We start from the raw sequence: 50,708 nt of genomic DNA on the forward strand, positions 1-50,708 counted from the left end.
TATGTTTTTATACTATTTAAATGAATGGATGATAAGGCCTTAGTAGAATCCATATATAACAAAATGCAGTCAAAAAATTGTGCAAATCTATTATTTATAATGAATCAGTAGAGTAGCCCAATGTTAACATTATTGCAGCCATTATGTTTAACCTTTTTGCTATTTGCATTTCAGTGGAATATATTTAAACTTGCCTTGTGCCATTTATTATCCAAAATATGAGTGCAAAACTGCAATGCTTATGAAGCCCGACTAACACCAGTTTCTACCACTGGAGATGAGGTGAAAAAAGTCAAACGGTTTTGAAGTCAAGAAACATGCGGCTTGAAGAACGGACACACAGACTGTTTAATATTGAGTTTGTGGTTCTTGCTGCTGTGCTAAACTCATGTGTTGAGAGTTCTATGGCATCACTCAGTGAAGTTCCTCATGAAAACAGCCTTCTCAAACCGGTAGCAAGAACATCTGTGAGTGATTCTTCTTTTCCACGCTGCAGTGGCGCATGTGACAGTCTGCCGGTGTCTTGTTACAACTGCAGCACAGGGAGCAAACCGTACAACTGCAGTTATGGCCAACCGGTTTTCTTTACCTGTTCTGTACTTAACGGAGTTGACTGCAGTGGCGCCAAAAGCGTGCAAAAAGAGTTCCAATGTCGCTACTGCTTTTTGACCACTCCAAATGTGGAGCACGATTGTTATCAGACTAACACTTCTTGCAAAGTGATCGCCACACCACGCCAGAGAGTCAAGGCTACCTGCGTCACAAGAGATTACGTTTTTTGCCTCGGCAATCGAAACTTTACCAAAATGGTTCCTTGCAATTGGACGTCTGGCTATAGTTGGTCGGCAGCATTCATTTTAAGCATAACATTGGGCGGGTTTGGTGTGGATCGTTTTTACCTCGGCCATTGGAAAGAAGGACTTGGCAAATTTTTTAGCTTTGGGGGTTTGGGAGTTTGGACAATGGTTGATGTTGTGTTAATAGGAACAGGTTATCTCGGGCCAGCTGATGGGTCTCTTTATGTGCATTAATTGTTTTTTTGTGCCTTATTTGTTTTTGCTCCTTTTACATCTTCTATACTTTTTTATTTTAGATATGACTCTGTGTTTCTTTTCTGCTTGTTTCTACATGTGTAGGTGAGATATATACATTAAAAAATCCTCTATTAGTTCCAGTAGCCTTAAGCATTTTTTGTTTATTGAATTGCCTACAAAAGTATTTTCTTACGGCAAATTATTTTTACATATGAGTTATATCTGTAAGCTCAGCCTTTTTATTCTGACTGATGTTAATGGACATCAGGTGGTCTTAATAAGGCTCACCAAAATAAATAGGATTGTACCCCGGATGCTTTTTAAAAGGTTTATTGCAATTACTGATTTTGATAAACCTGTCTAAAAGCACTTGGTGGACCTCTAGTTGGTAATTTTAATTTGTGCAATTTACACATTGTTTTGTCAGTGGTACTCTGTTGTAGAGTGTACTTTCAACCACTGTTTCTTTGTCACGCCTCAGAGTTAAAACATTTACAATTTATCGTTAATGTTTTGTACCGAGGTCATCAAACAGTTGTGTTGTGCACCGTTGGTTGTTCCTATTAAAGTTAATTCCTTTCAATATGCCATGGCTTGGTGTGTTAAACTAGGCTATTTAAGAAACATTTATGTCAAAAATCATATTTTTTTATCCAGTTTTCAATAAGATAATGTACAACAATTTCGTATTAGATTTGGCCTTTTTGAAAGAGATTATTAAATAGCGAGGGTAACCATTGAAATTGGCAACAAAAATGGACATAATCGTTGCATTAAACTAATATTTGGAAACAATGCGGAAGCTAACCGTAGTTTGAAAAATTTTGCCTTTTCTGAGTCCTGAACATAAAGGGCTACCCAGATTTAAATTGCACGTTTCATTAAAGGACGCACATATCGAGGAGAAAGTCAGTTACAAGTAAGGAGCAATATAGTTTGAATTATCGGAAATGTTGGGAAATTCTTTTGTCGTTGATGACGTTGTTCAAACAGCTTTTTAATTGTGTGTTAGTATTGTAACCATAGAAGAAGCGCAACAAATCAGTTCGCAAACAATAAACTTGCACGACGTGAACCCTTTAAAATAAATATTTCCTGAGATAATATCTCTTGAAAAACGTCCAAGACGCGTGGATGACAATTTCGGACTTGCATGAGCTCACAACAAACCAGGCCTGCGGAGTCGGACTCGGGACTCGACGGAGTCGGTTTGTTTTGCCGGAGTCGGACTCGGGACTCGAGTAAGACCGCGTAAAACTACCCGAGTCCGACGTGCGCATGCGCAGTAAAGGCGGCAAAATGGAAGTTGTAAAAGTGTAATAGCAAATGTGAAATATTTTTAAACCATGTAATGTGGGTGGATCAATTATGACACCTATATGAGTGGATTGTAGAAAATCCACCTTTATTCAGTTGCGTAAATGGGTAAAATACAGGCTGTAGAGTCGGAGCTGGATTCGGGACTCGACAAAATCTTACATTTGGTCGGACTTGGGTGTATTTTTTTGGCCGGAGTCGGACTCGGGTTGTTTTTAACCGACTCCGCAGCCCTGCAACAAACTGATACAAAAAGCGTCCAAATTTGACTACTAGTCTTAAACATCGCTTTTTAGGTTAAATAGTTAACGTCAAGTAACCAAAAGTTAATCTTTAAAAAGAAATGTCCTCGATAAGTCAGTTTCGGACGATTGCCTCGGACAACATACCTGGGAGGTTGACGTAATATTATTAATTTTGGTTTGGTTTGCATCTTGCTTTGTTTGTCTTAGGAACAAATTAGAAAAATATGGAACCAGTAACTGCCAGTAGTTTATGCAAAATAGATAAAGAAGCAAACAATATATTACAATCTTTACAGATGTGCGTTCTTTACATATTTATAAACCTAAGTATCAATAGAATTACTAAAATTGCCGAATTTCAACCTGCATGTGAACTTCATTACGTCACACATTTATAATATGTAATCAGGGGTTTAGACAAAGATATTGAGAAATACACTTGTTTTCAATTAAGAAAAACATTTAGGGCGCTGGTGTAGAATCCTATCACATTTTTGTTTGGGGGTTGATATTGCCAACATATTTGGGTTAGGGTTTTAGGGCGCTCTTTCACTACTATTGTACGTAAAAATTAATAAAATAAAATTTTTCTTCAAATGCCGCATACCACAACGCATATTGTTTGGGTTAGGGTTAGCGTTTGGTTGAGGGTGGGTCAAGTTATTATTAATAATAAACATAATATTACTTGACCCACTGTTACGTGTTTATCAACACTTGAACACCCAAATTAATTAATTGCCATAAGCCAAATCTTAGTTCATTAAGTTATCTTACGAATTTTTAAATAGGGCTTTAGATTACGCGTTTCAGCTTTCGTTTGCCAAATATGTTCTTCAGTTACATAATATCATATTTGATGATGCAAAGTTTTCCGTATTGTTGTGTGTAAAATTCCTGTGTTTTCCTGCTTCAGTTCGCCTCGTTTCAAACTTGACATGTAACCTTTAATCTCGTAATCTATAACTGTCAGTCTTGCAGGCGGTGTTCTCACGTTCTGCAACACAAGCCACTTGTTTTGCTGGCGTCTGACTCCCGCTGCAATTTGGCCTTAGAATGGCCGCTGTAATGCCTAGCCATGTTTTAGAGTGCCGGCCAGTCTTATTGGCCAAATATGACGTAACTTTTGTGTTCTTTTTCTTCCTACGTATTGGCTATATACATGTCGTTTCGTAGCGGTTTTGAGCTTATCTCTAGAGAAGTCTTTTGCGAAGTTTTAGCCGACAGTCGCTGCAAAAGGCGGTGGCTGTCTGTCTCACATTAACTTGAAAATAACGTTCACTAATGCTATTTGATAACGTTTTAATTCGTTGTAACAATATACTTTTGATTGGAATTTTAGTTGTGGTTATGACAGGTAGCATATTTGACCAGAAGCCTTTGCAAACAACAAGAACTCGCGCGGTTGCGTCCTGCTGGGCAACTGTATGGGGTCAGGGGCCAGGCCCCAGTGCACAGGTCGCGGTGGGGGCGCAACACCCACCCTCCCCCAAACGCTAACCCGCTCCCTAACCCAAACAATATGCGTTGTGGTATGCGGTATTATTATTATTTTTTTTGCATAACTTTTCACGTACAATAGTGAAAGATGCGCTGGTTTTAGTTAAAAAAACGGGTAGGATTCTAGACTAGCAGCAAAATAGGTTATTAACATGTTGCTTAATTTTTTTTTATTCTGGAAGAGTGTGTGACTAACAGGCTTAAAGTGTCTACTCTATACTATAAGTGTCTTACATCAGTAACCTAACTATAGTTAAATTATTGAGTCGACCCGCGATTTTTTTCATCAGATTAGACCTGCACTCCTAGAAAATGAATACGCACCCGTTTTCCCATATGTTATAATGGCGGGGTGCACTTTTGACCATAGTTGCCTCATGTCACCCCAATTGTTTTGGTCATCCACCCGCGAGATCTGCATTTCTTTCCATACTGGCCAATATGCTTTCTGAAAAAAATTGTGTGCACACCTGAATTGGTATATTACGCACTTACACTAAAAAAAGCAAAATTGGAGTAGGATTAACCAACTAAGGTGTGCTAAAAAATTGCAACCCTTCACATCTAAAAATTTGGCGCTGGACACCCGAGATCTTGAATTTTGGTGCTGGACACCCGAGATCAAGTATCACGAAATACAAACTACCTGTTACCTTTTTCTAAAAAAATTTTTTTTGGGTTTCTTTTTAAATCAAGAATCTATGTCAATAGATTCAAAAAAAGTAATTACTTGACCATCTGTGACTTAAGCAATTTTAACTGAAGATGCTAAAATCATATGGCAGTCCTTTAATTACCAGATGACTGTTGTGTGAAGTTTGGCAACTTGGGTGTTAACATGTTTTCTAACAGTTCAAAGTGGTACCTAAAAATCAAATAGGCTTTATGTTTTTCAATAATTTAACTAGCGGGATGCATTCTTGACCTTTGTTGTACACAGCAACGGACCTGCAAGATATAATATGATATTCCATACTTTCCAGATAAGCTTAATGTGCAAGTGTACTGAAATTATTTTCAATAGACTAATCTGGCAAAACTTTAGATTTGTTACAGTCATAGGGGTTTATTTTTATTTGTTATTTTAAACAACTCCGTTTTTGCTTCTGTCAAATTGGAAAGTTTGGGACACTTAGTCGCAGCCATTTTATAAAAAATTGTCGTTAAATGCCTTCCCCTGTGAAAATTAAAATAAACACACCAAATTTGTGTTAACTTATGTTTTTTGATATAATATTTCATTTAATGCCTTGCAAATTTTAGAAATAACTTTATTACACCAACAAGTTTTAAAAAATCGTTGTATTAGTTGTGTATTTTAAAGCTACATAACCATCTCCTCGTCTCAAAATCCTTTCAATTTTCTCTAAAATAATGCAGTTATATAATCAGACACGTTGCTGTGATTTTCAGGCGATTTTTTAGTTGGTTTTCAAATATGCTGATTAAGGTGAAGACTTTGACAGGGAAAGAAATCGAAATCGACATCGAGGCTTCCGACAAGGTGGAACGCATTAAGGAGAGAGTGGAGGAAAAAGAAGGCATTCCACCCCCACAGCAGCGATTGATCTTTAGTGGAAAGCAAATGAATGACGAGAAATCGGCCTCTGACTACAAAATAGTTGGTGGATCCGTCTTGCATTTGGTTCTTGCATTGAGAGGAGGCCTTTGATTCTTCTTCTCCGGGCCAAGATTTTGTTTTTTTCGGCTTGTACAAAACATTTTTGCGCTATATATAACTAAAATTTACTATGACGGTTCACTTAATGCATATTTACGACCGGCAAGGCAACTCGGTCTATGAAAAAGAATGGAGTAGAAAGAAAAGATCCAACATGACGGCAGAAGAAGAGAAGAAACTTCTCTTTGGGATGATCCACTCCATAAAATCTTTCGTGGCTAAGATCTCTCCAAAAGATAGGTAAGGATTATTGTGCTAGTGATAAGTTGGCAAAATTACTGTTTTGTAATTTCAAATTGTTTAAAAAAGCGAATCTTGTGTAGACTATGATACTATATTGCCACTAAAAATATGAACATTGAGTTTTTGTAAATACATTTTTAACCAGAAATTTATTTTATAAGAAAATATTTTATAATTACCCTTGCAATAGATAGCTCCCAATAGTTTTGCAGTTGCAGAATAGACAGTTTTAGTTAATATTAGGTGTCATCAAAATAATGGTTATTAGCTTGATTGCAATTTGCTAGGCATGTTGCATTAGTTATTAAGTCTCCTAATATAAAAATTAACCTATTTTAGTCAACTTTTAGTATTTTTTGGTCAAAATTATGTTATACTCTGAGACCAAGTTACAAGAAACTAGCATAGTTGTAAAAAACTCCAGCTAACTTAACGATTCTAACAGTAAGGAGGGCTTCCTGAGCTACACAACGAGCACGTACAAGTTGCACTTCTACGAGTCACCAACCGGCCTGAAATTAATTTTGGTAACTGACATATTTGTGGGCAACATAAGAGAGACGCTCAAAAAGATTTACAGCTCAGTAAGTAATGTTTTTATGCATTCTTTCATCAAAAATATACATTTGGTGAGAATATTGGATTTAAAATCGCTATCAGCAAAATTACAAACTAGTGGTTTAGTAATAATGCACTGCTAGATTCAAGCCGTTTGTATTTTTCAACATTTCTCCTTCACCAATATTGCAAAAAGTTAAACATGGCCTATTTCAGTGCACTTTTCTCGTTTGGCTGGTCAAACCAAGAGTGAGCTTATAACACCCGTGGTTAAAAAAATAATATCATACTCAAGATTCCATTAAAACTTATTCGTAAGGCTTTCTAGTAATGGAAACAAAACGTTTTTTGACTAAATAGTTACATCATATTTATCGTAACTTATATGCTTCAATTCCAATGATTTTAAAAATAGCTCGTAGACTAATTAATAGTAAATTGTAGTTTCATTGTGTATGGAACAACTAGTGGGCTGTGTTGTAATGATCAAGTCAATGGCTTAAGTCATTGACCAAAAAACTTTACTTAACTTTAGTCTTTTCGACAAATGGCTTGGCTTGGACCAACTTATTGGGCCTAATACAGTATCTTTGGTTAAGTATTTTCATTAATCATTTTTGATATAAATTTGTATTATTTATGCAAGTTTGTGCATGTAGTTGGATTTTTGTTGTTTTTTAATTAAGGTATTGCTCAACAAAATCGGACGTGACCAATTTCAATAGTTTACTGTTTGCTTTTTAATGAATGACTTGACTTAGAGTTGACTTGCTCTAATAATGACTTGGCTGGGACTTGACTTGGACAACTGATGACTTTAAATGAGACTTGAGTGTTTTGAAAAGACTTTCATTGGACTTTGTTTCACAAATGACCCGACTAAGACTTCAAGATGACTAACGCTGCTTGTGAGTTAAGCGCGAATGCTTGAATAACTTTGAGCTTAACGTTTTTACCACTTCAGATTTACGTGGAGTTTGTCGTCCGCAATTCCCTCTGCCCTTTGGATGAACCGATTCGCAGCTCCTTGTTCGAAAGCAAGCTGGAAAACTTCATGTCTGGCCTGACCTTCTTTGAAGATTCCTCTTGATTTTCGCCTGTATAAAGTTCATGCAATAAACAGCTATCTGCTCAGTTGCAGTTTATTGCTTGTTTTTAGTAAGTTGAAAGGCCCGTAGCTTTTACCAGGGGTCGTCAACTTATATCATTTTTAATAGATATCATTAAAATTAATTGGCCGAGTCTTTACCAGTTTGTGTTAGGCCCGTGACTAGAAAAAGGTTGCCAAACCCTGATGTAGGTAACATAAGCGACGCTCGTCACTTAAGCTTGGCGAATGGAAATGTAAAATCTATTTAGGTTGCCTGGAAAATTATGTAAAATACGCACAGCGATTTTCCAGTATGGTTTAAAATTATTGGGTAAAAAATCGGTCGGTCAGGGACGAATTGTTTTTTCTTGTAAGCGAAATAAAAACTAGCTTCTTGTAAGCGAACAAAACGTAGATATAGCATAAATAATTTCGAATTTTAAAAATTATGATAAGACATTATTTGTATTGCTTCCTTAATTGAGACATTTTGCTCAGAACCAATCTCAATTAGTATAAACATGTGGTCAGCGACCCAACCAAATCAAACAGCCACCCAATTTTGGGTCGCGACCCATAGGTTGAGAAGCACCGCACTACACGAAAAAAGTTTGATCAAACAACTCAACTTAGGCAAACATGTTAAGCATTTGCGCTTAACGCGGTCAGCGGTTGCCGCACGGTAAATATTTTCAATTTTCCTAGCAGCCATAGAAATTAGCACGGAGAACTGTTGGTTTTCCCTATAAAGTGCTGCTTTTTAATATGTAGACTACAGTACAGCGCATGATAATTGAGTGTTATCCTTGAAATAAATATAATGGTAATTTGTAATCTGTTTGTTGCCTTATGCAGGGTTACATTCGAAAATATTTGAAGGTTGAAGTTTTTCGTTCAGCTGCCATTTTTTGCCTATAGATCAGGGTTTCTAAGCCAGCGGTGCTCGCATTCTCCAAAGAAATGTTCCGAGGGGATGCCGGGATGCTGAATCAGCCACACAAAATGTCTTACTGTAATTCATTTCTTTGCTCAGTTAAATGTAAAAATAACTCACATTTTGGTATTGTTTTACTGTGTTATAAGTTTCTTGTATAAAAATGAAATTGCAATGGTTTTGTTGTTTAAGCAATTCTACAAGGGGTTGCAAGAATTGGTTGGTAATTTGAAAGGGGTGCAGCAAGGAAAAAGGTTAAGAACCACTGGCCTAGAAGCTTAGCATGTAACCATCGCAAATACCCGTTTGTCTTTGTCACTGTTTGCCAACAAACGGCTGCTGATTGCAGAGAGTGGCCTACATGTTTTGTAGTATGATTCCACTCGTATTGGGAATCTTTTTTTATACAACTGCATTTTTGGCGCCCTTATGCTTACGTGTTCTTATAAAATACAACATCAAAAGTTCCTATTCAAATTGAAATTTTTGACAACTGGCGCCTTACGATAAAAACATTTGTTAGGTATTTCCTACAGACAGTCAATTATGCGTTCTGTGGCTTACAGTCGGCTATATTTTGTAAGCGTAAAATACGGTTAGTTACCCTGAGAAAATTTGTGGAAACGCACTTTTTTGCAATAGTGTCCAAGACGAGTTCTCGAAAATATAATGATTTTTAACAGGCTATACTTTGTAAAGCACTTCAGACTTGAAAGATGTCTCCAATTTAGGTTAATGTGGGACAAGCCTGTAGCTATAGTGAGAAACATATGTAGGAAATGTTTGCCACGGCGTAGTACATGAAATTAGGTCGGTTTTATATAATGGAAAATGCACTTTTTAAGCCTTAATGCCAACATGTTAAAATACGTAATAGTTAATAACCTACTATTTTTTGATAAATTTATTTTTAAAGCTAAAAATTGCAGTTTTGGATAGCAAATTCGACTGAAATTACAATAGTAATTTGGTATCGCATCGGCACAGATGTTACCCCAGTATGGGAAGAGTACAGATACTATCACTTGACATCGGGTGTCCTCTTCCATCCGATATTATCAGACATATGCCTTATTAGAGACAAGCACCTTTCACTTTATTGGTCCGATCAATTAGCGATGATCACGATCTAACTCAATTGGCCAAATAAAAAAGACAGTGTATAGGCTAACTTTAAAGTGTAGGCGGCACAACCGACAAATATGATTTATATATAAACCTGCATAAAAAATTTACGGCGAAATTTATGTTCGCATGTACGAATACAGTTTTATTTTTATGTTCACCTCAACGAAGAAAAACAAACATAGATCACATCGCATTAGGGTTCAAATCGATCCCGCAATTTATAGCCACAATTTTTGACGCAAAAATGTTGCTCCGACAGCAGTTAAGTGTTGAACACAAGGCTATAAAGTCGAAGCCGGACTCGACCATATTTTCTCGGTCAGAGTCGAACTTGTGTTGTTTTAATCGAGCTCTGCAGCGAACTTTTACATTTGATCCGATTTTTTTGGTTTAAATACAAACATAACGAATAGTAACTCCCTATATCCATTTTCTGTTTGAGCAGAACTTTTGCAGCTGAAATTAAATAGCCGATTGCAATGAAGAGAGCCCAGTTGGTGAAACCTTGTGAGCCTTTGGATGTAAATGTCACGGAGATACCACAAGCTCCAACAGCTGGATTGGTTATCAAGGTCAGTAGCTCTGGGCAGGTCTGCTGTAAAAAATAAATTAGTGTTTTTCTGGTGTCCGCAGCCCCTTGGTATCCGCGAGGCAGCTTCAAGCAGGACTGTGGAGTCGGAGTCGGACTCGGGACTCGAGGAGTCGGTTTGTTTTGCTGGAGTCGGACTCTGGCCCGGGACTCGAGTAAGACCACGTAAAACTACCCGAGTCCCGAGCCCAACACGCGCATGCGCAGTACCAAATTTTAAAACTGATATGGCCGCCAACTGTAAACTGTAAAGGTGGAATAGCATATGGTGGAACATTTTTCAACCATGTATTGTGAGTGAATGAATTATACGACACCCCTATAAGTGAATTGCTGAATATCCACCTTATTTTAGTTACCGGTACGTGAATTGGCGGTATACAGGCTGTAGGGTCAGGGCCGGACTCAGGACTCGGACTCGGGTTATTTTTAACCGACTCCACAGTCCTGGATTCAAAGGTCCGCACATCATCTTATGAACAATAAAACTCAAAGTTTTGAAACCTAAACCAGGATCAGACATTTTTTAAAGGAATATATATATTTCGCTTATACTGGCATCGTCATTTCCTATAGGTAAGGTGATATACATATACATAGCAAAATAATATTAAAATCAAAAACGAGTCTAAACATATTATAGCAGTTCAGGGTATAAAGGTTAAAAGCAAAACAGGCTGCCAGAAACAAAATTTTTAAACTTTTTATTGTCAATATACGCGTCAGCGAAACAGTGACCGACAAGCAGAAACCTGCTGCCATTGGTATTTTATTCCATAAAGATACGCCCTTTTATATCATATTAGAAATGAATTGGCGGATGAGTATAGACGGAGTACGTTATTCTCATTACAATTAAAAAACAATAAAACATTTAAAAGTTGGTTTACATAAATCGAAAAATTGTTGAATTCTGTCCTTACTTCAAAGACGTAAAAGCGATCCGCCAAGTAAACAATATCACTTTTTAAACAATATCGGATCGGCACCGATAAAAAAATCGTCTGTTGTATTTGTAGAAAGTTTATTGTTCATTGGCGTAAAAGTAAAGTAGAATGAAAGAACGAATAACACGCACGGTTATATAGGGCGCAGAATGCAATCGCCATTCCAACGTAAGCCAATAATTACTGCGCCTTAAGCACGCTATAGCGAAATAGCAACGCGAGAAACGCGTGTTCAAGGCGTGCATGCTGCAAGGCAGTAGACTCATAAGAGTGCGACAACAAAATACACGTACTAAAATACTAAGAAAAAAAAAATTCTAAGAAAAATTAAATATTTTTTTTGGAACCACAAATTTTTTAAGGCTGATTTGCGGTAGATCAATATTTTTGTATTTGTTTTTGTACTCCGCAGACTGCTTTCAGTGGTGTTTGCCATTCCGACGTTCACCAATGGGAGGATAAGCTGGATCTTGGCACCCAAGTGATACATTTTACCGGCAACCCGTTCTACAAACTTCCAGCTGTACCGGGACATGAAATAGCTGGACGAGTGCACTCCATTGGAGAAAATCAAACCGGCGGTAAGCTTTGGAACATAATGGTTTGAGGTTGAGGTTAGACGTACACAGAATATCAAAGCCCATACAGAAGTAAGTTGCATTTTGAACGTTTCGATAACCTCTAAAAATAATGTTTTAGTTATCAGTAGACGTAGAATGAATATTAAGGTCTATACAGAATTTTGAAAATGAACAATGAGTTATTCGAAACGTTCAAAATGATATATAGCTAATTCTGTATGGGCTTTAAGTTTCTTTTTATGTCTTAGTGAACTGAAGTTTGTCCAATAAAAGAGTCGTTAGTTTTTCGGTGAGATAGTTTTGCGTTTCTTCAAAAACTTTTAAAATTCTTATATTCTTCAAAACGTTTAGAAATCGTGTGTTTTTATTTACATTTTACAAAAAACTGTTGATAATAGATCATTTATCATTCGCATGAAAAATGAAAGATGCTTACATTTCTGGGGATATTTGATTCCGAGTAATGTTCGACGTGAGAAATATTTTTCACAGAAAGTATATATTTTTTTATTTTAAAACAAAACGCAAGGATTTCGCAGCCTAAGGGTTTTGTTTTAACTGTCATTTCAGCTCGTGGCCCTACACATAAATAAGTAATCTTGTTAAAAAATTTAAGTCCCAGTCAATTCCTAGTCAAGACTTTTTGTCATAAAAATTAAACTTTAAACTATTATAATTGGTAAGACTTGAATGGAACTAAAGTTGGTTTAAAATGAATTGTTTGCAATATTGAATTCCACTACTACTGATATTTAGAACAATTTGAGATCGGTGATCGTGTGGTGATCTATCCCTGGCGTGGCTGTGGAAAGTGCGGCTACTGCAAGGAAGGCAGGTCGAGCCTCTGCCACATCAGACTCTACTACGGGTTCGATATTCCCGGCGGGTTCGTTTAACATTCAATATTGGCTCTTGTGAATTTTTTTTATTATGCACTTTACATTAGCCTACTATAAGGGTATGTGGCCGTGAGTATACTGCCAGTGTTGTAATGACTTAATGACTTGACTTAAGTACGTGTAAAGCCACTGTTTTTAATGACTCAAGTATTTTAGCTGTTGGACGTTCAATATAGACGATATTGTCAGTGTTGTAATGACTTAAAGTCAATGACTTGCAAAAAGTCACACGAAATGACTTGACAAGCAAATTCGTGAAATTCAAAACAAGCTCCATTAAAAAATGAAATATATCTTTAATAATTTTAAACATATCTGGTTTAACTGCAGCACCTTCCTTATGTAATCTTTGTAAATGCCGGTATTGTCTGGTTCTTGATAAGGTAACCAGATGGCACTATATGAAGACAAATTTGTACTGAATTCTCGACAAGCTTTCGCGCAACCGTGCTTCAACTGGTCAAAGTAGAAAAAAAAAATCACCTCGATTGACCTGATAAAGCACGGTTGAGCCAAAGCTTGTCGAGAATCAATACAATTTGTCTTTCTATATACCTGATTACCCTAATCCTTATCCAGGTTTAGCCAACTTATGTTTGGTTGCAATCGACTGAAACATTTTTAGAGACTCTCGATTGGTTTGGTAAAAAAGTCACAAGAACACCTATTAAACACTTTAAGCGGTAGTTGCATTCCAAGGCTAATTTGTTACGTCAAAGAACGCTTTACTAGACTTGACCAGACAACAATTGGTCATTTTAAAGCATGGCTGCGGAGTCCATTAAAAATAACCCGAGTCCGACTCAGGTCAAATGTGCGATTTTGTCGAGTCCCGAGTCCGGCTCTAACTCTACAGCCTGTAATTTACGTAACTAAAATAACGTGGATATTCAGCAATCCACTTACAGGGGTGTCGTATAATTAATCAAAAAAAAATATCCATCATATGCTATTCCACCTTTACAATTTCCAGTTAGTGGCCATATCAGTTTTAAAATTTGGTACTGCGCATGCGCTGGTCGGACTCTGGACTCGGGTAGTTTTACGTGATCTTACTCGAGTCCCGAGTTCCGAGTTCCGAGTCCGACTCCAGCAAAACAAACCGACTCCTAGAGTCCCGAGTCCAACTCCGCAGCCCTGTTTTAACGTTCCGCTCGTGTGCGACAGCTACTGTAATGACGTAACACATATTCGCCGCGATCAGACAGGTGAAATGTCGCGACCGACGTGTTGGCTATCACTGCCTTATACAAGTAATAAACTAAACTGTACCTATACATGTCAACTCCAATCAAATACCTTAACATTATGCTGTGTTCCTGTGCCCATGAGTGCTTTCTTTTCTTTCAGGTACGCCAGTTTCGTGTTGGTTCCGGACACAAGTTTCGTCGTCAAGTTGCCCGACTCAATTCCACTCGACATGGCTTGTATGTTGCCTTGTTCGGCCCTCACCGCATACAACGCCGCAACAACTGCCAAGCAACACATCGACGTTGTCCACAAATATGAGGGTAAATCGACGCAGCAAATGTCATAGGACGGTAGAGAACAATAATTTGAATGGAACGAAATGACGGTGGTCTTTAACCGGAACTCTTTGGGGTTTGTGTCCTGGCATTTTTTCACTGGGTAAAATACTAAAATTATTACTTTTGACACTTTATTACCTGCACCCAAACTAAAAAAAAACAAGAAAAATAAAGAATTTGATATTTAAACGCATAAAAATGTAGGGATGACTTCACAAGGTTAAGCCATAAAGGGGAACATCGCAACGCAAGTAAGAAAAAAGTTGTGCCTGACGTTCGATGTCACTAATATCCAACTTTAATATTAAGAAAAAAAAAATAAATAAGTGATGAAAAAAAATTATTAAAAAAAAATTAATAAATCTAGTAATGCAATATTTATTGCAGTAAAATGTAAAATAAAAACACCATCCAACGGGTAGATTTGAGCTAACAACTCGGCCATTTATCAAACGGTTTTGAGTTACAATTGGGATAACCAAACAAAACAATTTGGTTAGAGATAGGGGTGTACGATAATATCGGATTGAAACCGATACCCGATACCAAGGGATAGTATCGGCACTCGTCCAATGTTGTGGTATCGGCGCCGATCCGATAACTAATAAAAAAGCGAAATTCACGATCCAACTTAGTGATTTCCATCTAACAAGGTAATATTGCTTAAAAAATCAGGTTAACAATTTAAGGTAACTAAAATTCATACGGCAAAGCACATTTTAATCAAAATATCCTGAACGTTTTAATTGTAACGATTTTACTTCTGTAAATATAACAATGAAGTTATTGCGATTACTTTATTCTTATGTTTACACAGAACTAATAGTAATGGACATCCCTAGTTCGAATATCGACTGCAAAATAGTTAGGTTTGGGTGATTTTTTTTGGCAAATAGCAAAAATTAAAGGCGATTTTAAAACATGCGAAGTCTAAAAGCCAACTAAAAAAGCAATTAAAAAGTTTACCGCCATCCGCGAAATAACCTTAAAGCAGTACTTTGCCCGGCTTGTTCGATGTGTTGTTTATGTACGTTGTGGAGTTGGCCGTTGTAGAGTTCATCCTGCATATTATTAGAAATATCTAGCGACACACAGAAGCTAGAAAACCTTTGACAGATTAAAGTGTGATACACTTATGTATCAGTTTTGAGACGACATATAAAGACACCCTGTATAGTGTATGTATAGCCCAGCGTTTCTCAACCGGTGCGCCGCGGCGCCGCGGTGCGCCATGGAAGGTTGCTAGGTGCGCTGCGAGCGAAAGGAAAAACATGACGAAATAAGTGCAAAATTAATCGGATTAAGACTTTAATCGACAAAATAACGTTTTCAGTCTCAAAGACTGGAAGTCCCTTTAAGTGTTGCAACTATAAAACCCATATAATGAAAGCTACAGGCAATTTAAGAGAAATATCGGTACACCTAAAAAATTTCGCGCTCGCTTTGCTCGTAAGGTGCGCCTCCACGTTTTCATACGTCCCTAGGTGCGCCCCCAAGTGAAAAAGGTTAAGAAACACTGGTATAGCCTATATCAGAAAACCTAAATGTGTGTTTCGGAAAACGATTTCATCCAGATAGCTTACAATTAAAACGTGTGTTTTCTGATAGGAAACCCCGTACTGTTGATCATTGGAGCCGGAGGTTTGGGACTCTGGTGTCTTCAGATTGCAAAAGCAATTCTTCCGAGCACAACTAAGATCGTTGTGGCCGATATCGGGGTAGGTAATGTTTGGGTTTATGGGACGAAAAATTATTTCGGGACATTTCTTGTTTTTGACGATTGTCTTTTGGTTTGCTATGCGTTGTTATGGTTTGCATTGGTTTAAAAAGAGTATACATCGTATAATTTCAAATTTTCAGACATGACGTAGGCGCCGTAGAGTGTGTGCATAAAAAGTTTAGAAGTCTGCCCCCTACGGCCTTTAATTTTGTTTTATTGTTACATCTATAGAGTGCCTAATTTTGTTGTTTTGTTGTAAACCAGGAATAATTTAGGAGCCTCACACATCATTTGTATTTAAACCACCAATAAAATAGCTCTGTTGCTGTTCCGAAAGTTTATGACAGAAAAACAATCTCCGGCATTCCCGTATTTAAACAATGTCATGTGTCATGTTACATAAAAACGTTATTAAAATTCATCTACAGGGTTTTCCCTTTCTGTGGCTCTAGCATTATGGGTTTCACGTCAATAAATAAATGGTTCAATAAATTAAGCGCTTTATTTCGGAAATATTATATTCATAGCATTAGTGTCTATATTTGCGTTCAAAAGTAAAAAAATGCGCTTGATTTTGAAATTAATTAAGTCAAAGCGGTTTGCAGCTATTTGTTGTTTACCTTTTTTATTTTACGTTTTTGGTTAAAAACTGAGGTTTGTTTTCTATTATAAATGCCATTGTTCTAATGACTTGTGTGCACTTAATCACTATTTTAAAATGACTTGACTTGACTTAAGTCTATCTCATAAATGACTTGACTTGGACATAAGTTATTGGGAAAAGTGTTTTCATTTAACATATTATCAAAAAATTGAGGTATTTATTCCAAGTTTTGTAGAACGATTAAATAACTACATGTTGCTTTTTGTTATGTTTTAGTTGAATAGTTACTTAAAATCGGAAAAAAAATTCTTGTTTATCGTTTGAATTTGATATTAGTGATTTGACTTGTCGTTGACTTGCTTTAAAAATGACTTGACTGGGAACTGACTTGTTATTTTATAAAGAAAAACTTGTCTTGGACTAAAGATATTTAAAAAAAAAAAAAATAATAAAATAAAACAAACTTGTCTTGGACTTAAGTTAAAGTATTTTCACAAATTGAATGGTAGCCTACTTAGCTTAAGTCATCTCAAAATGCCTTGTTTACAACACTGATAGATTTAAATCGAATCCCGGTCGTAACATCAGCGTTCTTGCACAGGAAGACAAGTTGGCAGTTGCCAGGCAACGCGGTTGTGACGACACAGTGCTTTGGACGCGCGATGCAGACGAGATGTCCATTTTACAACAAACTTGCGTGAAAGGAGTCAGGAACGGGTTCACTGCCATCGTAGACTTCGTAAATACCTCGGTCACGGCAGAAAGGGCCAACAAGTGCCTACAACCGGTAAATAGCTATAAAAGATAAATACCGTTGAGAGATACCGAGAGCTGGCCTCAGTTACATTAATTGGCAGCAGTGTTTCTGAACCTTTTTTGCGGTCATCGTATCCTTACAAATACGCTTATAAATCCTAAGCGTAATTATGACGGCGAAGCTTTGTCGACGCTGTCTTTTTCACTAAACGTTTGTAAGCGTAAAGTAAACTTAACACCAATATTAAAATAAGCTTTTTAAATTCAAATTAAAGTAATACGAGGCATGCTTTCACATTTCTTCGACACTTTTTTATATCCACCATGTGGTTCGAAAATAATCTTAGTTATCATACATCAGGCGCATCTTGGCAAATCTGGCCCATATGAAGAACTTTGTGTGTTTTACAGAACGGCGTTCATGTGATGGTCGGTTTGTACGGGGGCGCAGCAAAGTTGTCCCTCCCACCCCTGGTTTTTGGCTCGCGCCGGATCCAGGGCGTTTACGTTGGAGAGATTCGCCAGCTGAGGGAACTCATTCTGCTTTTGACCGAGAAAAAGGTGAGAACTGCCATTCCTTTTCGTTGGAGTTTCGAAAGAAATTTGTGCTCTTGATAATTATTTTTGGTAGTTTAAGACCTTTCGTTTAAACACGTTAATAAAAACAAAACATCTTAATTTCATATGTCAGCAGCGTTGCATTGACTTAAATGCACCTACGTCACTCTTTTAAATCACTTTACTTAAGTCTTTTGGCCAAAATTACTTAACTTAAGTCTTTTAGACAAACGACTTCACAATTTGCTTGCCCTCTATTGCCTTTTTGGTATGTTTTTAGAAGGTATTGCTCATAATCGTATGAGTTTACCCTGAATTATAATAGCTTAACGTGCGAGTTTTATGACAAGGACTAGACGTGAAATTGACTTGCTTTAATTATGACTTGCCTGGAATTTGACTTGGAAAACCGATGAAATGGACTGCGACTTGACTTTTATTTATTCAAAAATACTTGATTTAGACTTAAGTTATTTTACATATAACTTGGCTGGAAATGACTTGCTTGCAATACTGGTATATGCGACATTTTATCTTTCGGCTTTAAGATTTCGCCACCGCCTCTTCAATACTTCAAGCTTGATGACGTCACAGAAGCACTGACACTGATAAAGGAGGGCAAAATGGAAGGGAGGGGAATCATCGACTTTCAACAGTCGTCCAATCTGTAATGCGTCTGGTTTTGCCGTGCAAACAAGTTTTAATCCTTGTCTAAACTCACCATACCATATATGGAAAAATATTGCTACCGTTTTTATGGAAATATATTACTACCGTTTTCAAATAAAATGCATTAACTGGTTTAAAAGCCTACGCTAATCGGTATTTTAAAATGTAAATTACTTTTTTGCTAGTTTTAATTAACTGTCCGTGCTGTTCAATTATACGTGTGCAGAGCGATTTCATTTGCAATATTTCACACTAGTTCCTTAATAAACTCAAAATCCTGCTGAGATGATGGAAATAAAGTCGTATGCGTTTTAAATAAACGTTATATGGTACCGCAGCCTATATTTTTAGTTTGCTTGTTTTTTTATTTTTTATTTATCACGTTATTACATCTGTTTCCTTCAAGATCGACTATTTTTAGGGTCGTCATTTTAAACAGGAAAATCCTTAGGTGTTTACATCAGAAAGCAGAACCACCTGAAGCGTTACGAATATTGTACTATGAAAGTTACTAGTTTGCTTCAGGTTATTGAACTAGTACAGCCCTTTGCAATTTTTCCACTTAACTGGAATCTAAAATTCCGGACAAGACCAAAAAAATCATATACATAGCTTGAATATATAGCAATTCTAAATAATTATTTTAAATCATTAATGTACGCCGCTAAATGAAAAATGTTGCCAAAAAATAAAGAAAAATAAGATTACTTAATCCGTGTCATGGCAGTATCTAATTTATGGCTAGTCAACTCCTATAAAAATGTTTTTACAATTAATTATTAAAAAATATTTTCTAGTTAGCGCCGTTAACTTGGCACTGTTATTTTTGCATTTATTCTTTTTTGAAACTAACAAAAAATGTAAAGTAGCGTTCGCAATAAAAGTTAGCTTTCTCTCGTATTATAATCTTTCCTGGACGGCACAGTTTAAGCGGTGAAAGATCACGCGGGAGCGAAATCAACATTTGTTAACGAATAATGGATTTTGACTTCTCATTTTAACTGTAATTTGCAGCGCCAGTTAAAATCGCGATTAAAAAGACTGAAAAGACGAGTAATAACATAATAAATGTGTTCTACAAAAGATCTGCGTGGTTTTGCAATACAGAAGATAAAACCCAAACCCGAAATTTTGTTTTTTTCCGTTCATTGCTTTTCTCATCTTAATTGTAGTTACATATGTCAACATAAACAAAACTTTAGAAATGCATGAAAATCTTTAACCCCATATTTGCTTCAACATATCATATGAAGTGTTCATAAACTTAGCTTTAAAAGACCAGAAAAAACACTGCCTTTAGTGCGTATTTCAAATTTTGTTGTCTTATGAAGAACGTTTTAAAAAACGGTGCAATTCAATTTTGATTGAATATAACTTTGTGACCAATCTATCTTGTAACTCCATTGCATTTCAGGCCCTTTCTGCCAAAGATTTTTGGTGTGAAATTCTTACTGAAACCCCACCAGGAGCTATATATATATATACAGACATTTTTTTGCAGAGGCTTGAAGCAAAAAAGGTTGTCAGGATTTCTGGGCCGCTAGGAATTTTGGAATGCAGTCGCTTTAGCATTTGAGATCTGTCAAATTTGCCAAATTTTTAGGTGTCATGGAGTGCAAATAAGATTTTTAGAGACTAATTCCTGCAATCCTAACAAAGCTGAAATTTTATCTTCAAATTCCAGTTTGCACACAATTTAAATCTGGTTTGTGTATCTGTCCCAAAATTTGTTCTGGTAAAATATTGGCAATAATAAAGCAAATATAGTAGTTAAAAATATAAGAACATTTTGCTTGTGCAGTTGTACTTTTGTTTAGGGCCATATAATTTTAGAACTATTGGTATAATAGCCACTCAATTTTAAGTGTGCAAAAACTTCTTGTGCGCAATATACAAAGTTTTATGATTATGTTGGCAAAAGAAACATTCCGGGTTAAATTTATTATATCTAGCAATTGGCTTTTGGTAAATTTTAAAGGCTTCCAAAAAAAGTAACTTTTATCCTATCCAGTTAAATAAAAAAGAGTTGCACAGCTGCTGTTTCTTACACTGGTGAAAATTTCTACAGCATTTGCTGGAAAGCTATTTTCTAAAATTTAAAGGCATAAGTTTAGTAGGTGTGGATGTAAAGTAGAATCCCAGGGGATTCTAGAATATTGCTACGTAATTTTAAGCTGCAAAAACTTTTCATGCGCAGTATACAAAGTTTTCAAACTACCATATGATTATGTTGGTAAAATAAAACTACCCGAGTCAAATCCACCTGGCACTGGACGCTAGTCGCTCGCCCAATAATGCTTGATTGACATTTAAATATTAGGCGAAGGTTATCATGAGACGCAAGGTTAGTTAACCGCCCAATAAAATGCTGACGACGAACTACATAGCTACATTTAAAGTAAGCATATGTCTTTATCTAAGCTTGCCACTCAATTTTGTACAATTAGGCGCAACCATCTGCAGAAAAACATAAATTATGTCTGTTCCAATTACCCCAAAATGAACTGCAGAATTGGATACAAATCTATTTTAGATTTGAACCTAAGGATTCAAAATTCTTCTTTAAACATACCAAGTAGTTGGTTGAAAAATTTCAATTTTAACATGAGTCTCTAAATTGCCCAATGATGCGCACAATATTTTCGGTTTTATTATTAATGTAATAGATTAATTTTCAACTCACTTTTGAATAATTTAATGGTTACATTTTAAACATGTATCTTTTATTCACTTTAAGGTTTTTTGTCCTGGTATTTAAACATTGTTTCTAGTGGTACAATGGCGGATTATCAAGCAGGATTTACCAGCTATAACCCGGAGCCTGACAATGCTGGCAACGGACAGAAAGAGTCTGTAAAACGAGAATATGATCAGTACCAAGCCGAAAATGATAACTTTGGCCCAGCTAAAAAGTCAAGGCGAAGCGATACTGGCAACTCTGAGCTTCGCTGCCTTATTCCATCGTCTAGCGCCGGTGCGATCATTGGAAAAGCTGGTTTTAACATCAAGCAAATGCGGGATATGCACAAAGCACAGATCCATGTCCACGACAATCCTACCGACGAAAGAATCTTACAGGTTCACGGTTCCATTGAGTCTATCGGAAAAATCGTGGAGGAAGTGCTTCCAAAGATCAACGGAGGATTCAATCCCCAAGATAACTACGACAGCTCGCCGGTCGAAAGTTTACGAATTCTCGTCCATCAGAGCCAAGCCGGTGGCATTATTGGCCTAAAAGGTTACACGATAAAGGAACTGCGTGAGAAGACGGGAGCCAAAATCAAAGTCGACCAGGACTGGTGTCCTAACTCGACCGACCGTGTGTGCACGCTTTTCGGCAGTGCGTCGGTGATTTCAGCTTGTGTCATCAGCATCCTAGAACTGCTGCAGAAAATCCCACCGAAAGGTCCTATTCAGAACTACGACCCTGGCAACGTGGACAACTTCAATGAAGATTTCGGCGGCGGTGGTGGCGGTGGAATGAATCAGTTTGGAGGGGGCGGATTCGGTGGTGGACCAGGCGGGCCTGGAGGGCCAGGGGGTCCAGGTGGGCCAGGAGGTTTCCAAGGAGGGCAAGGTTTCGGGGGTAGGGGAGGCGGTGGGTTTAATAGAGGGGGTGGTTTTAACAGAGGTGGTGGTTTTAATAGAGGTGGTGGCTTCAATCGTGGAGCTGGGTTTGGGGGTGGTAGGGGTGGGGGTATGCCCCGGGGCAGGGGTGGTTTTGGCCGGGGTCGATCTAGGGGTCGGGGAGGAGGATATGGAAGGGGTGGAAGAGGTTCTTAACTGGATTTTGCCAGCATTGACTTGTGTGTGTATTCTAGAAACCTTTCTGCCACAAATTGAATTTAATTCTTATGTGACTCGTTACAGACAAAATATGTTGAAATTCAATGAGACACTGTAATCATTGGGTTGAATCTGACTCACTTGCACATTATTTTTGTTTCCCTAAAAAATTATCATTCTAACTTAAAAATATAAAAACTTTAATTTTTTACGTGGTCAGTAGTTTTCTTTTGTTTCTGTGTACTGAATTTTATTACAAGATGATCTTTTCCTATATTTTTTGTCCAATTCTGGTGATTTAACACTTAAAAGCGCTTTAACGGGACCCTGAAATTTTGTTGCATGTGATTGTGTTTCATTGGATCCATTAATTAACATTGTGTAGCAGTTTTCAACTGTAAAGTTTTTTTCCAACAAGGCTAACCACAGCACAAGCTCTGCCGTATATATTCGCTGTAACATTTTGTGACTTGTCTTTTGTACAATTATCAGGGAGCGACTGTAGGCTAACTAGGATGTCTGTGATTGAACGGATGTCCATCCTGGGCATTCGTGCCTTTGGTCCAAGAGATGAAGATCAACAAGTAATCCACTTTCAACACCCCCTCACCCTTTTGGTTGGACCCAATGGTGCAGGAAAAACTGTAAGTTTTATTTAGCCAGGCATGCTTAACTTTTTTGCTACTTCTGTTTCTGCACAATTTATATTAAAAGTGTTCAAACTTTTAAAGAAATCATGGGTTATTTTCTGTTTCTTTCTGCCAAATGCGATCAGATACTGCGATACAAAAAAAACACGGAAATACACAAAAATGTATTTTCTGCTTGCTTTATTTGTGGGTTGTTTGAATGACAGGTCCCTTTACTGTGGCAGACTAATGTTAAGGATGCATTTTAATTTTTCGTTTGACAGTTGCTTATTTGTGTTTATCCTTGTGCATGACAAATAATACTTACTTACTCATACTCACAATTTCTATTATTTTAAGATATGCATTTTATATATATTTTGGCTAATTTCTTTTTTAGCATTACTTGAAAATTGGTCTTAACTTGGTTGGTAGCTGAAGGTTTTTAAACATATCAGCATAAGGTTTTATTATGAATCATTTCCAGTTGTGGAATGCTGTTTTACACTTCACACATTCCAGTAATATTCTTATTAGAGCAAGTTGAAACAATTTTTTATTTCAAATAAATTAGCAAAGTATGTCAACACATTGTTTGGATTGAAATTATGGAGTAAAATAATACATAACCATCTGTCTTCTGGCATTTTTCATCAGTTTATGTGTTACATCCACGATTGTTTAAGTGGAATGTTTTTATTACTGCATAGAACATAGAGATGCATTGTTTTTTGTGTTGTGCACCATTAAATTGTAACTACATTTCCTTGTTTGTTTAGACAATTATAGAATGTCTGAAGTATGCGACGACAGGAGAACACCCGTTAAACACTAAAGGGGGAGCTTTTGTTCATGATCCAAAACTTGCGCATGAAAATGAAGTCAGGGCTAAGGTAAGACCCTCAATGTTATGCTTAACTCAAAATTTCAATGTTATGTTTAACTCAAAATTTTGTATTTATTGCATAAATGATTATTGTTTTTAATTTAAATATTCCTTCATTAGGATTGTCTGAATTTTAGAATTATCAAGCAGATGATAAAATGTTATACATTCCAAGACGCAATGTAATGAATTAATGGCAAAATACAAAGCATATTTTACTTGTTTCACATATAATTTTTCGAATAAAAACATTTTGTCTTTGTTAGTTTTATTTTAGCTTTGAACTTGTTATGTATTTATATCATTTCTATTTGATGCAAAGTTTGTTTGCCAAAAACAAAATGTTCAATAAAATGTAACTCTATTTGAAGTATAAAAGGGCTACTAGGTTTTTAAAATAATTTCGGGAAACTGCATAGTTTACATTTACCTGTGGTTTTTATGGATTGAACCATTTCTATTGGTACACAGCCACACATTATACATAAAAAACTGCACTTAATTAAAAAATATTATCGAATAATGCTAACAACATTAAATCGATTAGATCTGAACTCACTTGAGCATTGGTCATGTCAAGAATATCTATGTTGCTACCAGGATATTGCTCTTTAAGAAAATCAATTAATACTTTTGTACCTGAAGAATCCAGTGCCTGTGGCAATCTACCATGTGACGAATAACACCAAAAACTTCTCAAATTCTTCTCGTTTTTCTACAGGTAAGACTGCAGTGCCGCAACCTCAAAGGACACAAGATCGTTGTCGAGAGGGGATTACAGGCGACACAAAAAGCTAAGAATATCCAGTTCAAGACTATGGATGGTGTTATCACTAAAGAAAGGTGCCATTTAAAAACTGTTTGGTCATTTGTTAACATTGGAATTAGTATATTGGACTGTACAGGATTCGAAAATTGATATTTTTTTATTGTATATATTTGAAAAATAGGCAAACTAATTGGATCAAATTTTGGTTTCATTTTGTTTGATATTGTTTTAAACTGGTCTTACTTGCTATGAAGTTTGTATTATATTCAGAAACATGTTCAGAAACATTCTATATATATTAGTTAAATGTAGTTTTAAATTAAAATGTTCATGTAGTGCTTATCTCAACAGTTTGTGTCTAAAATCAAGATACAGGTTAGAGATAATGTATTGGTTAACCGCTAATATCTTCCGATATCTGATATATCGGTATCAGTAAATTTTAACGATGCTTTTACATTTTACTATCAAAATATTATATTGATTTCATTAAAAACAAACAAAAATGCTATGTTTAACAAGCAATTTTCTACATTGCTTTGTTTTTTATGTACAAGTTATTTAACATAGTGTTTTATTTTGTCCCACATAACCCAAATTAATATGCCAAAAAAATTAAACAAAAATATGTTTGCTTTTTATGTTAATTTAATTTGAAATTATTGCCATAAACCAGGTATATAAAAATTTATATTAAGTATCTGTTGACCAAAACGTGAAAAAATTGGTTGTCATTATTGGTTCAATAAAGTGATATCGATCGATCTCTATTACAGATACTATATTTTGACTTACATTAAAACTCAACTACAAAACCGAAGTAAAACAGTGACAGTGAATAAGACGGTGCGTAACAATGATCGACAAGCAGAAACCAGTTTTCAAATGGTTTTGGATTCCATAAAGAATAGCCTTTTTAAATATATCTTGACCATTTTCATATTGTAGAAATGGTGAGACAGCTTCCATAACATCAAAGTGCGCCGAATTGAATCGTGAGATGGTGGCCACCCTCGGAGTGTCGAAGGCTGTTCTCGACAACGTGATTTTCTGCCACCAGGAGGAGTCGAACTGGCCGCTGAGCGAGGGAAAGACGGTTAAGCAAAAGTTCGACGACATATTTGCTGCAACGAGGTAAACATTACGCATTTGTAGACCTCTAAAAACCTGTTAGTGCACCTGGCGATCTAAGCAAACCGAAAATGATTTTATTATATGGGCCGAAAATTTATTTTCGGGACATATCTTGTTTTTGCCGTTGTTTTTTTTGGTTTCATATGGTTTGCTATGGCATGTTTCAGACTGATTTTTGTCCAGAGCATTATAGAAAAAGTGAACATCGTAGAACTTTCAAATTTTCAGACATGTTGTAGAGTGGTATGAAGGTGCTGTGTAGAGGTTTATGAGGCTGCACCCCTAGGCACCTCCAATTGGGGGACAAAAAACAAAAGTGTTACGTCATCGTTTTAGTTCATAACAGCTATCTACTACTATCTAGCGGCAGAAAGCTACGTCATAACACGGCGTCATAAATAAATAAATCTTGCGTTTATTAGATTTAAATTGGCAAAACTTTCAATATAAAACGTGGCTTATTAGGCACATAAACGTGTTTGCATATTGCTCAAAACTACATATTTAAACTCTGTTTCAACAGTGATCAGACCCAGGCATGCTAAAAATTGACCCAGTAAAAGTTGGGAAAAAGTATAGCAAACCATAGACGTTAAATCATTTAGAGAGAATGAAAATATTGGCTTTTTAAACATGCTAGCTGACCAAAATGTAATTACATGGTCGTAAGCATTATCTACGTAAATTTCTTATAATTGCTTATAATTGTGTGTTGATATGTTGGATTGGAGTAACATACAGAACAGGTGCAAATAGCAAATATTCTCCAAATACGATTTTTCCAATATACTCCAAATTGTATTTCATCGTATTGTCGCGGTAATACACAAAGAGGTAAGGCCGTGAATAAAGGTTCACCCACCGTATAATGAACGGAGGGAAGCATTGCGAGTAGAGATGTTCAAAGCAGAATATCGGCGACTCATTTATAATGCTTGCTTTCAATGCGGCGTTAGCTTTTTTTCGGGCGACCAATTACTTTGCGATCAGCTTCGCCTAATAATTAAGTGTCAATAGGGTGTATTTACCGCCGCAAGTTTAAATGCGAAATCTTGTGGCAGTCTACGCCTCTCTGTTAGCACCTGTTGTGCATCTTGCTCCAACCAGCATACCAACATCAGGCCTAAACATCTAGCAAAATTTTCGATTTAATAGTTTGCGTATTGAGAACATAATAGTGTTTTTCATATTGTTTGAAACTACAGATTTAAAGCCTGTTTTAACAGTGATTGCTCGGACCAAGCCATGGTAAAAAATTACTGAGTAAAAGTTTGCAAAAGTATAGCATACGCATTAAACCATTTTTAGTCTTTAAGAGAATGATAAGATTTGATTTTCAAACACGTAAGCTGGTCAAAATGTAATAAAATGGCCATACGCATTATCTACGTAAATTCTATTTATTAAATATATGTTTCGATCATTCCCCAAATTCTACGCCATATTTGAACCCCTTTCGCATCAAAGGCATATTTTAAGTGGGGAAGTTTTCGGCCCATATCTGTTTTTGCTTGCAGAAATAAGTTAAGGAAAATGAAAAACAAAATATATAATATAAAGTACACAATACAAAATATTAAAAAAAAAAAAAAAAAAAAAAAAAAAAAATTAAAATAAAGTAAAAATTGAAAATAAACACTAAGCCCTGAAAATATACCCCCTGACAAAATATACAACAACCGCACCCCCGTCTAGTTTGTTTTGTTTTGCAGATATATCAAGGCATTAGAAGAAATTAAGAAAGTGCAAAAAACCCAGAAATCTGAAATGACCAAAGAAAATGTTAGAATGGAGTTTTTGGAAGAAAATAGCAAAAAAGCAGCAAGTCTCGAACAAGACGTTGAGGTGAATACATTTAATTTGCAATCTAAACATCACCCATATATGAACTTTTAAAAAGGCCCACAATTTTTTTTACGATTAATTCTTAATTCCTAACATGTACAAATTTAATATTGTAATCAAGATTAAAAAAATTCATAAAATGCTAAAATATAAAATGCTAAATATTTATACTTTTTTTTAAAAACTGTTTTGCTTTTTTCAACCGGAGAGTTGATAATACCGATAAACCAGAAAACATGTTTGGGTGATGATTATTTCGCCATGGGTAGGTTTAATACATAATAAAGACCATGCTATCCCTAAAATTGATGTAATTAGAAATTATCAACCTTTTGTCATACACAGAATGGTTTGCAACAAACATATCTTTTCAGGTAAAAAATATATAGTAAACTCTTATGGCAAAAACTGCTTTAAATGAGTATTATATAAGGAATGATACTTATCTTTGTAATAAATCAGCATAGTGTCGAATGGTACACCGTACTAACTAATGCTACGTAAGCAGTAATTGTTTGTCAAAAACCAGCTTCAGAAGGGCTAGATCACAGTTGCTAAACACACATATGTGTGTGCATGTTTCATTAAATAGTGTTTAATGGATGTGGTCCGATATTCCTATACTTTCCGATAAATTTGAATAACCAGAAAAAGGGAAGTAAACAGTTTTATTTCCCCAGAGCACCAAGCGAAAATTGGAAGCATCCAAGCAAAGCACAGAGTCAGTAAAGGAACAGATGGTTCCGATTGGCAAAAGGCGAACAGAGTTGGACAAAAAACACTCAAGTATCGTGAAAATGGACGGCGAGCTTGGAGCTCTTAAAAGCAGAAGACAACAAATGTTGGAGGATGAAGAAAAGCTGAAGAATAGGATCAGGAATATTTTCTCAGTAAGTTTCTGGTATAAGTTTGATACAGCCTTTTTATTTTAAGATTAATAATGGTGTAATATGCACTTACAATCAGATTCTTGTTTTTTTGGTTTTAAATTCCATATTATATTTGAGATTTGAATAGTTTTTGGATTAAAAGTTAGATTAACTTTAGAAATTCCAATAAGTGCTTTTTTTGAGCATTTTAGACGCCTGCTTATTATTTTCACTCAAGTTGTGCAATAAAAAAAAAATTAGGCGTCAATCTTTTGCTAGAAAACATACATCACCATTTTGCAAGGATAATTGATATTAAATATAACACCTTTAGCACTGATTGATTACTTGAAGTGTAAAATATTTGTCCAAATGGCCATTCCCTTTTCCATGGTCACTTTTAAGTTTAAAAATTTGGGCACTGCACACTGTTTTCGTTTTAAACGCAAAGTTTTGGGTCAACACTGATACTGGTGTTTGCTCTTGCTTTTTTAAGGGAAGCGACCAACAATTGAAAAATCTGCAAAACGAGCAAGGACAGGCGTTACGTGCCAAGCAGAAAAAACAACGGGACTGCGAGCGACAGATCCAACCACTTGAAGAGGAAATAAAAAAATTGATAGAAAAGAAAATGACTTATTCAATCACTAGAGGTTAGCACACAGTACTGAAACTGTTCAACTTTTTTTATACAATATAAATCTTTAGGAGTCCCACTGAGTGCATTTGCATTTGCGCACAACTGGGAGCATCTTCTTTTTTGACTGAAGTTTGTTTATTATGTATTTGGCGCTTTCGTCTGGTTAAACTTCGTTTATTAAATTCCTACTAAACTGGGAACACACAGCAAAGCCTACAGATATTAAGCAACCATATATAAATCGGTAATATCTATAATACCCTATTATTGAAAAAAAAATATTAAAGCTAAATACCTCGGAATTCGACGGAGTCGGTTTATTTTGCTGGAGTCGGACTCGGGACTAGGTGCTCGAGTAAGGCCACATAAAACTACCAGTCCGTGATCCGATGTGGGCATGCGCAGTTTTAAACTGATATTGCCACCAACTGTAAATTGTAAAGGTGGAATAGCATATGGTGGATTTTTTCCAATCATGTATTGTGGGTGGATCATTATATGACACTTTTAGGGGTGATTGATGAAAATCCACCTTAATTTAGTTATGTATAAAGTTATGAAATACAGGCTGTGAGTCTGAACAGTTTCTAGGGACTCAACAAGATTGGATATTTAGCTGGAGTCGGACTCAGGACTTTAAAGTCGGCCTGTTTTTCGGTCCTGGGTTAATTTAACTGACCTCGCAGCACTGGTTTTAATAGTGTCCATCAACATCAATAGATTTGGATAGAAGATAAAAAGTTCCTTTTAATAATAAGTAACTTTTGCCAGGCCAACTGCAGCAAGAAATGGAGACAGCGGAAAATACACGCCGCCTGCAAAACGACAACATTTTGAGACTGAATTCCTTGTTGAAACTAAACCTTAACCTCGACGGTGGAATTGGCGAAGACAAAATCGAGGAATTCGCTTCAGTTTTGAAAGACAAAGTTGAGTTGGAAGCGCAGAACTACAGATCCAACAAGGTATTTGGCAGGTTTTGCTTTACAAATTTCCAGTTGTAATACACAGATCTGGGGAGCCACAGTAAAACAGCATTGGCTTCCGCTTCAGCTAAATAGTTATTAAGCACTTCTCCAATAGCCCCGGCTCCAGCTCCAGCTCCAGAGCCAACAAACAGATACCCAACCCAAGACTCCGTCTCCAGCTTGGAAGCCATTAAAAACATATCTAACAGCTGCGCCTTTGTAGCAGTAATTTTTGCTTTAACCCTAGCTAAACTAATTTACATTTGCCAGTTGCCACACTAAACTGTTAAAATGGCTCCATCCCCGGTTACGTCTCTACAAACAATTGAAAATGGCTTCGACCTACGCATACGCATCTGGCTCCAGAGAAAATGCTTCATTTTCAATTTTTAATCATTTAAACGTTTTTTCGACTTTTAACGTTAACTGATCCACAAAAAAAAAGACATGATATAATTTGAACGTAATCACTTGTTCAAACTTCCAATTATATTCAACTTACTTCATTACCATTTGGCGGAGTTGACTTTACTAACTGCCCTGACATCATATAATTATAGCGGCTTGTTACATTTGTAAATCTGTGGCTACGATAACTTTCCAGGTTCGCTTGGACCAAGAACTGAGGAACTTAGACGATGAACTGCGCCAAGCTTGGCAGGAGAAAACCGAATTATCCGAGGGCTGCAAACATAAAACCAACGCGATGGTCGAACTCAAACAGAAACACGCAAAGGTTGGTTTGCAAAAATCTGAATAAAATTATTGGCTTCTATTGCGATTAAAATAACATTTTTCGGAGAAATTGGTGGAGGTTTTAGATAGCGTACAATGAGTATCAAAGGTAATACAGTTGGTTGCATTTTGTGATGGTTTCGAATATACTTAACATAATGTCTGGTTGTTGTAGTTAGACGAAGTAAGAATAGCAAAGCCTTTACTGAAGAAGGTAACATTTTAAGAATTTCGAATATCTTTTTTAACATTATGCAAAAACTATATGGGCTGTGATTTCTCTCTTACTACCAAAAAAATTATTATTTTTGTAATTTTTTGTTGTTACTCGATTATCCTATTTTCGAAAAGAACTAGAAAATGAAAGGTGTCAATTGCTGTTAGACACATTGATGGGCGCAAACCGGTGTTTCTCAACTGTTTTTGGGGGTGACCCAAATAATGAGGGTAAAGCCATTAGTTTATTCAGCAATGTACACCCAGTCGCCCACTTACCAGAAGAGATTCCTATAATGCTATTTTTGTTTAAATTGCAAAGTCATTATGCCAAAATCCGCTTCCGTGTGAACATTCATTACCTCAGATCGTTATTTAGGATAGTTTTCTGTTCAACTGAACTTGCTTCTTGTCTAAAATTGACAAATAACTAGGAGAGACCCACACTGAAATTAGCTCTGATACGCGATTTAATTGTAGCATACTTGCAAACACACAAGGCTGATCTCAACTTTTACTTTTCTTGCTCCTGTAGAATCAACGCGACTTATCGCGGCTTCAAGTTGCTTCTGACAACGACCAACTCGACGTTTTGCAAACCAAACTAGACACTGTTGTAAGTATAAAAATGTGAATTGTTTTAAAAAACATGAGAAATGAGAGTTGGCCAGAGAAGAAAAAAAAACACCCTGATATGTGGTTAATTTAAATCAATCGTCAGTCATAATATACTTTACAACAAGTTCTCTCTCATACATACAAATGAAACAGATTATTTTTTTGTTAGCCTAGTAGTCTCAATTTCATTAATATTATTTAAAATAAATAAAATTGGGCCTAAGGGTTTAGGCTGTACGTAGTTTGTTTGTATAACTCTGTTGTTTTCTACATTTTCAGAAAGAAGAGCTCGATATGACAGAAATGTCTTGCGACGTGGAAGAAATGCGAAACGACGAGAAAAATCTAAAAGTAAAAAAAGTGCAATTACAACGGAAGTTGGAAACAATTGAAGGGGAAATAACTGACCTTCAAAAATCTTCCGAAACCAGGTAAAATTTATTTAAGTCAGTTCAAGTGCTAAACGTTCAGCGAGAGCATTTTGCATCCTTATATTCGTGTTTTTAAAAGTATAGTTTGGAAACGAGACGAGGTAGTTAAACGTGACTAATATAAAAGCCCATACAAAAGTAGAAAGCATTTTGGACGTTTCAAAAAAATGAATAATGGCTGGCGATTGTAGTTATATCAAATCCTATATAAAAGTAGTTTTATTATTATATGCAGTTTAAGGTATGTTTCAGAAGTGCAGTGTTAAAACTATATTTTATTGTATTGAATTTGTATTTTAAACCGTTTGTTCTTGAATTGTATTCAAAATACGCCGGGTCCAATCCAATATTAGATCTTAAAAAATTTCAAAAAAATGGAAAACTGTTGGAATGTATTTTTAAAATGTGTGGCAACATTGGCAAACCTATTATTAAAAATACAAAAAAGTCCTTTTTTTAATTTTTCTTTCAATTAAAAAGTCTTTCTTTGGATTCATTTTACGTGTATTGTGCAGCTTCAGAAGTTAAAACTATTTTTTTGTTCTGTTACTAATTCTATTTAAACTGTTTGTTCTCGAACTGTGTTCGAAATACGTCAATTTTTTTTGGAATAGTGTTTGAATGTATTTTCCAATGTGAGCAACACTGTTTAACTTATAAAAAAGACAAAAATTAATTTAAAAAAATTCCAATTTTTGTCAACGACTTGTCAAAATGTTCGCCACACTGTTTAACTAAAAAAATACGTTTTTTTTCAATATTTTTTAAGGACGCGAATTGAAATGACCAAAAAGGAGCTAAGGAGCAAAGAAGATAATGTAAGGAGATTGGAGAAGAAGATCCTCCCTGTCTTCCAGGAACTTGCCATCCCAACTCCTCCTGAGAAGAGCAAGTTGTCGAGTTGGATCGCGCGCAAAGAAAATGAGATCAGGAGTGTCCAGCAAAGTTTGGACGCCGAACGGTAAGGCAGCGAAAAAGCAGTTCAATATAACTGGCATACTGGATGTTCAACGTTAGAATATGTCTCCTCGCCCTAACACGTAAATGTCGACCAAATATTCTTTAGACTTGTCTTGGCCAAGTCATTCATTTATAAGTTCTAATGATTTATAGGAGAAATGTATTTCTTCCCAAAATACGGCATCATCAGTCTTCCTCAGTCCGACTCCAGCTAAATATACGGTTCCGTAGAGCAGTGGTTTTCAACCAGGGTTCCGCGGAACCTTAGGGTTCGCTTGTAGAGTCCAGGGGTTCCGCGATTTCTAAATTCTTTAGCTTATTGAGGTGTTTTTATTACACTGGGGTTTCTCGAGCCAGTGGAATGTTTCCATAGGGTTCCACTCCAGAAAAAGGTTGAAAAGCACTGCCGTAGAGTCTCGAGTCCGTCTCAGACTATACAACCTGTATTTCACCGATTTACGTAACTTTAAGAAGGTGGATGTTTAGCAATCCACTCATAGGACTGGCGTCATACAATTCATACACCGAAAATACATCGTTATACAATATTCCACCATTTGCTATTAAACTTTACAATTTCCAGTAGGCAGCCATATCAGTTTTAAAATTCGGTACTGCGCATGCGCATCTCGACTCGAGACTCGGGTAGTTTTACGGGGTCTTACTCGAGTCCCGAGTCCGACTCCAGCAAACTAAATCAGAGGTTCCCAACCTATTTACGTTCACGTACCACTTGGACGCTCTGTACTGCCTCGCGTACCACTTAACAACTAATTTAATTGAATCATATTTTTATCTTACAACTAGCATTTTGTAGATTAAGCTTTAAAACAGTAGATTATATCTATCAAGAGCAATAATTTGACATAATAAACGCCCACTGTCCCACAGCGTTGTACGCTTTACAAAGCAACTGCGTTCCTTGTCGACAATTAATATGACCTGTCTTGAAGATCGTAATGATACGAAACAACAGGGATAGTTACGTAACAATGAATGGGCATCGGATTTTTTTTTGTAAACAAAACCAGATAAACAAAGTATAAAGTTGTGAATCCAGGTTTTTGTGAAAAAAACGAAAGCTACTCGCGTACCACCTGAAAAACCTTCGCGTACCACAGGTTGGGAAACCCTGAACTAAACCGACTCCGCAGCCCTGCTTTTGCTTTGGTCTTATTGTATTTTTCCAGTAAAATACTAATTGTTAAACTTGCCGAACATCCCTACAACTTGCATTGACTTTTCGTTGTGGCCACCTGACGCAAGAAGACCCAACTTTTCGGTGTCCTCTGGCCAAAAAATAAATAAATTTGAGTCTGACCAGACTCTACAGCCTGTATTTTTTTACATACCTAAAATAAGGCCACATAATTCATCGACCAACAATACATGGTTGTAAAATATTCCACCATTCGCTATTAAACTTTCACAGTTTATAGTTACTTACTCGAGTCCCGAGACTTTTAAAGGTCTTTTTCAAATAAAATTTCAATTCCCAAACTTGTCGGACATTCCTATAACCTACATTGACCCGGCTCTCTTTGTGTCCACCAGACGCAAGGCAACCCAACTTTCAACAAAGCGTGAGATGTTGACGCGGGAGATTCAGGAGAAGCGAAAAAAACAGGAGGAACTAGATGGAGTCCTCTTTGCTCTTTGCGGATCTAACGACCTTGAAAGCGACCTCTTTAAACTAGAGAGCGAGATTCAAGACCTCCAGGGAAATAAAGGTGGGCTTGAAAATTTAGTGCACCATAAAACTAATTGAATTGAATTCAATTTTGTCTTTATATAGTTCCACCTGAATCCTCCATTTAGAATTAGACAAATACGGCCATTTACAAAAATGAAAATAATTGAGCGGTTTAGAGTTAAAACGGTTGTGGTCAAGCTTATACTTAAATAAGGAACTGACGATGCCAGTATAGGCGAAATATATGTTCCTTTAAAAATGTCTGATCCTGGTTTTACTCTTTTTTTAAACCTTGAGTTTTATTGTTGATATACGCGTTAGGGGAACAGTGATCGACAAACAGAAACCTGCTTAATGGTTTTGGATTCCATAAAGATGCGCCCTTTTATAAGTTGTTAAGCTTGTTTTTCCTTTTCGCTATTATCTCTTGTTTTAGAGAAAAAATACTTTGATTTACTTGCAAGCATTGGCGCATGGTTGTTTCTCGACTCGTTCCCTTCTGAGCCTGCATAGCTCAGTTGGTAGAGCGACGGTCCCGGCTTGACCGGAGTTCGTGAGTTCGATCCTCACTGCAGGCTAGTTGTTTTTCTAGTCTGCCCTGCTTGCATTAATGATCGACAGATTCGGTGAATCTGCAATGGCTTTTCGGTGTACTAATTTTACATAAGCCGTTATCGTTGGTCAAAAAGCAGCTTCAGAAGGGCTAGATTTCAGTTGTAACACACATATTTGTGTACATATATTTCATTTGATTTACTTATGCTTTTGTGCTTCAACATACCTGCAATATAAAACAAACTTGTATTCCTCGATTTCATGTGCCAGCAAATAAGATTACTTATTCATGTGAAATCGACGTGTCCCTGGTATAGACAACAGGCGGAAAAACATCGCTATTTAAACGAAAATTCCCCGATTTTAATAGTTTGGCTCAAAAAACCTGACAAATCACTATGAATTTGCATCCAGGCCTGACTGACGGAATCCAGTTTATGTACAAGAAGTTCATTAAGGAGTTGAAAGCCGACGGTCACGACCAAAGCGAGGTTCCCTGCCCGCTGTGCCAGAGACTTTTCGAAGAAACTTCGGTATTTTCTAAGTTTTTAGTGTTTTTCTATTGATGAGACACTTTTGTGACAGCCTAAGCAAAAAACATTCATTGATTTTATTGGCGGATAAAATTATGTTATGTATATATTTTAAAGTAACTCGGCGTTTTTTTTTGTTTTGTGCCTACTGCCTAATCAAAATCCGATTTACCTAATTTAATTAATATGTGTTCTTGTACTCTAGAAAAGGATATAAAAAGAAATAAATATGTTTGAAACATTCCACCACCAAAATAAATTGGAGTTACATGTCTAAAAACTAATTTTTGCAATATTTTATTAATTTTTGCAATATTTTATAATCTAATTCTTTTTTTTTTGCGTATTTTGCATAGACATTTGAGTAGGATGGCAGAGACATTTATCCCTGCGCCGAATCCTGATATTTTAAGCAAAAAGTTTCGCGGACCGATCGGTTACAAATTGACGTCATTACTATGCTCAATCAAACAAAATAGATAAAATTTAAACGTATTTTAAATTTTATCTAACGTTTAGTAACCCACAAGTTGTGTTTTATAATTGCTGTGCGAAATGCAAACATAATTCCCAGATTAATTTGCTTGTGAATGTCCATTGTACGAGGGATACCCTAGTACCGAACGAGTAACGATACTGCCATTCGGCATCGAATATCGTCTTCTATCCGATATTATCGGAGATACTACTTTCGACCAGACTCGATTTTTTCTTTTTTGCTGCCAGGAAATCGACGAGCTCGTGAGCAGCCTCCAGCGGAAGTTGGAACTCGCCCCGAAGAAACTGGAGAGCCAGATGAGGGAGCTAAAGGGCAAGCAGGATCGCTACAAAACTTTGCTGGACGCCAAACCCAAGAAGTAATGCTCAGTTGCGGACAACCTTATAGAATCGGGGGGTTGCAACCTTTAGTTTCCACTTTTACGCCGTTATAGTTTGCAAGTGATGCTCCCAGTGTTGTTAACAAGTCATTTTAAAATGACTTAAGTCCCAGTCCAGACATTTTTAAATTACTTAAGACCTGAAGTCATTTTAAAAAGTCATTTTTAAAAGTTTCAGTGAAGTACTTTTGAAAATTAAGACTTAAGTTCAAGTCAAAAGTCCTTTGTAGGAAAAGTCCTTGTCAAGTTATTTTGAAATGTTTTAGTCCCGGTCAAGTCTTAATTAAAGCAATCCAACATCAAGTCATGTCATTGAAATAAAGGTAAAACGGTAAACTATTAAAATTAAAAGTAAGCGGTCTGTTGCGGGCCACATAGAATCGTGTTGCACACATGAAACAATTTACTTGTTATATGTTTTTTTATTTTAGTCATTACTCATAATCGGACGAAGTTACCAATTTTCAAAGTATAAGGTATTAATTTATAACAAGGACTTGACTGAGACTTGAATTGATCGAATTATGACTTTGACTGGGACTTGATTTGTTAACGATTTAAAAATACTTGTTTGGACTTAAGCTTATTTTAAAATGACGTGTTTACAACGCTGGGCATCGGCTTCCGATTCACTAATATCGGACATCACTTGCTGCTAGTCGCGCCCTTTATTTATCAGTTTTCAAAGTTTCTCAAACTTATCAGTTTTCAAGTTTCTCAAACTTTCTTCCACAGAACGGAGCTCGACCGCTTGGCAAGGGAAATCCCCGCGCTACGTCACAGCGCCGCTGACCTTGACAAGCAGATCGTAGAGGTCACGAGGCAGCGAGACGAAACGGATGAGAGGTTGGACGCGCTAAGGTCGGATGAGTGCAAGGCGAAGGACTGCGTCGGCGACGTTTCTCAAGCTGACAACGCAAAGGTACGATTTTGACAAATGTTATATTTTAAGTCATGGATGGGCACTTGGGCAGCCTTTCTCTAATCGCGGGCCAAAACCAAATTTAGAAAGCTCTCTGCGGGCCATTAAACCAACAATAGTTTTGCAACCGAAAATTCTTAAGGAGAAACTGGGTATCGATTTTTAGCGAACTTTCTAAAAACAGCAACTTTCTAAAGCCCACACAATCCTATTCATTGTTATTTCACAAATAAAACTAAAGGTTGGAAACTTACTGTGCTTGTTTTGTGCGGATGGAAATTTTACTAAATAAAAAAGTGCGGATGAAAATTTTAAAGGTTGAAAAGCACTGATATAGACGATCAAATGTAGCGGTTTAACTTGAAAGGTAAATTTATCAAAATTAGTAGGTTAACGACTTGAAGTGACAAAATATCTTAACACTAAAGCCACTATTTCTATCAGGTCAGATCGTGTTACTTTTGTGCAAAAAAAAAAACGGGTATCGGTATTGGAATAAATTGTTCAGTGTCGATTATCGCTAAACCCATAAGTTTAATACGACCTGTTTTACTCGTGCTGGTTATCCAAGCGTTTTTTTAACTAAAAATTTAACCTATTTAAATAATGTTTTGGTACTATGAAACACCTTTGGAAACTACCCTTAAAGTTTGAATTTGCTAAATGCTTAAAATACTTTAGCCAAGTCAAGGTTTAAGTATACTTTAAGTATATGTTTAGTATGTGTTTAAAATTAGGTATAGGTTTTAAAGGTTTAAGTATAGTTTGATAATTAATTAAAAAAATGTTCTTATAGTGTATTTACATAACTACAACAATACAGTTTTACCGACTCTTCGTTTTCTTTAGACTGAGATGCGCGATCTCGAGCGACAAATTCGCCAGCTCGAGTCTCGCCTCCCCGTGACGTCATCACGATCACTTGATGACGTCACTGCCGAAAAAAAGAAACTCTCGTCCGAGATCAACGCCGGTCAGTCTCAATTTGATGTTTATTGATTCTTCTGCAGTTTTTTTATACCTGCGATAAATAGGGTCGGAATAAAGCAACATAACTTGAAAAAAAAAAACCGTAAAAACGGAGATTCGAACGAACGTTTTATTCTCTATTTTCACAATTATTATTTTAATCATAAGCTAGCATGAAAGACAAAAGCTTGACAAAATTTACAATACTTCTGAATAAAGTCTGCCTACGTTGCGACAAATCCTCTTTAAGCAGTGCGTAACAATTGTTCAATTGTGACGCAGTGAATCAGGAAATTGACACGAAGCGACGCGAAATCGACAATCAGCTTTCAGCCGTCAACGGACTCAAGGAAAAACTTAACGCCATACAGGTTAAAACGCTTATTATTCTAATTGTACATCGGTAAATGACTTACGCAAAACTGCCATTTTCAATTAGAAATCGCATAATGTATTTGTTTTGCATCTAAACTTAGTTGCAAAAGTATATATATATTAATATTTTTATAAAGTGTCCGACCTTATTTATAGCATTGCTAGATCATCTGCTGTGTTCTTATTTTCTGCTGTCTTTCTCGCCTCGTTTGTTTAAAGTCACAAGAATTAAAGCAGGACATAGTTCCCTAATAATTTTGTTAAAACGCCTTTATAGCATGCTGAAAAAAAGCAAGACCGGATAAAAATCGCATTGTAAAACAGCACTTTGCTATAACAGTGTTACGATTGACTAGCATTGAGTAGAAACACACTTCATTTTAATGGTTTTTTGTATCCAACCTATATGGTAATCCACCTTTACAATTTACATTTGGCGGCCTTTTCAGTTTTAAAATCTTGTACTGCGCATGTCTCGGGACTAGTATTTTTACGTAGTCTTACTCAAGTCCTGAGTCCGACTTCTACATTAACCCTCAGAAACACCACAAGGTCCATTTCAGGTACCCCTTGTGTTTTTTTAAAAGGCGGAAAAGCTCAAGTTGGCTTCCGACCTCCAGAAATGCGAGCAACTTAAGGAACAGCAGAAGGCTCTCTTTGGCGACATCACGCGGGTAAAAGCGGAGGTCGAGAAAGCCAAGCGACAACTTCAGCCACTTGAAAAGTAAATCGACCTTTTTTGGTTCGGCTGATAAATTGAACTAATTTGGTTGGTTATTGATTAACACGAGTCATTTCTGCAGTAAAGATAGTGTCAAGTGATATAAAGTGTTTTATGCGTTTATTCCGAAAACCGATCCTCGGTAATTTTGACAAAAGAGTTTCGAGATTCTTTGATAGGCACAAACAAGCAGCATAAATGAGATTAAAGGCGTTTTAACCCTGTTATTAGGCAAACATTTTTCCTTTAGTGTTAAGAGGGTTGATTACCTTCAGTTTTTTTAACTGCTATTTCATAAAAAAAACTTTTAGTATTAGGTCGCTGTGTTGTGTCGTGAATCATGCCTGAAATTCCTGGTAACCTACATCAGACGACGATATATTGGCGAAGGGATTACGTTCAGCCCGCAATCCGTAGATACTTAAACCTGCATTGTAAGGTGGCTTTTATGAAAATATGAAGGTTTCCTATATTGCTTGCGATTTGGCACCTCACATTACAGATTTGGACAACTAGATAATTATAGTTTTCTAACTTAACGAATTAGAGCAAAATGTAGAAAATTCAAATTTTAATCTTATATGTAAATTGCCTGTGTGCTCTAATTTTAATTTACTAAAAATGCCACTTTGTCCAACGGCATTTTTAGTATCTTAGTCGAAATAAAGAATTTGAATGAAAACTCTTTGGTCGGAATGACTTTTTAGTCATTCTATAGAGTCTGCAAAGCATAGGCCATGCTAAAATATATAAAAATTAGCACACAAATACTCACCATTCGTATTATTAGGAGAATTAATGACGACTCAAATTAAATTGATTGTAAATACATAAATGTAATTTTAGTTCAAATTCCGGTTCAAATACTTATTTTCAAGATTTCGGTAATTTTAATGCTAATCAAATTAAAAAAAAAACTAAAATACATATAGTTGTCTTAGTATGCCTCACGATGCAGGTTTAAGTACCTACCCTCGCAGTCACGATTCCCTTGCTTTCCAGGAAAGTCGAGGAGCTTGAAAGTCGCAAGAAGAAGGCGACACGTCACAACGAGGAGAGGCTGAGTGCACTCAACCGTGACTTACAGGAGCTGCAAGCCAAGCGGAACGAGTTCGAAGCTCGACGAAAGACGATCGACGATTTCGAGGGGTCCGGCATAGAGCGAAAACTGAAGGTAACATTGGAGCATAATGGTTGGAGGTTGTAGTAAGACGTAATAAGAATATCAAAGCCCATACAGAAGTAGGTAGCATTTTGAACGTTTCGAATAACTCTTTATTCATTTTCAACATCCTTTTCGGACATTATGATGTTGAAAATGAATAAAGAGTTATTCGAAACTTTCAAAATGATAGCTACTTCTGTATGGGCGTTGATATTCTTATTACGAAGGTAACATAGAACTGTTGAAAATGACATTTTTTTGAGAGTTTGTTGCTTTTTAGCGCGAATCAAATGATTCCAGTTAAAGGCGGACCCAGCCTGAGTTCCTGGTATTCGTGGATCACGTTTTTGTTACCTGGCCTTGTTGGGTAAACGTTTGGTTTACGACATCAATCAACTAATCCACGAAATGGTTAATAAACATTTTTGAAAGTTACAATTTACCTGTAACATTAACATATTGCCTCTGAATTTTCAATTTTTGAACTTTTTTAACCACATTAATCTTTAAAAGTTTAGAATCGCTCTACAGTGTAGGAATTTTCCAAACTTGAACTAAAAAGGTGTAAAACATAACAAAAAATGACTTTTCGAAAGGAACTATTATCATTTTCAGGTTATGTCAAGAGCTCGTATCGAAACGTCTTAATCAAGATGATGTCGATCTACTCGGAACTTTTTGGTTTTGTAATTCATTACAGTATCGGGTGTTGAAAAACAATATAAAGTATTTTTCCTTGTTAACTAATATCAGAACAGTAAGCTTGATTATAAATTGCAATTCCCGAAGGTACAAGTGGATCGACATTATTTGATTAAAATTTTTCGATACGAGCTTGTATCATCTTCAGTTAATGTGGACATTGTCGAAATGTCTTAATAATTTAGAGGATGTCGGTCTACTGGACTTTGCAATTCATTATAACGCTTATTTGAACTGTTCAAGTTAACTCTGTCCATAGTCGAAAAGCAAACTCGCATTTTTTTCTTGGGCAGAGAACGACTGAGAAGATAGAGGAGCTCGAGTCGGGCATTGTGACGAAACAAGAGCGCGTCGGCAAGCTCAGGGGCGACATCTCGCGGTTGCAACAGGAAATAACAACTTGCACGGTAAGTCAGGGAATAATATTGATCAATCTACGTTTACTGTGATTGCTCTGACGTGGTGAACAAAGACACAATTTTCTGTGTTTGTAAATAAAGTTATCCTTATCCTCCGACCCTACAGTCTGTATTTCCATTTACTAAAACCATTTACGTAACTAAATAGGTTTAATATACAGTAGGGTTGTTCAAAAAAACACTTTTTAAAAAAAAAAAATTTTAGGGGGAGGACAATTTATTTTTTTACAAAATTTTAGCCTAAATCTGAATTTTCAAATTTACGTAGCGCGGTCAATACTGAACCAAACGTGCTCAGATTTGGTTTGTGGGGTTTTTGGACGCAACCTAACAATTCCAGGGGGTCTCCACTGAAATTTGACAAAACAGTGTTTTTTTGAAAACCCTAATATACAGTAATTCACTGATTGGGGTGTTATATAACTCGTCCAACCACAATACGTCATTGCAAAATGTTATTCGATTTACAGTGTGCGGCCTTATTAGTTCCGGAATGTAGTACTGGGCATGCGTAAGTCGAGTCCGACTCAATTAAAACAAACTTACTCCGTCGAGTCAACCTATAAACTGCTATTGATTTTTTCCCCTACAATTCATTTGAGTGTCTTTTACTGTAATATACAACAGCGTACTAAATTTGACCTTGGGTTGACATAGGACCGTCAGCGTGACCTTGAAGACAACGCAGCTCTCCGGGAACGACGTCACGATATCGAACAAGTGAATGATGACGTCACGGCTAAAGAGGAGGCATTGGACGGGATGGACGTCTCAAAACTAAACAGGTGGATGCTCGCTTTGTAACATAAAGCTAATGCTCGTGGGATAAACAATGTTTAGGCGAGGGGCGGGAATCGAACTGGCGCGCTTTGGAATAGGCAACCGGTGTTCCACCGACTAAGTACCTACGCGCTTGGGAATACGCGATCATTGCTCTGCCCAGCAAGCTAGTAAGCAACTTTATTTAAAATATAAGCTTGTTTAAAAAAAACGGCATTTTGAGAATACTAGTTTTTAAGCATTTTCTTCAAAAAGGTGCAAACCAAAAAATCTCAAAATTATATTAAACAGGGTTAATAATTAATCCTGACTGTAAACATCTTTATTTAACGCAGTTTTCCACTCAAAAAATATAAACGATTCTGCGAAATAAAAGCCAGGTTGAGAGCAACTTTTTCGAGAATAAGCTGTTACAAATGCTGCATTAAATAACCTACACAAGATGCCTCCGGAGAGGCTGGCTGATTTCGCCACCCATATATTCTTGGCCAGTAAGACTTCATAGGGGCTTGACAACCGAAAACACATTATGTATGTAAACGTTTCAGTTGAAAAATCTGCTGTTGACCCCCTTCGATTAATGATGTATGTACGAACAGGATGGCAATTTTTCTATGGTTGTTTCTCAACTTATTTTCCTCTGAGCCTGTGTAGCTCAGTTGGTAGAGCGACGGTCCCGGTATGACCGAGGTCGTGAGTTCGAACCTCACTGCATACTACTTGTTTTTCTAGCGTTATCTTGCTTGCACTACAATCCTGATCAAGCTGACTGATTTAGGTAAGGCTCTTCGAAAGCATCTTGTGAACTATATAATAGGTGCCGTTATCGTTGGTCAGTACGACTTCAGAAGGGCCTGATCACAGAATACACAAACACATTATGTATTTGAATGTTTCAGTTGCTTAATACGGGCTGTTGATCCCATTTGATTGATGATGTATGTACGGACAGAATGCATCAGACAATGGTGTTGTGTTTATTGACCCACGTCTGAGCCTGTGCAGCTCAGTTGGTAGAGAAATGGTCCCGGTATGACCGAGGTCGTGAGTTCGAACTTCACCACAGGCTAATATCACAAAACACACCTAGTGTATTTCTACGATGTAATGAACTAACCTGTAGTCTTGATTATAAAGCAACTCGTGGTTTTAAACTACACATTTTGTTGGGCAATAAATACGAGGGCTTGATCACAGAATCCACATTATGTATTTGTACGTTTCATTTAACTAACCTGGTCCTAATTATAAAGCAATGCATTAAGCACAACACATTTTGTTTTGGGCAGTGAATACGGGGAACTGATTAAACAGAAGCAGTCGTTGCAGACCAGGCTGGACTCGGCAAACGCCAGGCAGGAAGTCTTCAAGGAAGAACTGAAGAAAACGCAGCGAGAACTTCTAAAGGAGGAATACAAGTAAGTGAAGCGTGACGCGGTGGTTTTTATCGGGCACGTAACAGCAGCCAAGGGAGACTAAGAAACTCTTTAAATACGTAGTAAGAATATCAAAGCCCATACAGAAGTAGATGATCTTAAGACGGTTTATAAAAACAGGTATAAAACAAAAAAAATACAGAAATACATATTTTTCCTTGTATACCTGTTTTTATAAACAGTCTTAAAATCATTTGATACGAAAACAAGAATCTTTCTTTTACATTTTATTGTCTGCGGGAGATTCCTTAGTTCCTAAAGTGTTTCAGCTCATACAGAAGTAGGTATTATTTTAAACGTTTTGAGTAATTCTTTGTTCATGAATAAAGACTTCATTTTTCATAAAGGGTTCGTGAATAAAGAATTATTCGTAACGTTTAATATGATACCGACTTCTGTATAGGCTTTGATATTCATTCTACGTCTAACTACAACCTCCAGCAATTATCTTAAGATTTATTTGAAAAGTTTAAAATGCTTCCTACTTCTGTATTGGCTTGATATTCTTACTACGCCTTACTCCGACCTACAACCATTATGCTACAGAGTTTCCAAATACTTTCAGGTATTGGCCGGAGGTCGTGAGTTCGAACCTCACCACATTTTTTAAAATAAATTTGCATATTAAGGTAGAATTACTGCGTTTGATCACAAATCCTGGATGAAATCCCATAATAATTAGGTCTCGGATTGACTCCAATACCACCCTAGATTTGAAAGATCTAATGATACATTGGAGTATAGTAGACTAGTTAGAGCAGGGGTTCTTAAACTTTTTTTTTACCGCGGACCCCTAAATTTTTTTTTGGCCTCGCGTGGACCACAGTAGGCTTAAATTTTCAAAAAATCACGTCACAATGCAAATAAACTTCATAAATCTGTTGATTACGGTCTTAAAAGTGTGAAAGTAAAATGGAGTCTAAATTCAGTCAGGACAAAACCGTTTTGTTTGTCATTAAACTGCTTTCTTTAAAAAAATGATTACTTTTTAAATATACACTAATATTTCAATTGGGCCTTCATGTACCCCCTAAAACTAATTCACGGACCCCAGTTTAAGAATCCCTGAGTTAGAGGTTGTAATAAGACGTAAAAATCCAATCAAGTAAAAGTCAATACCCATCGAAATGTCGGCTAAGTTAAAAACATCTTCTATAAAAGAAATTGGTAAGTTTATTCTCCCAACCTTGTTGATTTCTTGACGCGCTTTGTCAAATGTCTCTTCAAGTTGGTTTGCTTACCGAAGACCATCCTTGTATCAAAAGGGTAATGCTACTTTGCAGCATAATGCTGGAGGTTAAGGTAGGACGAAGTATATCGCATTTTGAACAAGATGTTGAAAATGATAAAAAAATATTTATTCAAAACGTTCAAAATGCTACCTAAGTATGTATGGGTTCTGATATTCATTCTACGTCTAACTACAACCTCTGGCCATTATCTTAACAGTTATTCGAAACGTTCAAAATATTACCTACTTCTATATGGGCTTTGATATTCTTAGTAATGATATTATTACTAGGCATCGGTTAACGGCTCCGACTTAAATTCACAGATTCGCCGACGAGCGATACAAGGAGTGCCTGATCAACTCCACCACACTCGAGCTGGCTTCTGGTGATCTGAGCAAGTACTACAAGGCACTCGATCGCGCAATTATGCGATTTCATCAGATCAAAATGGACGAGATTAACAAGATCATTCGCGACTTGTGGCAGAAGACATACAAGGGAAAAGGTAATTTTGACCGAACCTCTTGTTGTTTGCATTTCTCAGTCGCTTAGAGGTCATTTTTTTATTTTTTTTGTTTTGTTTTTTATATACTAGGTAAAAATATTCTTTTTTTTACCGAGAAAATTTTTTTAAATAATAAAAAATTCCGTTTTTTTTACAAGATACCAATTTTATTACCAACGGCTCAAAAGTTTGCTATTAACCAAAAAAAAATTCGAGATTAACAAGATAATTTTTATTTGTAGCAGAAGACCTACAAGGGCAAAGGTACTGGACTGAAATGATCATTTTGCGTTACGTGACTGGTTCTAGCGAATACTCTTTCTTCACTTTAGACATCTGTCTATTCGTCGAATTAGTCATTTTTCCAGAAGGCTGTAAACAAATCAAAGGTCTTCTTTAATGATCAAACCTTGGTTAACATTTAAATCATCCAAAGAAAAGTTTTTCTTAAAGAGAAATGTTTTTTCTATTAAAAAATATTTAAAACACTTAAGTCGTCCAAAAAGTATTTTTCCAATTCCATTATTTCGACTTTTGAGCTAAATTTACGTTCAGATTTTTAGATTTTGTCATTATTCAAATAGGTTGTAAGAAATAAAAAAATCGCCCCCCGGAAAAAGTTTGACCCTGAAAACAAAAAAACAATATCTCGTTAAGTTGTATTCGCACTCCAATAGGTCAACACTCAACAGTCATCCGAAACCGAAATCGACCGCATGGCGCATACGAACTAAATATTGATAAAAAAATATAAAATTTTCAGTCAGATTTTGGACAAACGTACAAAATATTAAAAAAGTATCAAATTTCACTCGAATTTTTACAAACGAACAAAATATTAATAAAAAAATACTAAATTTAACTCGAATTTTTTATAACTAATAAAATATTATTAAAAATAATATCAAATTTTTTCTCACAGACATCGACTACATCCAGATCCGTAGCAGCGAAGATACTGGGGGAAGTACCGCCACTCGTCGTGTGTTCAACTACAGAGTTGTGATGAGATGTGGAGATGCTGAGATGGACATGAGGGGAAGGTGCAGTGCAGGACAGAAGGTAGGTGGGGCCGGGTTAAAAAAATCAATTTTAACTCACATCTTATCGCTGTTTTTACTGTACAAGTATTTTGACTGATTTAATTACATTTATCTAATATAAGTATTAATAACCTGCGAAAAAGCTTATGGGTAAATTACAATATTTACTCAGTGTCAAGGATGTCATTTGACTCGCTGCTATAGTTAAATCACAATGAAAAAATATTTTTTGGTGTATATATTACAGAATTTTTAACATACGATTCGGCAAAGAAATTTTCATTGCACATGGTTTACACTGTTTCATTTAATCCAGGGTTGTTAAATTGGTGATCCCCTTGGCGGCACACGAACTTCTTTAGGGAGTCCACGAAGCCCTAATTGAAATATTTAAAAAGCAACCATTTTTTTTAAAAGTCTTGAATTACAAATAAACGTTTTTACACTGAATTATATTTAAAATCCATTGTGCTTTCACATTTTTTGGACTTTTCTAAAGTCTATTTGCATTGTGACATCAATTTATGACGTCAACTCTAATATTCTTTGCCTACACCACGCGAAGCTAAAAATATTTTTTTCGTGATCTGCGGTAAAAAAACTTTTACGAAGCCCTTATTTAGACCTATACGGTTTGACCAGGTGCTGGCTTCTCTCGTAACCCGACTGGCGTTGGCCGAGACCTTCTGCATTAACTGTGGGATCCTGGCTCTTGACGAACCCACCACCAACCTCGACAGAGACAACATTGAGAGCCTAGCTCAAGCCTTGGTCAGGTGAGCAAATAATAATTGTATAAGATTTTTGGGGATATCAGCTAATATTGGATGGGCCAATAGGCATCAACTTTTTTCACAGGGGTGTCCAAAAATGTTTTTCACATGAATGCCCCAAAAAATTTTTTTTCACAGGGTGCCCAATTGATTTTTTCACAACGGTGCCCCCAAATTTTTTCATCAAATATGACGTGACAATTGGATGCTGACAAGTCATTTATAGAAGTACGAAAAAACATTGCGACTCTTTCGCTTGTTGGGAAATGCCTTTTAGGGTTTTGTTGGTTTCGTTTCAGGAAGCAAAAGTCTTTGATAGAACTGTAAGCTTATAATAATAAACACACACAAAACTTTTCTTTACACTTCGTGCTCTTGCTCCTCCAGTATCATCGAGTCCCGACAGCGTCAGCGCAACTTCCAGATGCTGGTCATCACTCACGACGAGGACTTTGTTGACCTCCTTGGAAGATCAAGCTACGTTGATTATTACCTAAGCATCACCAAGGACCAAGAGGGGAAGTCCCGCGTCGTCAAGACGCCGATACGCTTTATCGAGCACTGACCTTGGCGCGTCCAAGGTCGTTTGCCACGTGGTCGTTTTAGGTCCCGACCTTGGCGCCTGGTTTACAAGGTCGTTTGAGCTGCCACGTGATTGTTTTAAGTCATGACCTTGAGGTCTCGTCTACAAGGTCGTTTAAGCCACGTGGTCGTTTTAGGTCATTAGGCCTCTAAAGTGTTCGCTGTCTTGAAACTGCAAAAGTCAAGGTCGTTTCTCGTTCTAAAAAGTCGGGTTCAAGGTGAAACATAAGGGACGAGCTTAAAATGTCGCTTCAGTGATAGTTAATAGAGCACTAGTATTCAAGAAGTTGCAAGCTGATTTTCCACCTAATGTTTAGTTTCTTTGTTGTGGACTTCCTGCAATAGTTTGACAATCGTGTTTTCGAACGGCTGAAATATTTGCGTTTACAGCCGGGATTCGCCGCGAAAATCTTAACCTAGACATTTAAAAAAATTCATCCTAAAATTCTATAAAAAACGTATTGAAATGTGGAAACCTCGTTTCCTAAATGGAATTTGTAAATTCAACAATTCATAAGTTGTTCTTTTTCTGAAGTCCCAATTAGGGCGTCAGCTGTCCTATGGTGATTCTAGAAGTAAAATATTTCCAACATTTCTCTATCCTTTGCTGCCTAAATCTATTCGTAGAGACTTTCATTCCAGTTCCCTTTAAGTGATCTAATGTACAGTCCACCTTGCCTTCATTTTTCCTCTGCCAGCGCGATTACAAATCCTTCTTTCCATGCACTGTTTTTCCAAATAAGTAAAAGTTGTAATTTCACCTAAAAAATGTTCATCGAAATGCCCCACGTTTTTGTAAACATCAGTTAAGTTCCAGTTGTCAGCGTTTTTTTGTGGAAAGCAGACTGCCTAATTTTTAAATTGTTATTTTGTTGTGCAATTTTCGAATGCATATTTTGTCCATGTAATGGAAATTGTTTTGTTCTTTCCGATTTTGTGTCTGCAATTTAAACTTTTTAATTTTTTCACTGCCAACTATAACGTATTTTGTCCAGTGTTTCTCAATCCATGATTGCGACCCAACTTAGGTCGCCTTGTGATTTGGTTGGGTCACCGACTGCTGTAGTTCAAATTGTTAAATTGGTACTTAGCAAGATTGTTTCAAAATTGGGTAAAACTGTGAGTGAGATACTAAGACATGGTCCATACTCCATATCAGTTAAATTTCCACTATTAAGATAGATGTCAAGTTTAATTTACAAAAAGTTTAGTGATGAGAATTGCGTCGCCAAGTCTTCGCTTTTATCCTTACACCCGGAAAATATTGAAAACTACTGATTTAAACGTGTTTGTCTTCCAATACGAGTTGTCGTTATAGTCCAGTGCAGGGGTGGGCCAATGTATTCAATAGAATAACGAAAAAAAGGAGAAACGTTTATAAACTGTACTCTTGGTAGCCTTTACAATTTTTATGAAATTTTACGATTCAACTAGAAGAGCCACAAAAAACATGCCGGAGAGCGAGCCGCAGTTTGCCCACCCCTGGTGCAGTGTTTTTCAACCTATGTGCCGCCGTTTGATTTGATTGGTTGGCCGTCTGCATTATTTCACATGGTTAGATTTATTGAGATTAGTTGGGTCCAGAGCAAGATTTCTCGTAAAATTTAGAAAACTGTTGAATACGTACGAAGACGTGTTTCCTATTAATTAAATTCGAGTTTATGTTTGCCATACTTCTATCTTGTTTTGTTGACTTAATTCCATGAAGAGAATTAATTTGCCAAAGCTTCGTTGCTGTATTTCCACTTAGTGTCGGAGTCGCGGTGAAAAAGGTTGAGAAACACTGTAATAAGTTGGCAAACTAAAGCTGTGGTTGGCAAACGCTGTAAAGCACGTTTTGCGTCTAATTTCTTACTTCAAAAACTGTTTTATTTGTGTGGATATTTAGTTTTAAAAACTATTACTGTTTGTATTATTCTCCTTTGCATTTTTTGGCGCTCGGGATTAAAAAGCCAATAAACTGTAATTCTTCAGTTTCAGTCCAAAAATCAATAATTAAGAAGCAGTGTTGTAATGTCTTAAGTGATTGACTTGACTTAAGTCACTGTTTTCAAATGACTTTTCTTGACTTAAGTCTTTTAAACAAAAGACTTGACTTGGACTTGAGTAATTTTTTCAAATATATTTGGATTAAATTGAAGGTTTTTCATTAAAATTTATCGCAAGTTTTGTAAGTTAAACAATTTGCTTGCTAAACATGACTTGGTAGTTTTGCAAAAGACTTGACTTGGACTTCAGTCATTTAAACTTGTTTACAACACTGTAAAGAAGTGTTGGTTTGTTTAGCCAATTTTCGTATATATTTACACGCACTTCCGCGTACACATTAAATCAACATTAGCTGTTAAAAGGCGTTT

The 50,708-nt window shown here is 36.4% G+C and overlaps 5 protein-coding genes across 5 annotated transcripts; all 5 read left to right on the forward strand.

Annotated features, from left to right (window-relative positions):
• Window positions 1–179: 179 nt before the first annotated feature.
• Window positions 180–1,617, forward strand: LOC146146567 (TM2 domain-containing protein 3-like). The gene has a single exon (XM_083386635.1). The coding sequence runs from the start codon at window positions 318–320 to the stop codon at window positions 1,029–1,031; it is 714 nt and encodes a 237-aa protein (XP_083242761.1). The 5' UTR covers window positions 180–317; the 3' UTR covers window positions 1,032–1,617.
• Window positions 1,618–5,513: 3,896 nt separating this feature from the next.
• LOC146146568 (ubiquitin-like protein NEDD8) lies at window positions 5,514–5,768 on the forward strand. The gene has a single exon (XM_083386644.1). It carries the CDS (start codon window positions 5,535–5,537, stop codon window positions 5,766–5,768), a length of 234 nt encoding a protein of 77 aa, XP_083242770.1. The 5' UTR covers window positions 5,514–5,534.
• Window positions 5,769–5,847: 79 nt separating this feature from the next.
• On the forward strand, window positions 5,848–7,710 carry LOC146146569 (trafficking protein particle complex subunit 1-like). The gene is made up of 3 exons (XM_083386637.1): window positions 5,848–6,017; window positions 6,466–6,604; window positions 7,543–7,710. Exons 1-3 carry the CDS (start codon window positions 5,848–5,850, stop codon window positions 7,666–7,668), a joined length of 435 nt encoding a protein of 144 aa, XP_083242763.1. The 3' UTR covers window positions 7,669–7,710.
• A 13,615-nt stretch (window positions 7,711–21,325) lies between these two features.
• Window positions 21,326–22,365, forward strand: LOC146146570 (heterogeneous nuclear ribonucleoprotein K-like). Its single transcript, XM_083386877.1, has one exon. It carries the CDS (start codon window positions 21,361–21,363, stop codon window positions 22,363–22,365), a length of 1,005 nt encoding a protein of 334 aa, XP_083243003.1. The 5' UTR covers window positions 21,326–21,360.
• On the forward strand, window positions 22,328–50,311 carry LOC146146571 (DNA repair protein RAD50.L-like). Its single transcript, XM_083386621.1, has 27 exons — window positions 22,328–23,012; window positions 23,777–23,890; window positions 24,605–24,726; window positions 25,601–25,786; window positions 27,499–27,631; window positions 28,312–28,521; window positions 28,997–29,153; window positions 29,912–30,105; window positions 30,713–30,844; window positions 31,595–31,675; window positions 31,957–32,108; window positions 32,878–33,069; window positions 34,623–34,798; window positions 35,731–35,849; window positions 36,576–36,706; window positions 37,463–37,649; window positions 38,499–38,622; window positions 38,901–38,989; window positions 39,581–39,717; window positions 40,717–40,888; window positions 41,875–41,988; window positions 42,658–42,785; window positions 44,070–44,198; window positions 45,772–45,953; window positions 46,876–47,015; window positions 47,639–47,772; window positions 48,157–50,311. The coding sequence occupies exons 1-27, from the start codon at window positions 22,884–22,886 to the stop codon at window positions 48,332–48,334; spliced, it is 3,942 nt and encodes a 1,313-aa protein (XP_083242747.1). The 5' UTR covers window positions 22,328–22,883; the 3' UTR covers window positions 48,335–50,311.
• Window positions 50,312–50,708: the final 397 nt, after the last annotated feature.

This window comes from Ascidiella aspersa, chromosome 4, assembly GCF_963924565.1.
Source record: "Ascidiella aspersa chromosome 4, kaAscAspe10.2, whole genome shotgun sequence".
Classification (NCBI taxonomy): domain Eukaryota; kingdom Metazoa; phylum Chordata; class Ascidiacea; order Phlebobranchia; family Ascidiidae; genus Ascidiella; species Ascidiella aspersa.

Excerpts from the sequence above, each read along its gene's own strand:
- LOC146146567 (XM_083386635.1), top strand. The coding sequence starts at position 318 with ATGCGGCTTGAAGAACGGACACACAGACTGTTTAATATTGAGTTTGTG.
- LOC146146568 (XM_083386644.1), top strand. The coding sequence starts at position 5,535 with ATGCTGATTAAGGTGAAGACTTTGACAGGGAAAGAAATCGAAATCGAC.
- LOC146146569 (XM_083386637.1), top strand. The coding sequence starts at position 5,848 with ATGACGGTTCACTTAATGCATATTTACGACCGGCAAGGCAACTCGGTC. Across the intron at positions 6,018-6,465 it reads AAGATCTCTCCAAAAGATAG|TAAGGAGGGCTTCCTGAGCT; the intron begins GTAAGGATTATT and ends CGATTCTAACAG. Across the intron at positions 6,605-7,542 it reads TCAAAAAGATTTACAGCTCA|ATTTACGTGGAGTTTGTCGT; the intron begins GTAAGTAATGTT and ends TTACCACTTCAG.
- LOC146146570 (XM_083386877.1), top strand. The coding sequence starts at position 21,361 with ATGGCGGATTATCAAGCAGGATTTACCAGCTATAACCCGGAGCCTGAC.
- LOC146146571 (XM_083386621.1), top strand. The coding sequence starts at position 22,884 with ATGTCTGTGATTGAACGGATGTCCATCCTGGGCATTCGTGCCTTTGGT. Across the intron at positions 25,787-27,498 it reads GACATATTTGCTGCAACGAG|ATATATCAAGGCATTAGAAG; the intron begins GTAAACATTACG and ends TTTGTTTTGCAG. Across the intron at positions 30,106-30,712 it reads AGAACTACAGATCCAACAAG|GTTCGCTTGGACCAAGAACT; the intron begins GTATTTGGCAGG and ends ATAACTTTCCAG.